Source organism: Microchirus variegatus, assembly GCF_963457635.1.
Source record: "Microchirus variegatus genome assembly, chromosome: 3".
In the NCBI taxonomy this organism is placed as follows: Eukaryota; Metazoa; Chordata; class Actinopteri; order Pleuronectiformes; family Soleidae; genus Microchirus; species Microchirus variegatus.
In genome coordinates this window covers 32,629,373-32,701,461 of record NC_139804.1, presented here as the reverse complement: position 1 = coordinate 32,701,461, position 72,089 = coordinate 32,629,373, and the positions used below count along the sequence as shown (strand labels likewise).

Sequence of the window (72,089 nt, the reverse complement as noted above, 5' to 3'; positions counted from 1 at the left end):
GCTACGGCCGCGGTAGCTCGCCCTCTCCCTCGCCTCACGAACCTCATCTGCTGACACGGAGAAAGACGACGAGGACGACATTTGACCGGCTGAGGATACCGTAGCGCTCAGGGAAGGGAGGGGGTGAGCAGAGGAGCAGTTCTTTGTTGTAAATTTCAGCCTCTACTCTAGATGGCACTATAAACTACTTATTTCCCCTTTAAAGTCTACTAAATGATGTCATTTATTGTGACAGTAAAAAGACAGTGTGCTTCTCACTCGAAACAAACACTCCAGACTAAAAAAAAAAATCAACACCAGTACAAACGGAGATATTCTCTTGTGCACACAAAATATGAGTCGGTGCTCTTCAGACACACACTGGACTGGATATGAGAGAAAACACCAAGCCTGTTGATATTATAACGTTAGTGTGAAATTTAAGCGGCAGCGTCAATATGTGCTCTGCTGAGGGGAGCATTATGAGTATGAGTACATGTGACAAGTATAGGACTGATACATAATACTGGTACATCCCTGATTTTGTTCAAATTAAAGGTGCATTATGTAATAAATCTAAATCAACTGGCCATAAAATCCTCCTAATATGTCACAGAGACTCAGGAATAATGTTCATATAACAAACTGAACTCACCAACAACAACAGTACAGACAAAATATTTGCATTAAAAAAAATATTTTGCAGACTGCAAAATGTTTTGAAATCATGTTTTGGCATGTGGCGCCACCTACCGCCGTCTACCAATCATTGCAGTCAGTAGAGTCTCAGCTGCCGAGCAACCACGGGTTGCCAGGTATACGTCAGAAAACGAAACCTAAAAGACCTCGGTGTTTTGAATTTGAATGTAGTAACCGTTTTTGGCCACATTCTTACATATGGCGCCTTTAAATCCAACACCAAATCAAACTGCTCTTTCAAGTGTTTGAAAGGAAGGAGGAGACTCTGCCTCTTTAACTCCCTTCTCCACTTTTACATTTTGCTTTCAAGAACTGTTCTTTTCTCCTCTTTTGTCTTCTCCTTCTGTTTTTTTTCCCTACCTGTCTTTTGTATGTGCTTCTTCTCCCAAGGTGATACTACCCTGGTTTTGTGCAGCAGTTCCTATCTGTTCTGACAAGGCTTTCGTTGCAGAGTTGTGTTTCCTCACACGTTTACAAGTGGCGATGCATGCCTTTGTCTCTCCGTCTTTGTTGTTTTAGCATTTTAAGCTTTGTTTGGGCCTTTAGCTTTTCCCGGCCAATGAAGCAAATTAGATTTCTGCATCACTGTGATGAACTGGTGATATCCAAGTCCATCTCATCACAATTGTATCACACGCTGATATTGCGATGGCGAGATAGGAGGAGAAGTGTTAGGTTTCTACTCTAGACAATGTTAGTAAAAAAAAAGTTTAAAACATCAGTGAGCCGGTCTGTTAAACATGAATGTCCAGTCTGATTCCGTGGATGCTGTTTAGTAGAGAATATTCAATCCTAAGTGCTTAAAATTCTGAAACTGTAAAAAACAGACCATTCTGAATTCACTTCACCTCTGAATCGCACTTGTGAATTCATGGGCTTTGGAGGTGTTTTGTGTAAAATTAAATGCACAAATCCAGAAAACCTTTGAACGGGGCTCGTCTCTGTGGTGTTCATATGTTCTGCACATGGTGTTCTCTGGACAGGCATGCAGACTGGGTTTATGTGAATTGGAGGCTTACAAAAGTAATTGAATTTGCATTTAATGTATTCATTTTTTCCATTTATTTAAACATTGTTCCCTATGAAATGGGATATTAGGCAAAATCAACTTTTTAATCATTTAAATCCTTATATTTGGGAGTCTGAAGGTCCTATCAGTGTGAAAAAAGATGACTCACTCGTGTTTTTGTGGTCCTCCTCAGTCTAAGTACAGGAGATAAAACACGCAATGTTGATTTCCGCGCTCACTGGGACGTCACAATGTGCTAAATTCCTGGAATCGTTGTCTCGCCGAGCTCCGCTTTGTCCGTAAAAAAAACACGCGAGAGTGCTGGCGAGGGCAACGGTATCCGAAAACCGGAAGTTCGCGAAAAGTTATATTCTTGGCTCCACAGTGCAGCACAGAGTTCTACACAAACTTCCAGCCTCAGAGGATTTATCTGTCCAGTGGATACATGTTATATATGACGGCAATGTGCCTGCTAGAGCCTGCAAATGATCACTTTTCCAAATGCTAACTGCTGTTAGCTCCCAGTAGCCTCTGTGGCGGATATCATTTCCTGTTTCATTTTACTTTTTTTTAAGGTTTTTTTTAAAAGAGATACTACTAAACTGAGTGTTCTGAACATCCTTATGGTATTTTGACCAAAGCATGTTACAGACATGTTCACAAGGACACCGGGGAACTAGTTTAACTTGGGGAAAATAATACTCCCGTGTTGCTGTGTGAACAAACATTCAGAAGTCAATCGACATTGACTTCTACGGCGTGCAAGAAACCTTGGAAACTCACAGCTCATGCAATAACAAACAAACATAAATATTGTATTTGGTTTCAACAAATAAAGCAAAGTACACACATATATATATATGTCGCGCTGAGGTCAGCAGTTCACTTCCGTTAGTTTAATTAGTCTGCTGAAAATCCATAGTCCCGATTTCTCACCGCTGTAAGTTAGTTAGTCACATCCTAATCTTTCCCAGGAGCGCCACTGATCCAAACGTAACGGCGCGGTTTCCCCTGCTTACTGTCTTTCATTTTGAGCACATATTGTGTTAGCCGTTGTGTTAGCTTGTTCATTTTCGTCTTCCGATCCCATTACCTGTTCCTCTCTCCGGCTGTGATCGGGTCAGAGTGAGATAGTGAGATTACTCAGCTGACTTCCTGCCTCAGGAGAGTCTATGGAAGATAAACAAGTCAGTCGCGTGGGCTCGTGTGTGTGTGTGTGTGTGTGTGAGGTAATAATCTATATTTAACTTGTTTTTTCAATGTGTGTGCTTGTGTGTGTGTTTTCCAGGTATTAGGCAAGTGGTAGTAGTTAGTTATTAAGGTTAAGGAAATTACCTGTCCTTTGAAATCATGGAGACCCAACTCAGTTTACTGCATGTGTGTGTGTACCTGGTATTCCTTATGTTTTGGGAACCTAAATCTGTTTACACCAAGGGTCTCAAACTCAAATGACCTGGGCGGCCACTGAGCACCTAGTCTTGTCAGGAGGGGCCCGGTCAAGTGAAAAAAAAAGCAACTATTCATAAGAGGTGGGTGATATGATCTTAAAAATATATTATTTATAATATTCCATTGTGATATTGCAAATAACAATATGTGTGCCAATAGTTGAATTTCAAAATAAAAGTGTTAACAATATGTAGTTCATAATACAAAATGTATTTATGCTGCAAAGTGAATCCATTAATTGAAAAAAAACATATATAAATAACACATTTTAAGTTGATATTGCTTGGAGGTCCACAAGTCCTCATAATGTAAATGACTACATTTAAAGGTGAAGACATTAGTTAGTCTAAATCAGAGCAGGATTAGGATAAAGCCAGGTTATGAAATGAATTTAAGTCAATGTAATGTCCTCTGAACTCATGGAAACCAATGTGTGTGTGTGTGTGTGTGTGTCTGTGTGCGTGTGTCGTCTCGTCCAAGTGTGTACGACCCTTGTATCCTTTACAGCTCACGACAGGCCTCACCCATTTCTAATTAGTGAGTGATCAATAGCGGGTTGTTGTGATGCTGTGCATGGGGGACGACGTGGCGGAGCAGGGAAACAATGACATTTCAGTGGACAGGGATTATTCACTTGACCTTATTGTTGTGATTAGAATTCAGTCCCCCCCCCCCCCCCCCCCCCCCCCCCCGCCCCCCGCTCCCTCAGTGATGACCTCACCTTGTTCACTGTGCCTTGATGCTGGAAGTTGTTCAGAACTTGATCTTCTGCTCTATTACCACATCCCACCACAGTTTAAACAGCCATACAGAGCAGTAACGGCTTTGGCGGTTGAGTTTTTGGTCTCCCAGGAAAAATGTGTTTCAATTATACTTCGTACATATCATATGATATCAAACTTTCTTAAGTGATATAGTTCACACGTATTTGAGGGAAAATTATCACCAGGAGACAGACTCTGTTTTTGTGCAATGCTATGAGGAGAAACAGGATGTGTGTTGTTTTTAGCTCTAATCAGGTGATTTAGTGTGTTTTAATTAGTGGCTGCTGGTGAGATATATTGAGGGCGAGGTGCTATGTGGAAAAAGTACATTTTCATGTGTAATGTAACAATGTATCACAAGTAGCATGCCCCAATAATACTTGTAAATACTCTGCAAGGGTCACACAGTGATGCAATGGTTAACATTTGTGGCCTCGCAGCAAGAAGGTCACCGGTTCAGATCCAGGGTGAACTCGCCTATGTCAGCTTGGATCTGCAACCTTTATGTGAAGCATAAAGTTGTAGAAAAATAATGAATATGAATAACTTCCACATTAATATGGCCCTTATTTAAAAAACGTACGTGACAATAAGAGGCTGGAAAAAGCATCTCCTGCAGTGTTTAAAATGGCATTGTTTTTAGTGACTTGACTGAATTTTCATTCTGTTTTCCACACCTCTTTCTCTCAGCAAGGCTGAACCAACTTTTTTTTTTTACATGCTTTAATGCCTCATGCAACTTCAAACATGAACATGCTGATGCAGTGCCCGTCTAGCTCCTATCTTGTACTGAGAGGAACAAACTGTCCGTGTTTCCTCAATAACAAGAGGTCATGGCCACAGATTTCTGCACCTCAGACTGGAAACCTGTCACCTCTCAGCAACTTATGATAATCGCTTGTTTCAAAAATGCTTTTCATAAACTGTAAAGTCAATGTGAGTCTCCTTAAAGTGGGACGACAGCACCATCACACCCTCTACCACAGGTGACTCGCAGTGTTTTTACACCACACTCTTAGAAATAAAAGTGCTAAGTAGAACCATATAAGGTTCTTCAGCTTGTCCTCTTAGGAGAACCCTTTTTATAAAGGTTCCACCTGGAACCCTTTTGGAGGGTTCCACCAAGAACCCCTTCAAAACCACTTATTCAGGAAATGGGTTTTAAAGGGTTCTCTGGATCAAAATGGTTCTTACTCTTCTTACTTACCTTTAGTGTTACCAAGAACCTTTGAAAAACCTTTTCTTCGGGAAAGGGTTTTTCAGAAGCAAATGGTTCCAGGTAGAACCTCAGCCCTTGTAGAAGAACTCTTTGGAACCCTTATTTCTAAGAGTGCACATACATTTACAGCCGTTGTAAAACCACCACATAGTCATCACCTAAGGCTGGCTTTACACGGCAACGCTCCCGGGTAAAACCGACAAAATATTTTATCAGATGTGCCTTTCGTTTAGACGGCGGCGGCGTTTTTGGGGCTTAAAAGCGCGAAAAAATGAACCCACCTCTAGAGTGTAAATCTTAAAAACGCTCCGCTGTCGCGTTCCCATCTAAAGGGTTGAAAACGCAAAAGTGTGCTGTGAGCTGCTCACGCTGGCTATCCTCCTGTACGCGTTGATGTCAGATCCATGTGCAGTACAGCCAAACAACAACAAACATGTCGGATTATATCCATCAGTCGGACATTCAAGTTGCTTTAGGTGCTCTGATATCTATCCAGGAGTATCCATGGATATATCCATGGCAATTACGGCAAGTTAATGTTTTGGTTTTCAACTGTGGGCTACTCAGCGCTACTAGAGAGAAGTAGAAGGTCGTTTCAGCGCATGCGCGCGGTCCTGGTGTTGTTGTATGACAGTGCTTCACAGCTCCACCTAGCCACCTGGCATGCATACTACATAAAATTTCACACACTTTTGCGTCACCGCGTGCATGCAGATTTCCACCCAAAGACGCTCGTCTAAACGCGAAATAAAAAGTGGGAACGCAACGCCACTTTTGCGGTTTGTGTTCAGATCGTTGTCGTGTAAAGTCAGCCTTAGAGTGGAAAGACAGACGACAGATGTGTAGTGTCTCTGGACACCAAAGTGCAAAACCAGTGTACACGATAATGCATTGGGATTATTTTTTGGTTCAAATCATGCAACCAACACAAGGCTGCTGCTTTTCTCAACTAATTCTTATTTTTGTTCACCAGTGCAGTAACTCAGCATGTGGTTGTTGTGGATCACTGAATTTCATGAAATTATAATGACCAGATTTTTGATGATAAATTCACAAGCGAAAGCCAAACTAAACGCCAAGTCATCAGCCTTTGGCACTGCAATTATTGTTTAGCCATCTGCTTGCATCTCATCTGGTAACTCTTGCTCATCTGCACTCTGAGCCATGTTCATGTACGTCCATATCAAATAAGAAATCACAGCGCTCTCTTTCATACATGAATGAGCTGCCAGTGTGTGTGTGGTTCTGGTACATGGATGTAGGCAGTTACCGTGATTTAGATTGAATTTCTAGAACGATGAACGTGGTGACATTTAACAGTTTTAGAAGAGGAGCACTCGTTTAATCAAAGCAACCAACAGTGACTTCCATTCAACTGAAATACAATACATTTCAAACTATTCATATAGTCCCATTAGGGGCTATTATTTAAGAGCAACATAGTGAAGACAGCACATAGCAGCATATACAGTACAACCAGGCAAGTGCACCAGAACCCAAAAAAAAGGGCCTGCTGATAAAAAAAAAAAAGCAAAATAAAACTATATTTACATTTTTTTTACAGCAGTTAAAAGAAAAACATTCAGAGTGAATTTAAATGCCAGTCCATCAAAAAGACAGATGAATAAAAGTAAAGCAAAGCAAAAAGTGCACAATGACAAATATTTGATGTTCTTGGGAGCTCAAGATTTCCAGTTTAATGACTTCATGACGTAAATGTCGTATTTGTTTAATAATGAGATGTGGAACATGTCATTATCAGTCCACTGCTATTTTTTAAGCACTTCTGGTTTCTTGTATATCAATCTGTTTCAGTCCCTTTTTTCTTTCTTTTCCTTTCCATTAACATATAGTATATGTGGCTGACTGAACAGGAACACAACAAACATGCAAGCCTAGGATTACTATTCTTTTCTAAAGGCATACCAGTTCTTAAATAATCATGAATAGAATAGAAAAGAATAGAACTTTATTGGCTCGGCAGAGCAGAAAAAGGTGTCAAATATATATGTATACTTGAGTTTAAACTTACTTAGTGTAAAGGTTCAGCAGGTCATTGTAAATGATCAAATCTCCAATATAATTGTGTCGGGCACAGTTTCACCTCAGGGCTGTGTGTGTGTGCATGCGTGCGTGTGTGTGTGTGTTGTGTCAGATTTCTCAGCGAGCATGTTTTCTTGTTAAGTTTTCTGATGTCATGGACCTCTTGTCTTTACTCCAAGGTCTGGAGTCTGGTCATGATCCTGCATCACCTGTTCATCAACAGTGACTCCAACCTCAGTGTATCAAAAACAATAGAGATGATGATGAAGTTTAAGTTTGAGGTCAACATTGTGGACTATTGTGGTCAAGTGGGGACAACACAGAATGTATGAGGGATGAGGAAGCTAAACATGGACTGAGGATTTTCATGCATCGTCATCGGCATCGTTACGGCAGAAACCTTGAATACCACTTGGGATGCGGCCCAAATTGACCAAATACTGCAGGGGTATCGTGTGGGGCCCTGAGCAGCAGGTGACGGGAGGATTGTGGATTTAGTTATGACAATTTGGTTCAGATGGGAAAGAGGTGGGAGTCAGTGGCGGGACAAAATACAAACCTGTCACACTTGTTTGAAATCTGCTCAGACAGTTTTCCCAGAGGAGAGGGGAGGATTGCTCTAGGGGAGCATTTGGGGTATAAAAATCCCTCTGTAGCCTCCCACTGCTGCCAGCTTAGTGATAACATGCATGAGCAGGCCTTGGGTGAAAGAAGACGGTAAGGTGAGGAGAGAGAGGGGATGGGCGAAGCAGGGCAAATTTGACGGATTAAAAAGGAGCAGAGGTCTGAAAGCCTCCCTAAAAGAAGCCCGCTAAGGACTTTAGTGGCCATTAAAATTGCAGCATGTTTACGTGAAACAAACTTGGCTGTGGGCAATCTAGCCTGATAGCCAGGTGGTCCGGGGTGCATGCAAACCACAGGGGTAAAAAATAAATAAATGCCCTGAGCAGTGAGTCCCTGGTTCAGCTCCTGATCAAGCAGTTCATTTGTTATACTAGTGCAGTGCCTGTAGGAAGTATGTATTCCTTTAGTGGGAATTGAAGAAGATTTTTCAGTTATGGTAATGCATGATAAGGAACGTAATGGCTAAAAGAATACAAACAGTGTGCAAGAAATTGTTTTATGAAGAAAGTTTGAGAAGAAAGTCAGCTCACTGTCAAAGTGCATCAGGGCAAATGGATAATTTCCTGAATTTCAAAAATTCATTAAAATTATTCCTTAAGAGGTTTGCAAATATTTTCAACGGATCCTTGTTCAGGGCGATGCCGACTATTATGATGGTAAATTTCAAGTCATTCCGAGATACTTTATTTTTTTTGTGAAGAAAGTCAGCTCACTCAAAGTTCATCAGGGAAAATGTATAATTTCTTAAATTTAAAAAATTCATAAAAATTATTCCTTAAGCGTTTTTCAAATATTTTCAACAGATCCTTGTCCAGGGCGATAACGGCTATTATGATGGTAAATTTCAAGTCATTCCGCGATACTTTTTGTTTTTGTAAAGAAAGTCAGCTCACTGTCAAAGTGCATCACGGCAAATGGATAATTTCCTGGATTTCAAAAATTCATTAAAATTATTCCTTAAAAGTTTTGCAAATATTCTCAATGGATCCTTGTTCAGGGCGATGCCGACTATTAGGATGGTGAATTTCAAGTCATTCCGAGATACTTTTTGTTTTTGTAAAGAAAGTCAGCTCACTGTCAAAGTGCATCACGGCAAATGGATCATTTCCTGGATTTCAAAAATTCATTAAAATTATTCCTTAAAAGTTTTGCAAATATTCTCAACGGATCCTTGTTCAGGGCGATGCCGACTATTATGATGGTAAATGTCAAGTCATTCCGAGATACTTTTTATTTTTGAGAAGAAAGTCAGCTCACTGTCAAAGTGCATCAGGGCAAATGTAACATTTCCTGAATTTCAAAAATTCATTAAAATTATTCCTTAAAAGTTTTGCAAATATTCTCAACGGATCCTTGTTCAGGGCGATGCCGACTATTATGATGGTAAATTTCAAGTCATTCCGAGATACTTTATTTTTGAGAAATGTCAGCTCACTGTCAAAGTGCATCAGTGCAAATGGATTATATCCTTAAGAGATTTGCAACTTTCCTCCTCGCTGTTTTTCATGCTACAAAGGCATGAAAATGTCCAGAGTACAAAGACTCCATTATGTGCCGGGGAAATATTTGACATATGAACAGCCATTGACATTTTTGTAACATCCTATGCTGAATTATTGAACTCATAGAATGGCTGGAACCGCTTCTCTTGATTGAGGCATCTGAAGTCAGATAGTGACAATGATGCGACTTTCAGCCTCACCTTTTCTCATACATGACTTCACACTAATTCCACTGTAAGTCACACATTTACTCTAAAAAATGCCATTGTTGGTTTGTAAAGCTCTCAATGATTTGGCACCGTCTTACCTATTGTAACTTCTTTCTCTTCACGTTCCATCCCGAGCTCTGTGCTCTAATAACAGGCTGCTTTTAGCACTGCTGATTGCGAGCGGTGTCACAAACACTGCCGCTGTTTTTTTAGAAGTACTGACCAAATAGTTTTAATGAACTGATTCTAACGATTCAGTTACACTGAAAACAACTGCTTTACAAGTCATTAGTCACTGGTTTTTAAAGAGCAAAACCTGTGCAGCTTTTTGGCCCAGAATCACCATCTCTGCTCAGTCAAACGAGCTCTGTGTTTATTTGTTTAACAAGGTTGTGCTGCTGGGTGTGATATTAACCCTGGTCTCTTCAGAATGTTTTTTTATTAATGACCGGCATAATTAACCATTGTTTCATGCAAAACTCTGGCAGGCTATTTACTGGTTACTCTCATTATCCATGCTCTGTGGTCGTGGATTAGCTACAATCATCACTGCATAATCCACATGGAAAAGAGGGCTATTGTGATTTAAACTGCCATAATCTGATCTTGTTTCCAGCACAGTCTCCTACAGTAACTCACCATTCGGCCTAATCTCTGCCCATGTTGTCTATCTCGAATGAGAACATGCTCACATTAAATTATCAGTGAACTTTTCAACCACTTACAAGAATAGTTGAGGTGTTAAATTCAACAACAATTAATGATTTATGACAGGTATAACAGTGTTGGAAAACATTGACTTTGTTCTCTATAAGGAGATTAAAAATTAAGATTAGAATGCGTTCAGTTATACTGTAGATATTGATTAACCAACCAAACTTTAATGAAACACGAGGAGAGAGGTCTCCAATTATTTTTATATCTTTGAAGTCAAGATTGGCTCATATAAGGTAACATAAACCCACTCATAAAGCTTAAAACTTTCTCAAGATGACTACACTTTTGCGTGGAGACAAAACAAAATGCAATTTTTTGAGAATTTGCCCCTATATTCTGTAACTTCTTGGAGAGGTGACATTTGGGGGGGAAAGAGCAACAAGGACAATATATTAATTTGTTGCACACTGTTAGACTGGGGGTAATTATTTGAATTCCTGTGCTCTCAGGAACGTAGAAAACAATAAAATGTGTTATTACCTGAACAGATTTGAACAAAAACGTCACAGCATCAGAGACTTAAAGCTAATAAAGTTGCTGCTGCGAATTGTGAAGATGAAAAATAAAAGCTAATCTCTATCAAAGACAGATCATTAAATTATTTCTTGATTTTCTCCGTACTTAAATCCATATTGAAGAGCTACAAGCAGCAGCCATTCCTGCAATATAATGAAATATAGGTGATTCTCTGTGACAGGGACAACAAAGGAGGCACAAAGCCAGAAAACATAAGTAAAACAAGACAGCCATTGGATTATGGACAAAGCCCTGCAGCCTCACCTGAAGTGTGGGCCAAGTGTGATGTCACTGTCCTTTGCTGAAAATGCAGAGAAGCAGCTGCACACACACAAAAAAAAATGTCCTCCTAATCCTCATAGTCCTAGCCTCTCCTGTGTGTGTGTGTGTGTGTGTGTGTGTGTGGTTGTATTTGTTACTTTTTCTGTCATAAACACTGACCTTTATCAGGACCAGCAGAGACCAAACCCTGGTCCTGATGAGGCAGAACCGCTTTTCCAAGGAACTGTTTAAGGCAACGGTATCCGAACGAAAACCGGAAGTCTGCGAAGTTCCCGAAAAGTTCTATTCTTGGCTCCACAGTGCAGCACAGAGTTCTACACAAACTTCCAGCCTCAGAGGATTTATCTGTCCAGTGGATACATGTTATAATATGATGGCAATGTGCCTGCTAGAGCCTGCAAATGATCACTTTTCCAAATGCTAACTGCTGTTAGCTCCCAGTAGCCTCTGTGGCTGATCCCCGTGTCATTACCTGTCCCTTGAGTTTCATTTTGGACCTAAATAGATACTACTAAACAGAGCGTTCTGAACAGGTCTGTTTTGGCAGGGTGATTGAACTGCTGTGGTGCTTCATCCTTATGGTATTTTGACCAAAGCATGTCACAGACATGTTCATTAGGACACCAGGGAACTAGGTTAACTTGGAGAAATAGTGTATAATATGACCCCTTTAACGTTTAATTTACTACTACTAATGGTCCTGGCATAGTGTTAAAAAACAAAGAAAAGACTGATCATAATCCAGAGTTTTGTGCAATAACCAGTAATCGTGTTTCATCTGGTGGCTGGGTTCTCGTGTATAGTTTGGCACAACACATTACAGCCACTGCAGGGATGAGGAGATTGTTGCTGTTGGGCTCTTGCCATCGCTCTGATGAAGAGTTATGAGGCCACCGTCGACGTTGATGCAGTAGTAGCTCACACCTGGTAGTCTGGGAAGGATCGATAATTGATCGAGACAGTGTGCCGTCACCTGGCCCGGGTCTCTGTGGGTTCACATGTGTGTTATAAGAAAACAGTGCCAGACACACGTCTCTCTTTTTTTTATGTCTTGTTGTTCGCAATGATGATGTGCACACCATCAGCTCAGGTATAAAATTGACTTGTCACATCACTGCTGGTCAGATGGTGCTTAACCCCGGCAACTCTCCGGTGACCTGGCAGGTTGGATGGTTGCATCTAAGGTCAAACTATACAAGCTGTAGATCATTACTGGCTGTGTTGCTGCTGTGCTGGTGCTGAAACCCGGCAGACAACAGGATGTTTTCCATGCCCCTATTTTCCACTAACTATCCCGTTCTCTGAGGGGATAGCACAGATGTGTGGATGTAGCTGCACAATTTGAGAAAAGTCTATTTGTCTATCAATTTCTCTGTCTTTTTCTGTCCCATTCAGTCCTTCCTGATCTAATTTGCTCCCGTAAATCCTGTCCCTGCTGCCTTGCTTCCCCTGCAATCTCAGGATGTTTAGTCGTTTATGAGAGAAGGTGGAGAACAGCAGGTGCGAGGCCTGCACAAAATACCCGGAGAAGTCGTCCAATTTCGGTGCGGGCCGTAAATTTGTATGAATGTCTGTGCACTTCGCGGTGCAGAGCTGAGCACAGGGAGCAGGGAGGATGCATATCTCTGTCTGTCGGCAGTGCTGACAGGGCACAGAAACAGCCATGAAAGCAAGCTGCCAGGCAGGCCACAGAGAGAGAGGGGAGGGGGGGCGGGGCGGGGGGGTAGGGGTTGATTGGGACCTGACACACTCTCAGAGTCTCCGTATCTATATTTGACTTTTTAACTGCCGCGGATGTTTTCTGCCACGTTGCAAAAAAGAGCAAAAGGGCAGGGTAATAAGGTGCGCGACACAACATAAAGAGGAGTGAAAAGTCCGACCTAAATTCATTCCAAACGTGTGAAGTAGAAACAGAAAAATCAAACTGTGACGGAAATATAAACTTGTTAGGTCGTTTCCCTTTGATTCATGAAAATGGTTTTCAATAACAGTCCGGGGTCCTGAGCCTGAATCTGTCCTCTGCCCCACAGGAAGCCTCTGCAGACTGAGCTAAATTGAACAGATTACAAACCTTTCCTTCTTCTCCTCCTAATTAACATTAGTAAACGGGTCTGAAGTAGGTCTCGGCTTTCCATTCTTGCCGGCGATTACGATCACCTGCCCCAGCAGTGTCCCCGGTCATAACTTCATTAACGACTTGGCTGACTTTCTCCAACTCTGCAGGTTCCAGTTTCCCCTGAGAGTTTGAGTCTTTGCAGCATTAAAAAAAAAAAAAAAGGAAACTCGATGGAATTTACATTTGGATTTGAAGAACATTTTCTGACGGAGCCCCCAACTGTTGCAGTAAATTCTTTTCTTCAGATGCATCCAGACCATATTGGTTTTGATTAATCATGCTTGTCATCATGAACATGGCCATAACTCCAAACTATAGTCTTAGGAACTATCATTTTCATCAACACGAGCATGGCTGTAATGAGTCTGCTTTCTGTAATGAGTGTCAACATTATCATGAGTAACTTTTTTTTTTTATCCTCGGCTTCCTCATCATGGTAATTCTCCTCCTCCTCCTCCCCTTGAGTACTATCGCCTCCTCCTTCATCACATTTATTGCTATTTGTTTTCTACCATCTCTTTTTTTTCTTTTATGGTTATGGCTATAAATACATTCTGAACTTTTTGTGTAATTGGTAGTTTAGATTCATGGCGAATACTAAAATGTGTGAAATGTTTATCACTGATTTATCCGGCTCTGTAATTCGAACTAGATTAAACAAATTGGGCAAATTTGAATATATCCTCATCGGGTGCAAGCTGCACACTGTGATACTGCCGACGCTGTTTCAGATGAATATAATCGCTGTGTGTAGCTGAGAGAAGATTCACAATTATTGTGTTTTACTTCGTTAGCAGGTGAATGTGTTGGCTGGATTTATAGCTAGATGTTAGCGGTGCAATCCGGTACAAGACAGTGAGGTTCAACAGCACATAATTACAAAAACACAATACAGACGTGCATTGTTATGCATTACGGTCACATATCAAATACAAGTGTACATTTCTAAATACACAAATACAAAATTGCACTTGCTCATCTTTGTTCCTCTTCCTCTTCGCTCTGAATAGAGTGTTGATGAAGGCCAGTCTCAATCGCTTGGTTCTGCCATTCTATTCAGAATGTCAGGTCAGTCAGCCAGTTAAACATCCAACCTCAGTTGTGGCCATCTGACGTCTCCATTCATCATCATCATCATCATCATCACGCTGCTGCTGCTGCTGCTGTGAAGCCACAGACAGTGTTGTGTTGTGTGGCACTTTGGCTGCATAAATGCTTATATAGAGCAAAGGTTCATGTTCACATGGGGTTTGGCGACATGATGGTGTAAAGTGTATGAAGATATAGACTTGGAAACATCACAGATGTTGCTCTGTGGTTAGCCTTCCTTTCAAATGTGATGATGTAGGACTTTCAAGGGGGAAACGGTATCGTTAAAATGTCATATTTTTACTGTTTTGTTCATTTTTGCATTTGATGGATGAGCAATCAAGCTATATTTTTTGTTGTTATTGTAATGTAATTTGTAAGGTGCACAAATAAAAGTGCTAAGTAGAACCATATGAGGTTATTCGGCTTGTCCTCATAGGAGAACCCTTTTTGGTTCGAGGTGGATCCTTTTAAGGTTCCACTTGGAACCCTTAGTGTTACCAAGAACCCCTTTAAAACCCTTTATTCAGGAAAGGGGTTTTAAAGGGTTCTCTGGATCAAAATGTTTCTTACTGGAACCATTTGTGTTACCAAGAACCCTTGAAAACCCCTTTCTTCTGGAAAGGGTTTTTCAGAAGCAAATAGTTCCAGGTAGAACCTCAGCCCTTGGAGAAGAATTTTGATTTTGATCCAGAGAACCCTTTAAAACCCCTTTCCTGAATGAAGGTTTTTAAAAGGGATCTTGGTAACACTTAGGGTTCTAGGTGGAACCTTTATAAAAATGTTCTACCTAGAGCCAGAAAGGGTTCTCCTATGAGGACAAGCTGAAGAACCTTATATGGTTCTACTTAGCACTTTTATTTGTTTTATTATTTATAGTGTAGTGGGCGACAGTATTTGTCAAAGTAACCTAAATGTGCATCACGTATAACCCTTAAACACCTAAGCCAACAAAATGTCCGTCTGGACTTTTTTATTATTATTATTATCATTTTAAACATAAAAGGGCCAGAAATGTCCTGAGAGTAAGTGCTTTTGCCCATTGTTTTCAGAAGAACTTTCAGTATCTGGCAGTTATTTACAGTTTAGTAGATGTTAAAATAGTGTATTAAGAATATAAAATGAAGAAAAACAAAACACACACACAAAAAAACACCATAGTTGTACATGAGCACTACAACATTATGAAACATATTTAAAAATTAATAATGTCCAAAAACGTTCATCCTCTCTGGTGACAAAGACGCTGATTCCACGGCTTCCTTCGTCGGTGTTGCCTTTGACTTCTCAGCTTTCAGAAACCGTTGGATTTTTTTTCCCATAACACAAATCGCTGTGTAATTACGGTGATGCAAATTGCGCAAACGTGTGGTCTGCGATACACTCACTGTTAAAGGGTTAAAGGCAAACGAGTACGCTTGGTTGAAAAGAGAAACAAAGAGAAACCACCAAGGTTTGGTGAATGTTTCTTTTCATTAAATGAAGGCACCACTTTATTACTTCTTATATAGGTCTCTTCTAGATAGTAAGGGACGGATGTAGAGGCTATATGGAGTCATTTGAGTGTGTTTAAAGGGAAACATTCAAGAGGTACCGTATATGGTTGAGGCATGAAAGTTTGTGTCACGACAGCCAGGATCGTGGGTCGTTTCTATCTGAAGAAGACGTGACATGCTGAGACACTCTGTGTCTCTGGAGTCTTCTGACCGGCCTCTCGTGGCCTTGTGTTTCTCACAGCAGGGCAGGACGTCTCCCCGTCTGCAGGTCTGGCCTTGTACCACAGTGACGTGCGTTACACTTCATTTTCTGTCCTCTGGTCTCCTCTTTCAAGGTTGTAGCTCTTCTCTTTCAGTCACCGAAGGGAACACGAGGGAGAGGGAGAATTCTCCAAGGTCACTTTCAGTGTCTCTCTGTTAGAGTCGGTGAGTTTCTGACAAGACAGAGACAGTTTCAATTTCTCACCGACTGTCAGGAGCTCACTGTTTTTTTTTTAAACGCCTGTGAGACAGATATGAGCAGAGGAAGATGTTCCCCCCGACTTTTCGGTGTTATCTGAGGAGCATTCTTTTCTCTGGCCTTATCTTTCTGTCAGAAATGGGCCTTCCGTGATTCCCGGCTGATAGCTGCTCTGGATGGGCTGTTAGGCAGCAGAGCTTTCACATACACTGTAGGCTGTGGACGAGGCTGTATTTTTTTTCCCTCACCTGTTTCCCTCTTGATTGGTAAATCCCACTGAATGGCAGTTTGACAGACATGCACCTCAGCTTTATGGTGGAGGGAACAGAAAGAGTGACTGATGCAAAATGCCTAAAGTGTTGCATGGTGAATTTTGTGTTCATCAAAAGTAGAGTGAAAGTTATTTCCTTCTTTATGTGGCGATGAAGACGTCACCAGGCACATTTGACGTGACAGATGATGGACGTCCTCATCTGACCCAACTGACTCTAAGTCTACTGGAGCTTTTATTACATGTTTTATATTATATTCTATGACGCTGCAGGGTAAAGGCCACATTATACTTCTACAACTGCGTAATGCGTAATCCAACTGCGTAACTACAGAGACCCCTCGAGGCCTCATCGTTCTCCGTCGTGGTGCCAGATACGCACTGCCCGATCAGTAGGGGTCGCTACGCAAGGTTCTTGTACTTCTGGCTACAGTGAGCAATGGCGTCCGAGAGAGAAAGACTGCTGTTGTTGTTGCAGCAGCTGAATAATATCGAAACACAGAGATTTTAGATACAGAAATGGAGACGTTAAAGACTGAGGAGACGTGGGAATTTAACAGTCTTATTGGACTGGACCACTTCAGGTACTTCCATATGTCGGCTGGAATATTTGATGAACTTCTATGCCAAGTGCTACCTCATATTAATCATCGAGGCACCCACCGCATGCTCGTTGATGCCGCCCAGAGACTGGCTGAGGACCAATCGCAGGACCTTGCCGTCTCCGTTGTCCCTTCACTTAAAAATATTTTGTGCAGCCGGAGAGGCTCTACGACAGGCTCTCCGGCGACGTAGAGGGGTCTCCGTAACCGACGTAGAGCACTTTACGCAGGAGTAGAAATTGGGCTTAATAAAAATAACGAAGAAGAACTATTGAGTGAACAGCTTTTAGACTGACCCAATCAAAATCATCCTCCCAAGCTACAACAAGGATTTTGCAGACTGCAAATCATGTTTATGTTTTGAAATCATGTTTTGGCATGTGGCGCCACCTACCGCCGTCCACCAATCATTGCAGTCAGTAGAGTCTCAGCTGCCGAGCAACCACGGGTTGCCAGTTACGTCAAAAAACGAAACCTAAAAGACCTCGGTATTTTGAATTTGAATGTAGTAACCGTTTTTGGCCACATTCTTACATATGGCACCTTTAAAGAAACCATGTCATATAGGGATATAAACATTTTTATCATCGAAAGAATTATACAATTAAAAAACATGACGCAGAACATTTGTGAGTACATTCTCAATGCTTAATTATTTCATTGAAGGACAAAAACTTTGAGTTTTGCTATTAATTCCCATGGAAAGTTTCCCATCTTGAAAATGCACAGAATTTTGCAACGCTACTTGCAACAAAGTGTGACTTTGTGAATATTCCTCACATTCTCTCTAAAATAAAACAGAACCAACAATAAAATAAAACCATGTCATATGCATACACGCCCGTTGTTCCATTCATACGGAAAGTGGGTCTCCGTGTCCACGCATGCATTATTACTCCATCTCACCTTCCATTTTCACAGCACATTTTTTTTGCCTTCTTCGTTGGAGATAGAGATTTCTCAGTGTGTGCAAAGTATGACTCGGGCCTTCTTCTCTGAAAAGTCGCTCTGCGGCAGCTTCTTCACCGTGATCCATTAATGTTTGGGGAATTGGAGAGGGGAAAAGCAGTGGGGAGGAGTGGATGGACTGATAAGAGAGTTGAAAGCAGCAGTGCGAAATGGAGTGGTTGCAATAAGCTGGACTCCTGCTGTCTCCTCTTTTGGGAGATCCCCAGCAGTGCTATCCCAACTGTACAGTGAGGAGAGACTCAGCAGGGGGGGGGGGGCGGTTCTTGGAAGTTCTACTCTGTCATTACATGGATGAACTCTTTTGTGCCACCATTATACATTAAACGCACCATATCTGCTCCCATCCCTCAAACAACTGCACCCGGCCGACCGTGCACGAACACAGAAAGTTGTGACTCCCCAAACACGACAATCACTGCAGGACAACGCGGCGCCTTTTGTGTTTCCAGATGTTTGACTCAACACTTTAGAGACGCAGCTACAACGCGGAATCATAACGACGCCACCACCGCCGCCTTTACAAACGCTTTGATGTGCATTTCCCCTCCTGCTAAGATGAGAGATTTCTGTATCGCTGACTTTTAACTTAATTTCAAAGTGAAACACAAACTTATGAACAGAATGCAACACAAGACAAAAAATATCGTGCTAGTGGAGGGTTAGTATTTAGAATTTTTTGGGTCAGATAGAATAAAACATTGTATTTGCTGATTGTTTTTAACAGTGTATAGCAGAGGTCACTTACAGGCGGACCACGGTCCGAGTCCGGACCCAGACGGCGTCCTGTACGGACCTGGACCTACAGTGAATAAATGATTTAAGTATTTTAAATGTTGACGAGGTGCTTCTATTTTGACCGGTGCAGCTTCTCTAGACTTTACGGTACTGGTTGAGCGAATCCGGAAATCCAATCCTGACCAATTGCAAACGACTTGAGCCATCCCACGTGACGCCACTAAAAGCCAATCAAATCTGTGCATCCTGCTATGTAATGACAGACAGGGAGACTGGTGAGCGATACAGCGAGAGAAGACGGAGAGAAAATAGTGTTTACATCGAGAGAAGACAGAGAAAAAAGATAGTTTACAGCGAGAGAAGACATAGAAAAAAGAGAGTTTACATCGAGAGAAGACAGAGAAAAAAGATAGTTTACAGCGAGAGAAGACAGAAAAAAGAGAGTTTACAGCGAGAGAAGACATAGAAAAAAGAGAGTTTACATCGAGAGAAGACAGAGAAAAAAGAGAGTTTACAGCGAGAGAAGACAGAGAAAAAAGAGAGTTTACAGCGAGAGAAGACAGAGAAAAGAGAGTTTACAGTGAGATAAGACGGAGAGAAACGTGCGTTTACAGCGAGAGAAGATAGAGAGAAAAGAGAGTTTACAGCAAGATAAGACACAGAGAAAAGAGAGTTTACAGCAAGATAAGACGTAGAGAAAAGTGTGTTTACAGCGAGATAAGACACAGAGAAAAGAGAGTTTACAGCGAGATAAGACAGAGAAAAGTGCATTTACAGCGAGAGAAGACGGAGAGAAAAGAGAGTTTACAGCGAGATAAGACGGAGATAAAAGTGCGTTTACAGTGAGAGAAGACGGAGAGAAAAGTGCATTTACAGCGAGAGAAGACAGAGACGAGTGAGCGATACAGGTAGAGAAGCGTGTGCCAGAGAAAAATAATTAACATGGCGCTCTCTAAGAAGAGAAAATATCGAAAAATAGAGATTTCAACCCAGAATGGACAGACTCATTCATGTTCAATCTTCCCCGTGGAAGCACAAACCCAGTCTGTCTCATATGATCAGAGACAGTGGCACAACGTGAAAGGCCACTATGAGACCAAACACAACATTTTTGACCAAACACACTCACCCAAATCTGAACTCAGGTCACAGAAAATAAGCACTCTCAGAGCTTCTTTTCCTTTAAGAGAGAAGATAATAATACATATGTTCGGTGTTACATCTATTTAATTGTATAAAAGTGACAATAAATATTGTCGAAATATTTTTGAATTGTTCTTTCTGTATTTGATCTGACAGTCAGTTGTTGATTACATGCAGACTGCTATAATAACGCAAGTTAGACATTATGATGTTCCAGACCTTTGCTTTGAGGAAATTTTAGTGGACCTATTAGAATTTTAGTTGATTATCTCTGGTGTATGGAGACTGTTGAGGACATTGTGAGCTCTGTTGGGAGTTGAGACTGTAACAGAAGTCTCCGGCTATAAATAATATTGCACGTGTAGGTGTCTGATGTTCAGCGTGGCCTTTGTGCTGATTGCATGGAAGCTCGTGCGTTTTGTAGAATTAAAATGTTTATTATCTGTGTGTTTGGAAATCGGGTTTGAACATTATAACTATTTCCGATTGCATGCCAAGTACAGAAAGCCGTATGGAAGTATGTTTATTGTCTTTGCGTTGGGGTTAATTCCCTTTTCTCAGATTGTCTGTGTCTCTTTTGCAAGGTCAGTGAGTGCAGAAGGTTGGGCTTTAGTTGTGTTTCAGCCCTCGTCACTTTAGTCCTGGAGCTGCAGCCTGCGACACAGACAGACAGACACACACACACACACACACACACAGACACACACAGAGACAGACACAGAACACCGGAGCCGCCACAAACTCGCCACCAACGCGTAGTTGGACGAGCTGAGCGTTAAAGACTGTTTCCCGGGCTGTGTCAAACCTCTGAAAAACCTCTGCGCACGCCTGAACATCATGATGGGACGCACTTCTCTCAGAGACTATTTATTTTCCAGCTGACGTGCGGGAGCGAGCGCAGGCTGAACAGAATCGCTCGGGAAATTTCTCTCTCCGTGTGTGCAGCCGCCGCTGAGGAGGAGGAGGAGGAGGAGAAGACGCGCTCTGACCCAGTGGGATTTTACCATTACCATCCCTTGTTATTTTTCTCTTTTTTATATATATATATATATATATTTAATCCATCAAGACTCCTCTGTGGACACGGAGAGCGATGAATCTACTGAATTACCCGCCGGCTCTGTGTCATTTCTCCAACGAACCTGCGACCACCACCCCGTCCTTAGAATAAAGCTGCCTGTGGAAAAAAGCCGGCACCGTCACCGGCGTCTAAACAGCTGGGATTTACACTTTACTATGTCTTGAGAGTGGAAGCTACACAGATGATGGCAGTGAGTACAGGCTCGCTTACATACAGTCAGGCTACTTTTAGCTCGTCTTTTTTTATTTTTTTTATTCAATACAGACCCTGACTTTAATGATTGTGTGTGTGTGTGTGTGTGTGTGTGTGTGTGTGTGTGGGGAGAGATTGTGGTCACAGCTGTAGTGGGTGTGAGAGTGTGATGGTGAGATCTTGGGCGTTTCTGTCATCGCTGTTGCCGGTGAATCTCAGGTCCCTCCTGGGACTTTTGGGAACATTACATCATTTGAGGAGCCGGCGAATGACTCTGCAAATTGAGGAGAGGCGTGCGCTGCTGCCTTTTATTTGTTATTGTTATTATTATGTTTGTTTGTCCAAAACACAACAACAACAACAACAACAACGACAACAACGACGACGGCAACAAATGCACCACAAATGAACGCACCCACTATTATATATGTTGCCAGCTGCAATGACCAGCGCTGTCATGCGTGCACGAAACGCCACTTGGAGAGAGTGCGCTCGCTCGGCGCACGCTCAGACTGGGCGTATGCGGTGATGTCCTCGGTGAGGCATCCACACATCGACGGGCAGAGTTTGTGAGGGAAGTCTTTGGCATAAATTTAACGCACCCCCCCCCCCCCCCCCCCCCTTCCCAAAAAAACACCCGCCCGGCTGCGGGGTGGGGATCGGTGCAGCTGTCAATTTGCATGTATTCTGTTGGCCAAATCCAGCCTCTCTCTCTCTCTCTCTGTGTGTGTGTGTGTGTGTGTGTGTGTGTGTAGTCTGCCTTCCTGCGCTTCGCTTAATCCCACAGCGGATCAGCTTTGCCGCCCCAGCCTATATATGCGCCTTCTTCTTGCAGCTCCCTCTCTGCCTCTCGTTCACACACACACACACACACTTTAAACGCTTCTATTATTTTTAATCCGGCTCATATTGACGCGATATTATCCGATATTCAGAGGCTGCACGAACCGGGTGGGGATCACACTGACAGGAAACAAGCCGATGATCGAGATTTGAATCGCGACAGCTGCTTTGGATACTCTGCTTCTACTTAGCGATGATCCCACTTTGAAGAGGAAAAAATAACACCAAAAAAAAGAAAGAAAGAAAGAAAAGAAAACACCCGGTTGCCTGAAGCTTCGGGTTTTATGGCATTTAAAGGGCGACCAAACCCAGGATGAACGGTCTGGTTCAGGCGTGATAGTTGGGCTGGTGACCGTGTTTGATGAGCACGTCGGTAAGATCGTTCTCCGCCGATACACCGACACACCGTTTATTTAAGGAAATGACAATGTGAACATTGTCATCGTCAAGAGCGCAGACATTTTGCTGTAAAGTACAGAACACGAGATATTGCAGATTATTAGGCCTCGTGGCTGTGTGTGTGTGTGTGTGTGTGTGTGTGTGTGTGTGTGTGTGTGTGTGTGTGTGTGTGTGTGTGTGTGTGTGTGTGTGTGTGTGTGTGTGTGTGTGTGTGTGTGTACTTGTATTTGTCCCTCTTTGGAACCCTTTCTGGGGGTTAGAGTTAGGGTTCTGGCTACACATACCTTGTCAGGACCAGTACTCACTGGGTCCAGATTTTGGTCCCGATGAGAAAGAACTGGTTATCGTTAGGTTGGGGTTGGGGTTAGGATTCGGGTTGGGGTTGCACATTAACTGGGTTAGGGTTAGGGTTAGGATTCAGGTTGGGGTTGGGGTTGGGGTTGCACATTAACTGGGTTAATGTTCGGGACAATGCTTTGTTCAGTGTCCAAATGAATGGAAGTCAATGATGTATCCTAAATGCTAAAAGTTGCACCTTACGAGGACAAAAACCATTTTACATTTTACAGTGAAGACATGTTTGAAAGTGAGGCTGAGGTCGGGATGAGGTTAAAGTTAGGATTAGGTCAGTAGTAATTATGGTTAAGGTTAGAGTAAGTCTTCAGGAAATTAAAGTCAATGCAATGTCCTATGAAGTCATGGAAACCAGTGTGTGTGTGCGCTTGTTACCTCTGTAGGACATCTGTCATAAGTACTGACTTTTTTTTAGGCTCAGTCGTCCTCATGGGGGACCACAACCCGCTCATAATGACATATAACCTTATTTCTCAAGCTTTGGTTATAACTGGTTATAATAGCATAAATATATGAAATGTGGTTCAGTTAAGTTATTGATCTTCAGGTGTAGATTCGTGTGACCCGGATGACTGAGAAGCTTCACAGACATGGTCAGGTATTGCCTGGTCCTGGTTAAGGTTAGGGTTAAGACAATGGAGGTAGGCTGTGGGAATAAATGGAGGTACAAATAGCTACACAAACCCACTCCCTCAAATACTGAAATCCTACTCTGCGTTTTGGTCACAACAAACATCTCAACATGGTGGCACTGATTTATGCACTGCTTCGATGTGAACATTCTAACTGAATATTTTGCAGAGGTTTACCATGCTGTCCAACAACCGTAAGCACAGCGGTGTAGAGAATATGGTACAAGGCAGCAGAATCACTGTTTGAGCTGGAGAATTGTATAGATTTTTTTCAGTTAAGCCTCATACAACACGTTTTCTCGGGGCTGTCCCTGTTCACATCTAAACAAATCCGAAATCCCTCTCCAAACAGGCAGTGTGCTCAAAGCTATCTACTGTACATTACACACTCTACTTAATAATAATCCACACCCCCTACCTCAAAAAAAAAACGATCCCTTTAAGTAATGACACATAGGGCTGGGCGATATGGCTGAAAAACTGGAAATTGAAATCAAAACAACAAGATAGAAATCTTGTTGAAGACAGAAACATCTCACACATCTGAGGTAATCGAATAGTGATGTATATTGTGATCGTATTAGTACCGAACACGAAACGACACCTTGCCATCACATCCAGGCAAAATGTAGCTTTTGTGGTCAGCTTCACGTCTGTTCTCTCGGACCTGTCGACATGTCATGGAGAAAATCCAGGTCTCCCCCTGGTTTATGTCTCTAAACTGCACATATAGACAATCTGAATATCTAGTTTCCAAGATGCTGAGTCACCTTTTGCTTTGCACTGCATCCAGTTTTTTGTCGCGTATCGTCCGTCGTCTGACGTCAACAGCCGGTGTCTGCACAGGTGTGGCCGAGCAGCCCTTAACTCGAAAAAGCTCCCTCCCTTAAAAAAAATGACTCATGCATAAGATAACATAACGTAAGCCATCGTGGGTTTTTTAATGTGTAATCACTGGTCTTCATAATTAATTTAGCTTCCAGAGCAGCTCATTATGTCGATCATGTAGGAATGTGTTGATCCGCTCTCTTCTCTGCCTTGAGAGACAAATTTTGCCTCGCCTTGCTTTTCATTAACTTTTAAAAGTGTTGTGCGGCGCTATGATAATGCACTCCTGTGGAGACAAGACTGATAACTCTGTCTGCGAGAGAAGTCTCGGGTCAGGTGGAGATTTGCGGCGGGCTGTAAACAACACGGACATTTTCATTAGCCGCAAACTAATCAGTCAGCCAGTGATTGGAGCTCCACGGAAGCGACACAGTCAAGGTTAGACAACAACTGCGGACTCATCTGTCCGTGTCACGCTTTGGTCCTTTGCGTATCGACATGTCAGTGTCACTCATGCTCAGGCCGTCTTACACCCTGTTTTGTCCCTGTTGTCCTATGCAGATGTCGGCGTGGGCGGTGGGATGTTATCCTGACACCTCCAGCCACACAGACTTTGTGTGTGTGTGTGTGTGTGTGTGTCTGTCAATTGTTGCGCAAGCCTCCATGTAACCACACACACTGCAGAGGAATGCAATGTGAATTAAATTGTCAGTTTGCGTCGTTTACAAAAACTGGGAGGCTTCAGAGCTGTGCTTCAGAAAATACTGGTGGATACAAAACTTTGTGGACAAAGGAGGTTCCTGCATGACAGGAAGTCCTTTGTTGTTGCCAAACCACAACAATATTGTGCGACTAATCTTAAGGGTGAATTCCAATTCCTTGCTTAACCCTCAATCTCAAAAATGCGCGGTCCCTCTAGTCCAAATGCTGTCCCGATTCTCAGAAAACTTAAGTTGAGGGGCAAGTTTAAAGGCTGTATATCCTCAATATTGAGATTTTCCGAGACCACCCTTGGGAGCAAGGGCTACCCAGAATGCATTGCGTGTTTTCACATAACAAAGATGGCGCCGAAAGCAGCGAAACGAGTACGCTACAAATTAAGTATTTTCTTTGTTAATAGAGATATAAAAATGATTAAAACCATTGTATTATCTTAGTTTAGGCCAATATTATGGATTACTGACGTCATTGTTGCGTAACATTTATTTTTATTTTACGATCTTTTGTCAATAGCCGGCCGGTGCGGACACGCAATCGCTTGCTATCGTTTACTTTTCAATAAGTCGTGGTGTGTGGTAACTGTCAGCTGAATATGTCCGTGGTTGTGGTATTTGTATGAGTATCATCTTATAACTAACTGACAACCTAATAACTTGACTGACAAACGGATCGTAATAAATAATCGTGATGTAAATGTGTTCTTCTTCTTCTTCTTTTTTGGAGTTGACAGACTGGGTGCAGCTTTCGCGTTATTCTGCCCCCTACAGTCTGAAGAAGTATCTGCATTTAAGGGGTGTCCCATTTCTAAGTGACAAAATAACCCTCAACACTTGGTTTTGAGGGCCAGTAAAGATTAAGGGTTGAGCTTGAGGGTTAAGATTGAGGGTTAAGATAGGAATTGGAATTGGCCCTAATATGACACACTTCCTTCATTTTCTCAATCAATCGGTGCGTCCGTCTCCTGTCTTCGATCTAACTCTCTCTCTGTTCCCGTCTTGTTGCAGGACTACCGGGAGGATGGCATGGACTTGGGGAGCGATGCATCCAGTCGCTCCAGCTCAGAGTCCAACTCCAACAAGGTCACTCCTTGCTCCCCCACTCTTGACCTGGCCACTTTGGAGGACTACAAATCCTCCCCCTCTCTGGACCTGGTCACCTTAGAGGACTACGAGGAGGACGAGGACTACCAAGAGTACAAGAAGAAGGTGATTGAGGAGTGGGAGAGCGAGTACGGAGAGGACTGCGCCTCGCCACAACCTCCTAGTCAGGAGGAAGGTGACGGAGGCACCGAGGGTGTTGACGGCCTCGGGAAAGGCTACAGGAAGACAGTGAACAGTCGCAGCCTCGCTGAAGAATTCCAGGATGTGAAGACTGTCCCGCCTATCCCGGCCCCGGGTGGACACACTGCCACCTCAGTCGCAGTTGTTCCAGAGGAACTGAAACAGAACGGCAATCTGATTTTGCCTCGGAGCAACCCACTCCATTCCCCGGGTACTCCACAGGGGGGCACAGGGACTCCCAAGCCCCGCCACCACAGCTCCAGTCAAGGCAGAGGGAGCCGCAGCAGTGGCTGGGGTGGTGGTGGAGGAGGCGGAGGAGGAACAGGGGTACGGATGGGAGGATATAGAGAAGAAGAAGGTATGGAGGAAGAGCCTCTGCCCACCATGGACTGGGCCGCCCTAGAGAGACACCTGGCCGGGCTGCAGTGCAGAGAGCAGGAGAACCAGAACCTCAACCACAACCAGAACCACAACATGGGCAAGACCCACTACACCTCAGTAAGTGTGCATTATGTTGTCTGTGTGTTCTTGTGGGAGTTGTTTTCCACTATTATGTCTTTGAAGGTTTTGTATGTGCTGATGTAATCTGGCAGTTATCCTTGTCAGGTGACCCTGAAAACACAAGGTTATGTTTGTTGCAGTTAAGAGAGAGGGATTAGTGAGCTAATGTAGCGTTAAGCTATGTGGCCCAGCCATTAACCTGAACATCACGGAATTGTGGGCTCCACAGAGTGAAGTAGAGGCTGCAGGACACGAGAAGAAAATGGATTGCAGTGTATCTTACTGCAGATTCAACAGGAAGTGCACTGATCCAGCTCCTTTGGTCAGAACAGTTGATGCACACTTTCTAACTCACTGAAATTCAGAAATGTCACATTGTTATTATGTAGGAGTCATATCAGTGCACTATTTGTTTGTAGTCTAGTTGCCAACCTTGGAGGTTTGAGTATATGAAGCCTAATTTCTTAATGTCTGTGCTCTTTGCCATGTGGTGAATCCACCAGAAGAGGTCAGTGTTGCATTGACATTCCTGCAGGGAGGATGATCCAGGCCTTTAATGCTGCACTACAGGCTTTTATGATTTACTTGTTGGCATGACATCACTCCGTTAAAATTACAGTCAGAGCCGCAGCTTTACGTTTTATTGCTAGTCTGTGGGCTCTGTAGGGTGTAGCTTTAAAATGTTTCTGGGGGAAAAGCTTGAGAGTTTCACTGCAGTCACAAAGTAAAACAAAACTCAGTGTCTTTCTGAGAGATGGGCACTGTTTTGTTCTCTTTTGGTATGCAAACTCTAAGACCTTCTCCTCAGTGCACATAGACAATAGCTGTAGCCAGTGCCATTGTGAGTGTGCTGTTTGTGCTGTGTGTCTTTGTTTGTCTGTCCTGGAGGCCTCCTCTGTCTCCCTGAAGTATGCCAGGAATGCAGTGGGAGAGGCGGGGGGTGAGAGGAAGGAAAGAGGGATAAAAGGAATGGAAGATGTTTATCTGCAGGACCAGGCAGTTCAGGGCCACCTGCCTCATGTGTTGGTGTCAGTGTTCATTACCTGCTGTCCGTCTTTAGCAGGAAGGTCACCTTCTTGTTTGCTTTGGATCGAGGGGACATTCTGCTCTCCGTCTCCCTCTCTTTCCCTAGGCAACGCGATGATGTGTAATTGACCATGGTGGAAAAGAAATCTCATGAAAGAGAGTCTCTGTCTCCACATGCAGCGACTATCTTCTCCACACACACACACACGATATGCTTATCGCCGTAGACACATTCTCTGGCTCTCCTGGTGTTTTAGATGTGTGTACATGAAGGAAAACTAAGTCTGTTGTGACAGAAAGAGATTGACCCGTCTCGTGGCAGTTTTTCCTGTTTTTTTTTTCTCGTATATTTCTTCCCATAGAAGCAAAAGCTAACCCTCGGATAAAAAAAAAAAAAAAAAATTGACCTCAGAATCTGATAGCCTCGCAAAGATACGAAATTGGAGTTAGCCTTGTAATCCCAGCTGAGCTTAGAACTGAAGTGATACACCAGAAAAGTTGAGAGACACAAGCTCATATCCCGGACAATCCCACTCTCAAAATCATTTAAGTGCTGTAGCTGCTTTTGTGGATGGAAGTACAGTACAATACAGGTAAGCTAGCAAGGCTACGATTAGCATTATCGTAGGGCTAACGTAACACAAGCATGCAACTACTTTGCGGCTAACGTGGCGAACCTGTTTCCAAAGGTAAGCTAGCGAGGCTACGACTAGCATTAGCGTAGGGCTAACATAATACAAACACTGTGCAACCTCATTAGGCACAACTAGAGTTTAGATTCTCTGACCCGAATCGCGGGCCGGGCCGATATTTCCCGCTACTGTCCTCGGGCCGGGCCGGGTCGGACCTATCATCAAGCATTTGTGTTTTTTCTCCCTCGTCGTGTATGCGTGGTATGTTATAGCACGTCGTATTGTGTGAAGGTGTGAAAACCTGCAGGCCATGAACGCATCATCTAAAAAACCAGGAAGCGTATCGTCATTAGCAACATATGCGTTCATGGAAGCGGAGCTCAGCGGCTCTGTTGTTGTTGTTGTAAATTAGACTGTGGCAGCAGGTACAACAAGCTCCCGCTGTGAGTAGGACTTGGACGTACGTGTACATTTACGGCTCACGTATTAAAAAATTGTCGGTTTTAAATCGGGCTCAGGCTCGTAATTACAGTTAATGTGTCGGGCCGGGCCGGGCCGGGCTCGGACGCAACGTGCACGGGCCCGGGTCGGGTCGGGCTTGATTTTCGATTAGCATTAGCGTAGCTAGCTGTTGTGACTGTCAGCCACGCCATTGTATTATGTTAGCCTTTACGTTCCTTATCATGCATTACCATAACTGAAAAACCTTCTTCAGCTCCCACTGTCGGAATACATACTTCCTACGGGCACTGCACTAGTTGTAAAGATGACAATAACTATATTCTATATCCTCTGCTTACAAGAGCATAAAAGCAGTCAAGGGAAACTGAGACTGTTTTTCTGTGGACATCTGGACTCCTTAATTTGCAGGATTTCACGGACCACCAGGAGCAAAGGAGACTGGTGCTTTTAAAAATAATATTAAATATTTAGACATCCACTCAGGTTGGACCCACCACAGGGGGAGCCTCTGCACGTGTTAATGTAAAGTGGCGTCTGTCTTCATAGGATGTGGCAGGGTCTAGTGGGACGACGGAGATGTTCATGCTTCACGAGCATCTGTGCTTTCAGAAGGACGGGGCGCTGAGAAGCTCATAGTTAATTATCTGACGTGGTGCCTGGAGACTGACTCGGCCGCTCTGTTAGCTGCAGACTTAGTCTTGTGTAAGATAATGTGAAAGAACACCACGCACACATCAAATAGGGTCCAACACAGATAATCATTCTAGGAGCCTTTGCTGCAAACCATCACAGAATAATTTAGCCTTTCACTTACAGCCTTAAGTTTGCTCTATGCTTCATTTACCCTCTCTGTTGCTTCATTTTTTTATTTTACTAATGACGTAGTTATTGCAGGTATATTTAGATTTTAGGCTACTTTAATCTCAGCAGCTTCCTGCAAGCTGTGGGTGTGGAGTCAAGAGGATCCGTGAGGATGTGAGGCCTGCTGACCTGTTTGTAATTTGACTCTAATAAACTCCAGTGGCACGTGGCAGATTAGGGCCCACAGGGACCTCAAGTACACCAGAGGTAACACTGCCCCAAGCCGTCCATTTAGCTGCACACCCACGAAAAGTAAACAAAAATGTTGTTCTTCCGAGTCAGCCTTTAGGTGAAAAAGGCAGAGAGAGAGAGAGAGAGAGAGAGGGTGGGGGGGGTGGTCGTGCACGTGCGGCTGTCTGTACCTGTGTGTGTTTAGCGAGCATATCCTGAAAAGGAATTAAATCTGTGCCTGGAAGCTGCTTTTATTTCGATCTCAAAGTGCACACACCCAAGCTTATTCACACAATTTCAAAACACCCCAAAGGCAAACTGTGGTTATGAAGACAGGACCTGTGTTGGGACCTGCTCTCACACACACACACACACACACACACACACACACACACACACACACACACACACACACACACACACACACACACACACACACACACACTCTAGGATACTTCTGTGACTTCCATTACTTTGGATAGCCCAAATAAAGGGTTATCCATATCTTTAACAATAGCGGACACACACACACACACACACACACACACACACGTGTACTTCTGTCTTTATGAGGACAGGTATTCAAATCAAGCATTCCATAACACCCAAATATAACTTTATACATATATATATATATCTCCATATAAAGTATATGTATATTGTCTCTTCACTGTTTTGACAGATTGTGACATTTACACATTTCTCATCCCAGTCAGTGGAAACAACCCATCAGTGAACATCTGTTTAATAGGGAGGTGGTGTTCGCTCTCACACACACACACACACACACACACACACACACACACACACACACACACACACACACACACACACACACACACACACACACATCATATTAACAGTAAAAAGGCCAAGTCTGAGTTTTCTGCCCCAGAAAAAAAAATACTCAAGGGCTGTGGAAAATAAAGGGATGAGAAGAAATAGCAACAGCAGAGTGTGGTTTCTGTTTCTCTCTCTCTGTGCTCTGTGATTATGTACGAGTTCGGTAGTTGAACTGTGCTCAGCAAACCCTCCTCTAACAACCTAACTACTGCCTTCGCCCAGTACTCAGACTGTGCCACGTAGAGGGAGTGAGGGAAGAAATTGAAGGGTCCGAGTGTGGTCACAGTAGATATAAATAGGCTCAAACAATGAATTTGAAGTAGTTACACAAGAGTTTAGTCCTGAATGGGGCGGAAAAAGCAAACAGACATAAAAAAAAGAAGAAGAGAGAAATAGCCAGGATTAAAAAGAACCTGTGGAGGAGGAGGGAGCTGAGAGGAGGAATGTGGGGTCAGAGTGTGGTGAAGGAAGAGAACGGCACAGCCAGAAAGGCTATCCTTGTATGAGGGGAGTAAGTGGGAGGAAGCTTCGGAGACAAGGGGGGCAGGGTCTTAACCAGGTGTGGGGCGTGTGGTGTCTGGTTCGGCCCTTTAGGCCTAACCATTGCTCCTTGTGTGTGTGTGTGTGTTTGTGTGTAACTGTGTGTGTGTGTGTGTGTGTGTGTGTGTGTGTGTGTGTGTGTGTGTGTGTGTGTGTGTGTGTGTGTGTGTGTGTGTGTGTGTGTGTGTGTGTGTGTGTGTGTGTGTGTGTGTGTGTAGTTACCCGCTAAAACACGCCCGGCCCTCTGCACAGCACAGCTCATACATGCGCTCTCCTTACACAGACTGACTTCACTGCCTCTGCCTCAGGGTCAACACACATTTTTTGTGTTAGTCCACACAGACACACACAGAGAGAGAGACACACACATGTGCGCCCTCACTTCACTTAAATCAAAGGATATCTTTTTCTTCATATGGTATCCTGACATTTTGCCAGTGCCGGTACAGACGGTCTTTTACCTTTTTTCTTCTTCTTCTTTTATCAGTGGAGTATTTTTTTTCATCTCACCTTAACCTTGGATTCCTCACAGCAAGCCGGGCACTTAACTCAGGTAAATCAGAATACGATTTAAGCGAAAATATGATATACTGGATCATATTTGTCTGAGTACTGTATGTAACAGAAAAGCTAAATATGTTGGAGCCAGCTGTGTGTGACTTTAACAAACTATGTGGGCTGCTGCATGGCAGCGCTTTGTTTCTTCTAATTCCCTCAAAGAAAGATTATACATCACACACACACACACACACACACACACACACACACAGAGAGAGAGTTCATTTGCGTGTGATTCCTGTTTTGAATGAAAGCTTAAATGCTGCACTCCTGTTTTGAATGTCGCCATCGCCTTGAGTTGCAGGAAGAGCGCGAGTGAGCTTTGGTTACATGGTGTCATCTCAGATGTTCTCTCTCTCTCACACACACACACACACACACACAGCACAAAGATTACAGCTGACTTGCACACACACACATTCCTCACGTGCACCTGTGCGTGGAGTAAAACACAACAGAGTGCTGCAAAAGACAAACAAAGCCAAGCAGTAAATCTGTTCCGAGGCTCTTGTTACTGTGTATACACACATGAAAGGGCAATTAAGACTACGTTTAGAAGCTCTATTTGATCTTCTGAAGCTTTGCTTTGGACTGGATTTGTCAGTGGAGGGAGAAAGAAAAGGGTTAGGAGAGACCAAACCAAAAGAAACGACCATAAATGGGTGTAAACAAAAAAAATCCAGCCAGTAAGGCCATTCACTGGTGGCTATTCCAAATGCTTGATGGACCAAATGCATCAGACAGCTCACTATTGGCTATTGTGCGATCGGACCCTGAAGATATATAGTCGTGTTTACTGTCGAAAACAGTTTTATCACTGGTTCAGTCCAGCGTTCGCCCCCATGGCTTTAAATCCAGTTAGAAAGTGAAGTCAGTTTAACAAGGTAACAAAGGTGCACTGCTGTGCTGTGTTTTATCTGGAGAGGAACAAATGCACCTGCTCACACACACACACACACACACACACACACACACGGACATAAAATCAAACCCGTTTTTGCTATTACATTGACCCCCACACCCCACGGCGAGTTGGGTATGACCAAAAATGTCAATGAAATACTTGAGGTTATTCAGTTCAAGACTCAATGGGAGTGGTCCTGTCTGAAGCTGCTCTTATCTGGTGCCAAAGTACACTGATAATCAGCCCTCACCTGAACTGGTAAACAAATTCACAGGCCTATAAATAAAGAGAAGGGTAGCATAGATGCTACAGTGAAAAAGCTCTTTGAATTTAACTCTGATCGTCCACATATATAGACACACCTGTATGAATCTGATTGGTTGTGATTTGATGATCATTTGTAGCCGCTATAGCAACGCACTCCTCCACTTTTTGTGAGGTTGATCATCCTAATAGTGATAAAACTCAAACACAAACCCACCCTTTCCTCTGATTCATCCAACCCGTGACTCACTAAGGTCTGAGAAAAGGTTGATGAAATGAAACAAACCCTTCTTCCTCCATGTGTTATTGTCTCTCTGGCCACATAAGTCAGCTTTGGCTCATACCAAACTGTCAGAGTCATTTTACTTCACTGTTCCAAATCCCCACCTCCTTCTACTCTATTGCTTTTCTTCTCTCCTCCCTTCAGACATCCCCTATCCTTCGCGACCCGTTCCCACTCCTGTTCCCCGATAATTGTCCTCTTCCTCAAGCTGTCAGAAAGCATTACAGCCTAATGTTCACAGACAGCCAAAATGCAGCAGGAGACTACCCGACCACCTCCTCCTCCTCCTCCTCCTCCTCCCCGCTCTGTTTCACCTTCTCCACCCTATGAAAACTATCAAAGAGGGGCGCAGGCTGTGAGTGGCAGAGCGTGCTGTGGAGGAAATGAGGATTTATGTAGCAGCGAGGAGACCAGTCCATGTCAGGTCATCCGCAGGGAGCGCAGCCACATATATATATATATACGGAGAAACACTGATAAGCCTCAGAAGTGATGGGAGTGAAAGAGATGAAAACACAACAGAGCTGGAAATTGAAAATAAGAGTGTGTGTGTGTGTGGGGGGGGGGGGGGGGGTGGGTGTGGGTGTGTATGTGTGTGTTTGAATGTTTTGAAAAAGTGAAGAAATTCAAAGTTGAGTCAGAGACTCACAGATTGTGTTGTGTGTCTGCACTGTGTGTGTGTGTGTGTGTGTGTGTGTGTGTGTGTGTGTGTGTGTGTGTGTGTGTGTGTGTGTGTGATTAATACAGAGGCTGTCCAATCAATATTGAAAAAGCACAAAGGTATTCAGCTTATTATGATAGAAAGTACACAAAGAACACAAGTTCTTCGGCTTTTTATAAAGGTTCCCTTTTGGAGGGTTCTACCAAGAGCCTCTTTTAAAACCCTTTATTCAGGAAAAGGGTTTTAAAGGGTTCTCTGGATCAAAACGGTTCTCACTGGAACCATTAGTGTTACCAAGAACCCTTGGTAAATGGTTCCAGGTAGAACCTCAGCCCTTGTAGAAGGACCCTTTTGGAACCCTTATTTCTAAGCGTGCAGGTGAAAATCTTCACTTTCCATCATCTAAGTCAGGGGTTCTCAAAGTTTTGATACCTGAGGGCCAATTTAGGAACCCAACATTGGACTGAGGGCCGCCAAAGGAAAAAACCAGAAAGAAATCCCATTTGTAATCATTTTAATGACCAGATTGCAGTTCTACAGTTTAGCGTTAAGTAATATAAGCGTTAATATAAAGTAATTTAAGCATTAATATAATAACGCTTTATAATTTTATGATTTACTGGGTAATTCCCCAGTATTTTGGCCATTGTTCTTACCTTCTAATTACAGGTTAATACCAAGTAACACATTTCTGTTACCATATATTTACTGAGTAAATAACTAGTAATTGGGGGCTGTAGCGACCTGCTTATTACCAGCTTATAACCCAATAATACACTAAAATTCACCATATAGAAACCAGGTACCCATAATTTTTGTTTACACTTATTGGTCTGTATCCAGTAATGTCCAATAAACATTTAATAAGCTTAGTCCCTCCTGGATTAAAACTATCAACTGTAATTCATTACGGGCCGCCAGAAATGTTTCTGCGGGCCGCCATTGGCCCCCGGGCCACACTTTGAGAACCAATGATCTAAGTGATTCAATCTACAGCTCTACCACTGTTACCTACCTGAGTTTCAATATTTCATTTTCCCGTTTTTGTTTTATATAATTAAATAATACGCATATAAAAGAGCCCGGGACAAATATCAGCTCCTATGACTCACCATGACTCACCACGAGTGTGATAAATGATCAGGTAGTCATTTATTTAGATGGTACACAAATTAGCTGTCACACATGCTCTTCGTCGTTCCACCAACTGTAGACATGAAGTCCTCATTAGAGCGACCTATGGTGGTTGATCTTAGCATGTAGACACACACACACACACATACACACACTCCCTGGCCTTCCACATCAGTTCTTCCCTGTCAAAGCGAGCTCATTACTGCCAGAATCTCGCGGCCGTCACACTGAGCCCAACCTGCTCTGCTATGCCGTGTTTTCGCACTGGCACAAAATGTCAGTTCACTAAAAAGCATCTGTGCCTCCCCTTACCCTGCTGAGACACACAGGGAGAAAGAGTCAAAGGGAGGCCGGGAACATTGAGAGAAAGACGAGGAGCGTCGGGGGTTAGATGGAGGAAAGTTGTGGAAAAAAGAAAAGCAAACGCAGTTGCTCTGAAAGGCCAGTGAGAGACGAAGGAGGGCCGGGACGGCACGCGGGCAAAAAAAAAAAAGACAGAGGCCAAGCTGTTTGTGAACGAGAGGCAGGAGGCGTCACAGCAGTGTGACTGGATTCATGTATTTTGTATGAGCTGCACAGTGTTACGGGTCATTATTCACCTCCTACAGTATCACTTTCAGCTCAATCTCTCTCTTTCTCTATAAATACATTACCTTGTGTTTCACTGTCATGTCAGCGATGTATGGTTTTGTTAAATTAAGCTTCAGTGTTCTCCATGTAGCAGTTTTATATATAAATGTGATGGAATATTATCTTACAAGGACGACGGGTTAAAGATATTCCAACACGGATGCATTTTTAATTGCCAAATAGCACTGCTATCACAAGACGTGTGACCGTGTTAAATTATGTAATAATAATAATGAGAATAAATGTTAAAATCTTAACAATTGGACCTATCTGTAAGCATTCTCTATGTAGGTCATTCACTTCTTATTCAGGAGCATAGTGAGTATGACTGACACATGAAGGACGGCGTGAATTCATTTAGAAACATTGAGTTAGACATGTTGCGTAACGTAGAACCTAAACTGCGGTGTTTTGAAAATGTAGTTTTCAATGAGAGGTGGAGACGTTTTTCAGCCCTAAATTCAGGTTTATTGTTATTCAAGATTCAAGATTCAAGATTCAAGATGCTTTATTTATCCCGAGGGAAATTATTGTGCAACAATTGGGAGGTAAAAGTGTAGATGTACAAGAGTTAAAAGATACATTAAATAAAATAAAATAAAATAAAATAAAAATAAAACAAAAAAATAAAATAAAAATAAAAGTAAAATAAACAAATAAGACAATGCAACAAAGTGCCAAACAGAAGGAAAAACAGTAACTTACAACAGTAACTTAAATGCAACAATGCCACAAAAAAGAATCCAAAAAAGAATCACAGTCAACGTAGGTATATATAATATACAGCAGTACGCACGGAAATAAAATAAGTACAACTAAATATGGTGAGCACATGTTGAAAGTGATAAACAGTGATAAGGTGACTAATGATATCAGCATAGTGCAAACAAAGTAAAGTGATGAAGTGATATGGGTAAAGTGACATTTTGATCAGGACACAGTGTCTCCACTGTTCCTAATGCGGCCAGAAGTTATCTCAATTAGTGCTGGGCAAGTTAACGCATTAACGGCGTCAACGTTAACGTACATTAACGCGTGACGCGTTTTCCATGACGGCTGACCGGAAAAAGACGTGCGGGACGTCATGTTTACGTGACTCCCGGTTGTTAAAATGAGTCTCTAAAGTAACGCTGAAGTTTAAAAACAGAGGCACACATAACGCAGTACACAGGTACGCTGGTTTTTTTTTAGCACTCCAGTTTTCGACTGTAGGCGCACGCTAACGGCGCCTAAAGGAGCTAACGCAGCTAACAGAGCTAACTGATTAACTGTCTTTTTCCGGTCAGTCGTCATGGAAACTTCATGGATTGTTGCCAAATAGAGTTGCGGGTTCACTGCTCGCGAAATTCTAGAGCTTGAGCATCGGCCAATCACATCACGGCGTCATTGCGAATAGCTCGGCACGGGCATTAGCCATTCAAATCACAGTTAGCGTTGAGCTCAAACACGGCTCCAATGGAGCTCTCGGACCAGATTGTTCTCCCCTTTGTTGATGTTGTTGTGTACCCAACAATGAGACAACATTATTTTCAGCGTTTACAGTGGCAGGTAAAAGTGTGGATTCATATGAATGTATGTGTAAGTTTTTGGCCTGTGGAACATTAAATGAATTTAAATTCAACATGTCAAGTGGTTCATGCTGAAAGTGCATTGATCACCGTGCAGTAGCACTCATCAAATGTGGATAAAGAATTGTTGTCTCTGTCTCCACCTGAACTGTGAATCCGATTGTAACCTTGACAACCGTGTGAAGGTCGGGGGGGGGGGGGGGGGAGTTTGGGGTGTCTGACTGCTGCCATGGTGATGTGGGAAGATAAAGGGCTTGATGGGGCTTCTTTTATCGAAGTGTGACTCACAGATGTTGGGCATCAAAGTTTTTTTGTTGTGCTCCTGTGTGTGTGTGTATGTGTGTGTGAGGAGGTGAACCAGGCATTTGTATTCCGAGAGGAGAGGCACCAGGCTTTTGTGAGCCCAGAAAGTTGTAAAGATCTTAATCCTGGAGATTTGACATCAGAGCGTTGGCATCCATTTTAATGTTCTTCACCCGTGAAGTCCACAAGGCCAAAGATAGTGTGACGACATCCATGGTACTGATGTCTCTCTGCAGTCTGTCCATTCAGAAGTATAATAACAGTGTTGCACCTGTGTCCACACGAAAAGTTACTGTTGTTGCGAATGAAAAGAGAACGCTTGAGACAAGTTTGAACTCTACCGACTACAAATTCTGATGTAAACAACATGATTTCTTGAGGTTATTTATGCTTAACTCTCGTCACCAGCCACTTTTAAATCTGCCATTTCTTTCTTTGTCTATAACCCTAGCATGCTTGTGTCCAAATTGATCACAAGTCAATGTCATGCACGGATAATGTTATCCAAGGTTAGTGGAACAGCGTGGGCAGGGTTCCAGTCTGTCCCAGCGTGCCCCCCGACACGGTAGGTCGACCCAGAGCTGGTGATGGTGCAGGCAGGAGCACAGAGATCAGAGCAGGGAAGTTCATCGATCCACTTCCAGCTCATTAAACCCAAGAGTGGTCTTATCGGGAAAAGCAGCGTCACCCGAAAAGAGATCAATATCAGATAGAGAGATTTGGCCCCGGGAGGAGGGATGAGATAACAAGGGCGAGACAACAAAAAAAGACAAAGATGAAAGCTGGGACAACACTGTCATGTTTTTGTGCTTTACAGCTGTAATAGGAGTGTTGATTGGTGACAACAGTGACTGAAAACAATGAAAGGCTGATCACATGTAATTGTTTCTAGGCAAATTTCCCTCCTAAAAAAAATGACATTTATTTTCAAGTCAAAACAGATTTGAAGAGACAAATCAGAAAACAAAGGGATTTATCGCACTAATGCGTGTTTGTCAGTGTGGAGAAAAGGGTTCAGGAATGGAGAAAGGACGGATTTACTCAGTAGGCTGGCCTGCATTTTGGATTATAGGCAGGCCATCTGCCACTTTGGGATTATAATTCCACAAACACACAGAAAACGAGGTGAAGCTGTGCATACAGTATATCAACACAGTAAGGCAGCACGGTACACTCTTAGAAATAAGGGTTCCAAAAGGGTTCTTCTACAAGGGCTGAGGTTCTACCTGGAACAATTTGCTTCTGAAAAAGGAAAAAACCTGGCTTTTTCAAGGGTTCTTCGTAACACTAATGGTCCCAGTAAGAACCATTTTGATCCAGAGAACCCTAAACCCCCTTTCAATCAATCAATCAATCAATCAATCTTTATTTATATAGCCCACAGTTTACAAAACATAGTTTCTCTCACGGGACTTCACAGGGTTGGTAACATCCTCTGTCCTTAGACCTTCGACCAGGGTAAGGAAAAACTACCAGGGAAAAAACCCTTGTAAAAGGGAAAAAGGGTAGAAACCTTAGGGAGAACCACAGGTGAGGGATCCACTCCCTGGACGGACAGACGTGCAGTAGATGTTACCCAAAACATACAATACACAATGACAAGAATAAAAAGTGAAAAAAAAAAAAAAAAAAAACCTGAATAAAGGGTTTTAAAAAAGTTCTTGGTGACACCCTCCAAAAGGGTTCCAGGTGGAACCTTTATAAAAATGTTCCAAAAAGGGTTCTCCTATGAGGACAAGCCGAAGAGCCTTATATGGTTCTACTTAGCACTTGTATTTTTAAGCATGTAGTGAATGACATTCTGTGCGTAGTTTACACAGGAAGTGAAAACTATTCGTTTAAAGTTTGTTGCCCAGAGTTTTACTGGTGACTGTTAACGCATCATGGATCAGGATGATGATGAAGGACAGAGTTATCCCCTCACACTTTCCACTCCGTCTGACATCTACTCTACATGAAACAGAGGGATTCACAGCGACCCGACCCACACATTTTTCCACAATCCCCTTTTTTTTTTTTTTTCCCCTCGCTGGCCAACTCTGCATACCCTCAGCCCAAAAGCTCCTCCCCCCATTCAGTCCGATTCATGCAGAGAAAGGCAACTGGGAGTGTACTCTGCTCTCCACTCCCTCCCTCCCTCTCTGTGTGTGTCTCTCTCTCTCGTTCTCACACCCAGTTTTCAGTCTGTCACTCCCCTCCCTCTTTTTTTTCGGCTTTGGAGAAGCAGCGATCAAACCTTGTCATTTTCTCCTGATAAACAGACAGAATAAAAAAAACAAGTGGAATAGAATAGGAATAGAATAGGAGAATACATTTATAGGCTGGTGGGATCTCACTCCCTCCCCCCCCACCTTTCCTGTTCTGTCCACTCCTCGCTGCTGGAATACCACTGCAGGGCTGGGAATCTTATCCCAGTCCGGCTCCTGTTCCTGTTCCCTCAGCTCAGCCAGCTCCACTCGAGGATGCTGTGAAGGATGGTCCACCAGGAAAACTGTTCTTACCAGGTATTTATCGGACCTGAAGGACATAACCCACGTTGTTTAATGCAAATATTAATTTATTATATTATAATTAGCTTTACGTTGCACGATTGCTGTGTTTTACTTCCGAAGTTCAGATCGTGGAAAATGTGTGTGTGTGTGTGTGTGTGTGTGTCTATAAATGAAACAAGGACATTGTGGTTATATGTGTGTTATTGCACTGACTCAGACTTGTGTAGGAGTGCCGCTGTGTCTTCAGCGCTGATGTGATTGTGCAGTGAATTGCACGTCTGGCTGGTTGCTAAGAGAACTCTTGACTCGAGGGAATAATGTCCCACCTCCCCTCCACCTCCACCTCCTCCCTCCCCCCGTCCACCTTCATCAATCCGCATCAGGATGGCATGAGTTGTGCATGTAACTGCAGCTAAACTCTGCAGAGTGCATGCAAATGCAGCGTAAGCTGTGAAGTTTCACTCAGAGGAGGCTCAGTTACTCAGTGACTAATGAAAACCTGCGAATGGCGTTGTGCACAAGTCGTGCTTATGAGTTTGTCATCCTCGCCTGACGTGCTTTACAACAGCAGTCCCACTTAATCTGTAACAAGGATTTTGGGGGGGGAAATGAATGAGTCGTGATTAAAAGACAGCGTGTTCCATCTGCTTTTCTATAACCGGCTCTGCTCGGGGGAAGCGAGTCTGCACTGCGGTGAAGAGAGAGGTAGATGAAAGGCAGAAGAGATGAACTGAATGTGCTGGGGGGCGACATCAAGAGGGGATGATGTTGATTCTTTGATGAGGCAAGAAAGTGATACATAAGAATCTGCAGAGGAAATGATGAGAAGGAATGGAAAGAGACTTACAGAGACGGAGTGGCCTTGCAGGTTACGTGAAACCGTTAGAGTCCCAATTCTGAGCTTCAACCATGAAATTGTCTTCTGGATTCAAGTGGACATGTCTTTTTAGTGTATGCACTGGGACGTGCCTCTGTTTAGCAAACTGGTCGTTCAACTTTCTGAGAATACTTCATCGTGATACTTTAAAGGTGCCATATGTAAGAACGTGGCCAAAAACGGTTACTACATTCAAATTCAAAATACCGAGGGTCTTTTAGGTTGCGTTTTCTGACGTAACTGGCAACCCGTGGTTGCTCGGCGGCTGAGACTCTACTGACTGCAACGATTGGTGGACGGCGCAACATGCCAAAACATGATTTCAAAACATAAACATGATTTGCAGTCTGCAAAATATTTTTTTAATGCAAATATTTTGTCTGTACTGTTATTGTTGGTGAGTTCAGTTTGTTATATGAACATTATTCCTGAGTCTCTGTGACATATTAGGATGATTTTATGGCCAGTTGCTTTAGATTTATTACGTAATGCACCTTTGTTTTATGCAAATTCATTAATTCAGTTGAACTGGAATTCCAGCTGCATGTTCAACATTTTTTGTACTTGCATGGTGGTAAGATCGAGGGAGTAGTTGTGTAACAGGAGAAGAATTTCCTGCCATGTTTTGTGGCATGGAGTGACAGAAGAAAAAATGTCAGGATGGAAGGAAATAGAAGCTGATAAGGAAAGAGAAAAGAGGAAGCCAAAGAGCTACGGTGGATGAAAGGCAGAGATAAAAAACAGGAGCAGGAAAAGCAAAGAGAAGAGTTCATTGAAAACACTGAGAATGCTGCACACAGCTTTCTGAAGCTGACAATGGAAGCAATCACCGACCGCAGATCAGTTTTTTTTTCACAGAAGAAAATTCAGGAAGACGTTGAGAAGAGTTTATGCTAATAAGAGCCGCTTTATTAAGGCATGATTGGGGCGTAGATATGAAAGAAAGATGGATCTAATAGGAAGAGGAAGAACAAGAGCGGTAAGCAGAACAGAGGGCTCAGGCTCTCGTAACAGCAACTCTCTAGAGGCCCCTCAATTAGACTGGTAACCTGGCAACCAGCAGGCAGACAGCGCCCCTTACATATAACACACACACACACACACACACACACACACACACACACACTGATGGGTGGAAAGAAGCAAAGGGCAGTGGAAATGCATGAGGGGATTAATGACGGAATAAAATGGACAAGGAGTAAACAGATTAAGTGGAAATAGAGAGAGTTAGGAAGGGTGTTGTCCTCATGTCTCTGTGTCTCCCGGGACAAATCTGTGTCTTGGGGGTGATTTCTCTTCTCTACATTGTCTCCTTCAGCTAAGGTGTGGCACACTTGTCCTCTAAAGAGAGAAGAGAGAAGGAAGGGAAACCGACCGAAAACCGCCCGTCCCTCGCTGTTTGTTCTTCCCATGATATATTTCCGGCTTCTTGTCAGAAGCCATTAGCCAATTAAATGACAGGCTGACCTCGAGAAACAGTCATTTAACCACTTGACCCCCATCGTCAACCAAACCCCCCCCCCCCACACACACTCCTAATCGATTTAAGCCCCGTCAGTTTTTCAAATAAATCCAGATCACAAGAATAAACAATGCTCCGCTGAAGCCGTCTCCTTCATTTGATGCCGCACTTCATTAAGCGCTTAAGTGATGTAAAAGCTCGGGCGTGTTTACTCGAAGGCATTTGTCATCCAGAATCTCATGTGAATCTACAAACCTTGCCGTGCCTTATTGCTGTCAGCAGCGACGGAAGGTTGACGGTGAGATTTATCAGCGCGTCATCTCCGGGGCCGTACGTATCCTGTCAGCTCGCCAAGGCCCCCCACGAAACCTGAGCGAATGCCGAAATCCTGGTCCCTCCGCAGGATTTGTGCGAGCGCGCCTGTGCGAGGATTTACTGCACCGTCCACAGAGAACTCAGCGTATGGATATTATTACCAGTATGTATTTTTGTTTGTGCTCTTTAGAGAGCGGTAAACAAAATGCTCCAGCGTGAGCGTAACAGTAGACGAGGTGTGGCTGGATGAATTATAAATGAGGACTAGCAGTACAGTGGATGGATCCTGCTCGGATGACAGGGCTGATCAATACGGCCGAATAACAGAGCCCACTTTGTGGAATTGCTGACACCGCAAGCTTGTCCAGTTTGCCAAGGGGAAAAATATATAACATGAAAACATGCAGCATCTCCAAATGTACACGTTTATTACACTGGTCAATACCACGTTTATTAAGTTTTATTAAATCTGATTTAGGATCATTTTGATGTGCTGAATCCAAAAATCACATTGATTTTGCTAAATCAGGTCAACTTTCTGAACAAAGCTACATATTCGTTTTTTAACGTTTTTATTTACGGGTATTTTCACGTCATATGATGCAAAATTCTTTTATATTTCTTGCAATAAGCAAATTATGAAGATTTTGCATGTGCCAACTTCTGACTAATTGTTTTTATATTTATATATTACAAGTGAATGAAATGGCTTCGACTAGAAGATCTTGCAAAAATCAGCCTGGCGTATTCTGCTACATCTGCAGTGAATACACCATGGTTCCTGACAGGAATCTGATAGAAAACTATGTTTTTTTTCCTCCTAAAACCTTTTTGGATGAGAAATATTAACGAAAATCAACTGACAACTGACAATAATAACAACTGTTATTAGTATATTCTGATTTCTTTCTTGTAAAAAGCAAAAAGAAAAATATTTATTCTTTAAATATTACATCTTTTAATGGGTTATAGTTTCATTTGTATATTTGAAATTAGGATTTCCCTGCATCAAATGAGTAGGGAAATAGTAGTATTTTAGCCAAACAGATGGATATACTGAGGGGGAAAAGGAACATTTTTCGTCTTATAGATAAAAGACACATGTGAGAAGTTTCCATATGAATTTCAGATGCAGGAAGTTGGGAAATTATCTTTTAAGTCATCTTTAATCATCATCATCATCAGGGATGGATTTGGCTATTTATAAGGCATATATACGTATATATATATATGCTATATGACATCAACGTCCAAATAATATCATATTTTCCATCATAAACCTCCTCAGATGCTTGCCTGTGTGAGTTTCCCGATTAGCCCCCCCCCCCCATGCTCCTTTAGCAGCCCAATTTGTTTGGAACACTCATGGAGCATTGCTATGGAGAGAGAAAAACTCCCCCCCCCCATGTTGCTATGGTTGCAGTCTCCTTATTTTGTCCTCTTCTTCCCAAAATAAGAGCACATCTGAGTCGACCAACATCATCATATACTGTATGTGTCAATGTGTAAATTCGAGCCGGTGTGACACAAGCGATCACGTCGACGTTCCCTGTTTGCTGAGATAAAAGTGATATAAAGAGTGAGTGCATCGCGGGTGTGGGTGCACACACACACACACACACACACACACACACACACACACACACACACACACACACACACACACACACACACACACACACACACAGTGCAGTGCCATTGGCCTTGGATGTGAGACTTACAGGAGGTGCCAGGAACCTTCTCTCCCACAGTCACCCTCTGTTCACTTGGAACAATAAGCTGTTCTCTGTGTGTGTGTGTGTTTTTCTCTCTCTCTCTCTTTTCTCTCTCTGTCTCTCTCTCTTTGCACACACACACATATTCTTGTAAAGCATCCTTAGTGAGGACACTTGCAGACATTTTTACTCCTATTTTAAAGTTTTTTATTCTGGTTTTAGGTCTTTTAGCGTCCTTTTGTTGTCTATAATTGGTGAGCCAAAGACAATTTTCCACCTCGGTGGACAATAAAGACGTATTCTATACATTCCCCTAACCCTTAACATAAACCTAATTGTAACCCACTTCCTGCAGCAGAGGAATTAACTCGTGCTTTTGATTGTCCGTGTGAGTTTTTTTTTTTTGTTTTTTTTTTACCAATTCCCTGCCTCCTGTACCTGAGGAACCCAGATAACCCTTCACTCCCGCTCTCACATGATCCCATTTGAATCGGCGGTGACTTCACCCTCGCTATGAAGTCAGCCTGGATAATGAAGCAGCGAAGCAGCAGGATTAAATCTGCCCCACCCTGTAGCGGCTCTCACTCACAAGGAACTCTGGTTTTGTGTCCATGTTGTCTGCTGCTGCTGCAGCAGCATGTGCTGTATAGTGTATAGTGTATAGTGTGTGGGTGGATTCTGACAATTCATTCTACCAATAATCTCCAGGGATCTACACTGTGTGTGTGTGTGGAAAATGTTCTTTGATGTTATCATGCAAATGCCTTTTTTTCCCCCCCCCCAACCGTCTTCAGCTCAGATTCTTTCTTCTTTTCTTTCTGAAGTTATTCTCGTCTCCGCTCTTGTCTCTCCGTAGAGTAACAGATGAATGTGATTCATGTTCATCAGTATCACTTGGCGTTCTCTTCCCTCACATCTCTCTCCTCTCGTCTCTCTCGTACCCCTTTGTCCTTGGCTATTTTTTTTTTAATCTCACATCTCTCACGTCTTCTCATTAGATTGCCGACTGTTGAGCCAGATCCATTTTTACGATCTCTCTGCACGGGGGGAGAGGACTTTTCACAGACAGAGAAGCACTCCTTTCAAACTTTTAACCAGCTCTCTGAAGGTTAAATTATATTTTCAAGGCTTATATTAGAACGGTTACAATCCCTTGACTGAGAAAATACAACTGTGTGTTTCTCAGTCACGCTCTATGGATACATGCAGCCTTTACGAGGGAAAAATATACATATTATTTCATGGTGAACGGTCTGTTTAGCGCTTTTCTAGTTTTCTTTTTCGACCACTCAAAGCTGCTTCACGCTACAGTTTTATCATTCACTCATTCATACCCATTCTGCCATGAATTCATACATCTTTCCTCCTCATTCACACGCTGCCGACATAGCCGTGGGGTTCAGTGTCCGGAGCCTCACTGAGCCACTGTCGCTCAATTTATTTCATAATACATTTTACATAAAGTATATTTTAAATGTGTAAAACGTATCAACATTTATTGTTGTTAAGTTGTTGCTGCTAGAGCTGTGCATCTTCACTGGATTGGATTAGGATTAGCAGGTTCAACAGTTCAATGTGATTTGATATCACAATGCATCTCCTGAATTGTATATATATATATGAATGTACATGGCTATGTTCTGATAATCTGATAAATATTATATATTAAATGACATAATATCAAATCAATACTGTGATACATAGTTTAAATCGCCGTTAAATCCACTTATACTACTGTGTATAAAGTCTAGTGTTGGTATAGCTATTCAGATTTTTTTTTATGGTGAGGCACTGCACACACAGAGAGAGGGTGAGACATTGTTTGCACACACACACACACACACACACACACACACACAGGGAGAGCGACTGTCTGCTCATCCGTTTACTTAACAAACACACACACACACACAAGGAGATGGAGAGAGACTGTGAGTGTGTGGGCTCTTGTGTTAACTTGTTAACTTCACACACACACACTGCTTCTCCCTGTGTGATTTTAAACTTACTTTTTACTACAATATCGATTCAGTGCTTTCTCAGTTCCTGTCTCATAAAAAATTGTCATATTTTGGCCTGAATTTTAGTTGTTTAGGGACAATCTTTGTTTTTGCTGAGATTAGAATTGTGTTAAGGATAACTGCTTATAGGTAAAGTCACTATGACTAATACTTTTACTAGTGTAAAAGTTGCTGTTCACAATACAAGCACTAAACACTGTGGAAATGATTTATTGAAAGTATGTTCCCTTTTCAGCTGTTACGCAGATTCCTGTTTAGCTAGTGGCTAGCTGTTAGCATGTTGAGCACCTAGTCCAGTTTTAAAGGGGACATATTATGCAAAATCAACTTTTCAACTCATTTAAATCCTTATATTTGGGACATGCGATGTCGACTTCCCCGCTCCTTAGGACGTCACAAGATGATAAATTCCTGGAATTGTTGTCTCGCGGAGCTCCGCTTTGTCCGTAAAACAGGCGAGAGTGCTGGCGAGGGCAACGCTATCCGAAAACCGGAAGTCGGCGTAAAGTTCTATTCTTGGCTCCACAGTGCAGCACAGAGTTCTACACAAACTTCCAGCCTCAGAGGATTTATCTGTCCAGTGGATACATGTTATATGACGGCAATGTGCCTGCTAGAGCCTGCAAATGATCACTTTTCCAAATGCTAAATGCTCTTTGCTCCCAGTAGCCTCTGTGACTGATGTCATTTCCTGTCCCTTTTTACTTTTTTTTTTAAGGTGGACCTTTAAGGTGGACCTAAAGAGATACTACTAAACCGAGCATTCTGAATAGGGCTGTTTTTTGCAGGGTGATTGAACTGCTGTGGTGCTTCATCCTTATGGTATTTTGACCAAAGCATGTCACAGACATGTTCATTAGGACACCAGGGAACTAGTTTAACTTGGAGATATAGGGTATAATATGAGCCCTTTAAGTCTATTCAAAAGATGGAGACAGATGCTTCCGTCAGTACTTTGTGTTCATTTTGCATACATAGCCCTATATATATATTGTTATTTCACATCCTGAGTGATGTGTGGCCGTGTGCGTTTCCTCTTGGTTTTCTGATTCATTGTCATGCATCACTTTTCTACGTAACACGTCGACTGTGCGCAAAAAAGTGAAGTTTGTGTGAAGTCATGTTCCCCCCCCCCCTTCCCTCCCTCCTGCTGCCATATGTGGATATAATTGTTCTGTCTGGGCGGCCGTGACAAACGCATGAGTCATCGGTTGATAACATTGTCTCTCATCGATGAGATCAGGACACATCGTGGAGAGCTCGGATTGGAAATGTGAGCAACTGATACACGGCACTGGCAAGCACTAGTGCAGAGAGAGAGAGACTGTGTGTGTGTGTGTGTGTGTGTGTGTGTGTGTGTGTGTGTGTGTGTGTGTGTGTGTGTGTGTGTGTGTGTGTGTGTGTGTGTGTGTGTGTGTGTGTGTGTGTGTGTGTGTGTGTGTGTGTGTGTGTGTGTGTTAGACTAATAAGTCCATTGTGCTCTGTCAGGGTTTATTCAGCTGGCTGGAGCTTTGAGGCTGATGGCTTTGGAGTCCAGACTGGGCCTATTTTTACCTTAGCAGGAAGGCAGCATTTTACCTCCTTTGTTATATAAGCACATTAGAAAAGATAACATTCATTTTACATTAAACTCTACACAAAGTGATGTAGATAATCACAATCGGACTCATGATTGAACATGAGTCCAGTTCCAATTTCTCTGTGTTCTACACTCTTAGAAATAAAAGTGCTAAGTTGAACCGTATAAGGTTCTTCGGCTCGTCCTCATAGGAGAACCCTTAAGGCCACATTATACTTCTCCGACTGCGTAATGCGTTATCCGTCTGCGTCACGGATAGGCGCTGCAATTTCCCGCCCGATCAGTAGGGGTCGCTGCGCAAGGTTGTTGTGCTTTTGGATACAGTTAGCAATGGTGTCCGAGGGAGAAAGACTGTTGTTGTTGAAACAGTGGCCGTTTGTCACTTTTCTGTGTCCGGAACGCAGTTTTAAGATAATTTGAGGCGAGAAATTGGCCATTTAGAGTCTAAACATGTGCTGTGTGTATTAAGATATAACGTATTTATAGTTCGGCAGCGACGAAGTCGGCGGTGTTCAGCTCCGCCCTCTGTGGACGCTCGGTGTGCACTGTGAGCCGGCACAGAGCAGCTTCCCTCGGCCTGTACTGAGGACCAATCGCAGCTCATGCTGTCTCCGTTGTCCCTTGACAGAGTGACGGACACTTAAAACATATTCCGTGCAGCCAGATACGACGTAGAGGCTCTACAACAGGTTCTGTGTCGACGCAGAGCACTTTACGCAGGAGTATAAATTGGGCTTTAGTGTTACCAAGAACCCTTTATTCAGGAAAGGGGTTTTAAAGGGTTCTCTGGATCAAAATGATTCTTACTGGAACCATTAGTTTTACCAAGAACTTGGAAAAACCTTTTTTTCAGAAGCAAATGGTTCCAGGTAGAACCTCAGCCCTTGTAGAAGAACATTTTTGGAACCCTTATTTCCAAGAGTGTATAGAGAAACAAGGACAACTAGTAACTAAAAAAGAATGGTGCAGGAGATAGGTTATATAGATAGGTACACACAGTGTACAGGAGAGGCATCACACACTCACTGGGAGTTATCTTAACACACACACACACACAGGGGCAGACACAACACAAACACACTAAAAATACATACACACCTAACTCTGCTACCCCAGTGCTGAGGTGTGTGTTTCCAAACTGGTGGTGAGCAGCTGCTGTCCTCACGTCAGGGCGTCAAAAACAGAAGAAAAAAAAACACCACCAGAGTGAGATTCAGCCTCTCCCTCCTCCTCCTCCTCCCCTCTGCTCTCTCTCTCTGGCTGTGAGAGGCCGCCGTCCTGTGCAGAGGGTGGAAGGTAGGGACGCTCTGAAGCTCGTACCTCTGACCGTACGTGATTCCTGTGGCAGAGGCACTGAGCTCATAGGAGTCTGAAAGAGCAGGGACATGAAAAGGAGAGACAGTGTCACAACATGTTAGGGGTAGATTTATTTGTGTTGTTGTTGTTGTTGTTGTTGTTGTTGTGGCAGCAGTGAGTCGACCGGGAGTATCATGTGTACTGACCGGGCCCGACCTCAAGAAGTCGGTCTGGACTTAGCTGCTGACAGTGGGCAGTAGAGAGGGAGGGAGGATTAATATGGACGGATGTGCCGGAGTGGATGATGTCATCAGGCAAGCGTCCAGTCTCTACCTCTGTGATGACTACAAAGAGGTAAAGGACCAATGTTGTGTGTTTGTATTCAGGCTTTTTTAATAATTCATTTGGTGTCAATTACAATCCGGCAGCAACTTCTGCAGCTCTTTAACTCACTAAAAGTGTTTTAGTGGTTTTTGTGTTGGACTATTTTAAGCAGTGGCCGTAGTCAAGTCATGTCAAGTTTATTGTATTTATACAAACACACGTGACACCCTCTGTCCTTAGACCCTCACATTGAAACCTATAGCATCTTAATGACAACCAACTCATTATTATTATGTCAGGTTTTATCATTTTATAGTGTGAATCTCTTTGAGCTGGCAGGCAGATCTGGTTTCATTTTGGACAGGCAGTCTCTATCAGTCCCTAGTCTTTAGTCTCAGTTAAGATAACCTGCTGTGGGCTCCGGCGTCATATTACACCATGATAGTTTAAAGAAATGTATTCTCATCTAAAGTCAATGTTATCATTGATCTCTTATTGTGAAAGCAAGTAATTCTCCATACCTCTGTCCAAAGACTGAGGCTGGTGTTACACTTGAACTGTTTGTATTAAGGGTATATGACATCATAGTGTGAGAAAAAGCTTTCTTATTCCACTAAATCTGCTTTTCTTTACTGTCAGAAATGGCAGATTCCCACAAATTCCCAGTGTGGCCTTGTTATGTAGAGAAGCTCAAATGTCACTTGGCGACCTATTGTCCTGTCTCAGCCCGCGTCATGCTCCCCATCTCTGCTCCCTCCCTTTGTCTTTCTCCCCATTTTCTTTTTCTTTTTCCCTCCCCCACTTTTTCACCAACACACACACACACACACACATACATACAGGCACACATGCCGAGTTGCTCTCTTGGAATCTGAGTGACAGGAGCAGCCTTGCACTGACCTGCAGATGAACTGGTCAGAGGTTAGGTTCCTTTATCTGGGATGGAATGCTGCACTGCAAAGGTCTCAAATTCAGACTTTATTTATGTGCATTTAAAGGAATAGTTGGGAAATACATTCAATTACTTTCTTGCTGAGGGGAGGATGAGGAGATTGACTCCATTCTTCTGGGGGGAAACACCTGACCTGACTTTGTCCAAAGGTTACAAAAGTTTAACCCTCCCCCCGTCTTACAGTTGAGGTTGCAGTGTATCTTGCTCAAGTTAAAATGCACCTTTTAGTTCTGCACACAACCCAGATGACATCTTTTTTGGAGATTACTTAAAGGTGCCATATGTATGAATGTGGCCAAAAACGGTTACTACATTCAAATTCAAAATACCAAGGTCTTTTAGGTTGCGTTTTCTGACGTAACTGGCAACCCGTGGTTACTCGGCAGCTGAGACTCTACCGACTGCAATGATTGGTAGACGGCGGTAGGTGGCGCCACATGCCAAAACATGATTTGCAGTCTGCAAATTATTTTTTTTAATGCAAATATTTTGTCTGTACTGTTGTTGTTGGTGAGTTCAGTTTGTTATATGAACATTATTCCTGAGTCTCTGTGACACATGAGGAGGATTTTATGGCCAGTTGCTTTAGATTTATTACATAATGCACCTTTAAGTTGTAACAAACAGTTTGAAACGCAGAGCCGTTCACACATCACACGTGTCTTTTACCGTGTGAGGCGGGAAAAGAATCTCACGTGTTATAAATAATAAAACAAAAACAAAAAAATAGCTTACAATATTTACAACACGCAGTGACGTGTGTTGCACACAGACATAAACACACACACACACACACACACACACACACACACACTCTCTCTGCAGCAGCTCACTGTCAGGCATGGAAAACACATCAGAGAGAAGCTGCCCTCCCTGTTTGGATTCTCGACACATGACCAAAACTTAGCAACACACAAAGCACAAGCCCACCTCTGTGAAAAGCTCTCAGTGAACTCCAGTTTTTTTCCCAAACACTTATCCAGGTGCGCTGTAATCTTGTGTTTCACGGTTTATAAAAAACACACACATATATATATATATATATAGCCTGTGCTCAGCAGACCTGGTATTTGATTGTGTTCGTGCATGTTGTGAACAGTGGGGTTTTGTGAGCTCTGAGCTGAAAAAAAAAAAAAAAGCCTCCATTGTACAGAAGTGAGGAGAGCACTTACTGAGGAATGGAGGGAAAGAGAAGAAGAGATATATTAATAAATGGAGGGTTATGAATGAACCCTTTAAGGTACTACTCAACCATTTGGTCGACCACACTTTAAGTCACTATATGTCATTGAAACATGCATCAAGCTGAACTCACTAACACTAAATGTGACTTGTTCTGAATGTTGTACTTTATGAGTTATGCAAACCAGGTTTATTATGAACAGACATCTCAACCGTTTGGTAGAGGCCTGTATCTGAAATACTATGGGTCGAATTAAAAATATATATATATATATATATATATTAGGGCTGACAAAAGATTAACATTTTAATCAGATTAATCACAGGGTAGCTGTGGATTAATCACGATTAATCACAATTATTTACCATTCGTAAATATGCCAGAAAAATTCTAATTTTCTCTTTATATTGTTGTAGGAATGGAGAGAAAAATAAAGTATGTGAAAATATAAATGTAAAGAACAATAAAATACTGTAAATAACTTTTTTTTTAAAAAACCCTATAAAAACTTAAAAAATAAACATTATGTTGTAAAGAACCCACATTATAAGACAATATAAATAAATAGAAAAAATTAAATACTGTAAATAACTTTTTATAAAAAACTTTAAAAAAAATTATACATTGCACTGTAAATAACTCACATTATGAACAAAATATAAAGTATAGAAGTTAAATAGTTTTCTTGGGGGAACTAAACCCACAGCAGGAAATTCCTCATCAGCACCTTTGAAGCACTGCTTCTACTAGTTCGCTACTAGACGCTAATGTTAGCTGCTGTCTGTGTCCCCATTAGTTAGACAGTGACTGTTAATGTTATGATTATATCATTATCTGCACCAGCAGCGCCACTTACAACTGTGTGTCTTTCTTTCTTTTTTCTTCATCCTCTTTTTTTTCTTCCTCTTCTAACGACCTGATTGATAACTCCTCTTCATTTCCCTTCAGCTTCGTTTCCAACTTGCAGAACGATAACTTCACACAGGTTAACGTGAGGTGACGTGGGGCCCCGTTAGGGAGGTTTTCCTACTGAGACGTCATTACAAATCAACCATTGTTGTCTTGGTGCCTATACCTTATGTCCTGTTTCAGCGTATTTTTAGAAGTTAAAAATGATGACAAAGCAGAAAACAGTTATGCAAGCACACTGAGAGAACAGTACACACAGCATTTAACCACTGGACAATCTGTGGCGGGATGATCCAGCAGTTTGGGTAAATGAGAGGGAGGAGGCTGTTTGTTAGCACAGATCATTTCATTCATCTCCTTCCTCTTACACAGATTTTTAAGGGAGATTTCAGGGCTCAGAGTAAGCACCCCATCATCCTTTTCCAAGGGTATTAATCACCCTGAAGGGCTGCGCATGAATGGTTGTTTTTTTTGCTCGGGGAATTTAAAAGAAAAACACAAATTAGCTCAATTGTGTTCGGCCCAATCTAATTTAGACAGCGATGGCTCTTGTGCTCAAAGCAAATAAACGGAGCGGTTACGGCGACGATCGCTCACTACTGTTTTCTCCTTTAATTGTAATCTTATGAGGCAGGCGTTCCGTTTTTTTAAGGATTTCATTTGCAGCTCAAAACGTTATAATAATTCATGATTTAAGCCAATGACATGCAAAGGTTTCTATTAGTCATGAGAAAATGTAACTGAAAATCACACGATTTTACTTCTGATAAGGGACATTTTGAGGTTGATATTGCAACGCATTGGAAATTATTCTTATTTGTCACCTCTGCCTCACAGTGGTTTATTCCACACCTTTGTAAATAGTTTGCACACTGCCACATTGATGACTGTTATCACCACAAACAGACCGGTGAGCTGGTTCATCCCAGAGTGTAATTACCTTCAGTGGTTGGGTTTTTAGCTGCATTTGTCTGTGTGTGTGTGTGTGTGTGTGGGGGGGGGGGGGGGGTGTGTGTGTGTGTGTGTGTGTGTGTGTGTGTGTGTGTGTGTGTGTGTGTGTGTGTGTGTGTGTGTGTGTGTGTGTGTGTGAGCAGGAGGGGTTTTGATTAAAATTCCCTGGAATGACAATTAGGGCCCAATGGAGAGATAATTTATTGATTTAAAGAAACTAGTGCAGTGCCCGTAGGAAGTATGTTTTCCTATAGTGGGCGCTGAAGAGCCCTACTCAAAAGCTAATCGTAACCTCGCTAGCTTACCTTTGGAAACGGGTTCGCCAAGTTAGCCGCAAAGTAGTAGCATGCTTGTATTATGTTAGCCCTAAGCTAATGCTAATCGTGGCCTCGCTAGCTTACCTTTGGAAACGGGTTCCCCAAGTTAGCCGCAAAGTAGCAGCATGCTTGTATTATGTTAGCCCTACGCTAATGCTAATCGTAGCCTCACTAGCTTACCTTTGGAAACAGGTTCGCCAAGTTAGCCGCAATGTAGTAGCATGCTAATGCAAAATAATGTCTGTCACAGACAGAGAGACGGACACACAGACGCAACTTGCTTTTTAGATAGATATTTTATTCTATCATTTGTTATTATTAAACTGTTATATTTGAACAAAAACCTGGCCAAACATAAAAATCTTTTTTAACCTGAGTTACATAGACTTCTCGTCTTTGGTTTTGGTTTGTGTGTGTGTGTTGTTTGTGAAAACCCTAGCATTTATGTGTTGTGATGCTTTTTCGATTGTTCTGACAGAAAGCGTTGCTCCGACCCTCTCTGTATGTGTCACACTTCCTTTTACCGCTGCTGCACCACAGTTCACAAAGCTCGGTGTCGGCCACTTCTGGTTTCCTCGTCGCGTGTGCTGCGACTTGACTGACAGGACGTCAGCCGTGTTTCAGTCAGCCTTGTGTGACGTGAACGTAATGTGCATACATTGGTTTGACCTGTGCTGTTCTGTGCCTTTGAGGCGGCGTATTGAAACTCTCAATTCACTTCACTTCATGTTGACTCCTCGAGCTACCTTTCAAAACACAGACACACACACACACTGAGGAGGAACAGTGCCAGGCCCACTCTTCCTGTGTTTGTGTGTTACCTCTTGAGGATTTTTTTTCTGGCATAAACACTGACCTTGTCAGGACCAGTAGTCCTCATGGAGACCAAAACCTTTACCCTATGAGGCAGAAACTCATTTCTGAGGATCTGGTTAAGTTTAGGAATAAGGTTTGAATTGTGGTTAGGTTGAGGTTAGGGATAATGTTTTGTTTAGGCAAGGTATGTCCAAAGTCCGGCCAATAATGGCCCTCGGTCAGATTTTGTACGGCCAGCAGCTTCAGGATTGTATCATAACAATGTATTATTTATGGCCGGGGATGGAGTCAATTTCCAAATTCCATGTCATCCCTATTAGCTCATCTGGTAAGGAGTTGCGCTTTGAAACCAGAGTCCTGTGTTTGAAACTCATCCGTGACAGACAGACAGACAGATACATCCATGATGACATTACGGTCTCCAGAAAGAAAGGACTCCAGATTTGATGGAAAGGCAGAATTTTTTATATATTCTTCCACTCCTCCATGGCTTAGATTTGGTTACATTGCAACATTTACATTTTAAAAAATTTATAAATGTGACAATGAAAATCAAATTATGATAAAACGGTGCATTTGTTCTGTAACTTTGGACACCCCTGGTGAGTGTGTGCCTGGTATTCCTTATGTTGTGGGGACTTAAATGTGTTTACAGTCACATTATGGCGGCTTGTCTTCCTTATGGCACCAAAAAAACAAGTCTCCATAATGTAAATGACCACATGTTTTAAAGTTAGGGTCAGGGGTGAGGATGATTCCTGTAGTAATTATGTTGAAGGTTAGATTATTGAATCCATGTAAGTCAATGCAATGTCCTCTGAAGTCATGGAAACCAGTGTGTGTGTATGTGTGTGTCTGTGCCAGCAGCACCGTGTGCGTTTTTTTTTTTGCAGACTCTTGTGTGGAGTGGGATTATGCTAATTTGTCCTTGGTGTAGGCACTCTCTCGCCAACGCCTGCACACAATGTTGAGCGAGACAGACCGAAAGAAAGATGGGGGGGGGGGGGGGGGAGTGAAGAGATAGTAGAGAAAATGAGTGGGTGAGAGGTGAAGGTGTTGTGGAGAGATGACTGCATGAAAGAACCAACCAAGCCTGAATGGAATTGGTGCAAAAGTGAGGAAAAGAGAGCAGGGAAATGACCTGGTGAGGCTGAACCAGGTTAAAGTAAAGCACGCGTGTGTGTGAGGAAGAGTGATGGATGAAAAAAAAGGCATTTTTCACTCCTCTGTTGGGGCATTTTGTCACAAATCATAAATATAATTAGCTTGTGAAGCAGGGAAGTGAAACGCTCAGAACTGAAACCCTAATACATAAATGTTGGTGTTTATGGCGTCCGACTTAGTGCTTAATAATGAGGAAAATATCCGATAACCAAACAAGCGTGAGCGCTCCTTGCTATGCATCATTCAAGGTAATTAAACCCAAATTTAATGAATATACTGTGGTGCCGTGTTGACACCTCATTCTGCCATCTGGATCCTCCAGATCATAAACTCTACGTTCATGAACACCGACGATTAACATAAAACGAACATGGGAGTCTTGCACTTTGGCCATAAAATCCCTCTGATATGATGTCAGTGTGGCATCGTTATGCACTTTAATCTGCTTTGGAATTTCACACACTGACGTTCTCATATCATGTGTGTTAAGATCATTGAACATGAAACATCTGAGTTGCTCATTCCTCGTTTGCACCAAAGATGGGTGCTTGTACCTGCTGTTAGCATGTGCTGATGTGTGTGTGTGTAGGTGAGAGCATTTGTGTGTGTGTGTGTGTGTGTGTGTGTGTGTGTGTGTGTGTGTGTGTGTGTGTGTGTGTGTGTGTGTGTGTGTGTGTGTGTGTGTGTGTGTGTGTGTGTGTGTGTGTGTTCTTGTGACCAGTGAGGGTTTTTAAACCAACTAAGTGAGGTCATTTTTACGAAGTGAGGACATTTTGGCCGGTCTTCACTTTGTTTTCATTGAAATCACTTCCTTAGGTTGCCATAACATGCTATACTCAATTTGTCAAAAGAAAAATTCTAATTTTGGACGATATAGTATAGTATGACTTTTTTTTTCAAATTTTGGACCAAAATGTTTTTTTCAAAAAAAAAATATACATTTTTTTTTTCAAATTTTGGACAAAAATGTTTTTTTCCAACTTTTGGACGATATAGTATAGTATGACTTTTTTTTCAAATTTTGGACCAAAATGTTTTTTTCCAAAAAAAATGTAAAAAAATTTTTTGCAACTTTTGGACGACATAGTATAGTATGACTTTTTTTTAAAATTTTGGACCAAAATGTTTTTTTCCAAAAAATTTTTTAAATTTTTCTTTTTTAACTTTTGGACGACATAGTATAGTATGACGTTTTTGTCAAATTTTGGACCAAAATTGTGTGTGTGTGTGTGTGTGTGTGTGTGTGTGTGTGTGTGTGTGTGTGTGTGTGTGTGTGTGTGTGTGTGTGTGTATGTGTAGGTGAGAGCATATGTGTGTTACAGACTTTGATTTTTCCTGAAATAAAAAGACCCATTTGTAGTAAAATATATCAATATGTGTTTACTCGCTCTTTACTGTATATACCAATTCCAAACTAGGGCCCCAACTAGCGATTATTTTCATTATTGATTATTTTCCAGGTTCATCGCGTAATCATTTGGTCCTTGTTTTGTCCTATGACCAAAAACTATCCACTTTTAATGATTTCTTTGTTATGTGGGACCAAAGAAACCAGAAAACATTTTCATTTAAGAAGCTGAAAAAAACAGAACACTCGTTTTTAAGTCCTTAAACAAAACAAAACGACGACGAATCGAGTAGTTGTTTCGGCCCTTTTCCAAACATTTGTCTCCACGTCTCCACTGTTAAACCAAACCCTAGTCCTGCTCTCGCCTACCAAATAAAAATGCGGCAAATCACCGACATGTTCCTGTTTCCTCTTGAACGTCTGGTAAGACAGTAGTGAAATGACAGGAGAGTGGTATGGCCTGTGGTGCCACCTGAAAAGGGCTCCCCCCCAAGAGTCACACTTAGCATAATAAATAGATGATTAAAAAAGAAGGGGGCATACACTTCAACAACAGAGGTAAAAAATATAGATTGAATCATGAAACTACAGGATTTACATATTTAATGGTGTGAGCAGCTGTCACTGTTCTTCCTCCAAAGTGAACTTCATCTGCATGTGAGGAGAGTTAATGTGCATTTTATTAGAAAACAGTGACACCTGCTGGTGATTCAACTCTTTAAATAATTTCCTCCACTTATTATTATTGTTTCATCATATTTGATTCTCCATTTTAGTCAAACCTTTTGTATTATTGTTTATTATGTACACTATACATTCTACTCTATTTGATTTTTTTATATAGTCTTAGTTTTAATATCTTAATTTTGTACTTGCTGCTGTAACACTGAATATCCCCACTGCGGGACGAATAAAGGACTATCTTATCTTATCTTATTCTGTTCTTTTTATTACTCTTTTTTCGTTTAGTTTTTTTGTTTTTCATGTAAAGCACATTGCGTTACCATTGTGTATGAAATGTGTTATACAAATAAAGTTGCCTTGTCTTGCCTAATGCCTTAACAGCTAATAATGATCCATACCTTGACATTTTACATGCTAAAATAAAACTGCACCTCTTTAAGAACGTGTGATGTGGACTGTCAGAAAGAGTTTCTGTGCAGACAAAAAAATAGTATTGGGGTGATTCAGAATGCCAAGACCTTAAAGGCTTAAAGTACCTGGACCTTAAAGGTGTCAGGACCCATAATCCCTTCAACATCAATCATCAAGTTGACAAAAAAAAAAATCTAAACTTGTTTATTTTCTGTTGCAGGCCCAGAAGAATGAGAGGGAGTCGATCAGGCAGAAGTTGGCCCTGGGCAGCTTCTTTGATGATGGCCCAGGCATCTACACCAGCTGCAGCAAGAGCGGAAAACCCAGCCTGTCCTCACGGTAATGACCCCTGACCTCTGTCATGTTACTCCTTTAATAGTACAAAGAACATGTGACTGGTACTTGGAAAGCACACATTGTTTGGCTTACACATCTTCTTCTTCTTCTTGTTTTGTTGTCCCATCATGACATTGATGACTCTACTGTACGGGCTTACTGTAAGGGACTGGTGGTTTTTCTCCACTCTGCACAAAGGTTTTAATAAAGAAATTAAAAGTCCAGACGACTTACTGTCATGGCGACCGCTCAGAGAAAAGAGACACAGTGACAGGAAGCAGCAGAGAGGATTTGTACAGTGTGTAATGTGTGTGCGTGTGCGACGCAATCGGCCCTTGTGACTTCTCACATTTGCACGCGCTGCCACTGCCTCCTACACAACACCTTACAGGAACTATGTGTTCTTCAAACACTCGTCTCTTTGTATCCCTGCTATTTTGAAAGCATTTCTCAGCCTGTGCTGCAGCGGCGTGATGACTGATTGTGATGCCTCGTGTGTCATTGACAGCGGTTGCTGGGAAATACAGTCACACATGACACTAATGTGTGAAAATAGGAGAGTGCCAGTTAGTGCAGGATCGTGGGCATTAGCGTGTTGTGTTGTTTGCATTAAATCTATATACGGTGTGACTGTGACAAGCATTAATTTTCCTTTTAATTCCAGCAACACTGGGTTAAAAAAAAATCAGCCGCTCAGGTTCTATTTTAATTGGTAGTGTTTGGATCTATACCGTGTGATCGATAAGCTCTGTCTGCGATTACTACATTGAATGAGAAGATTATCGATCCACACTGGGTTGAATCTATAACTAGTGATACTCTCCTCCTCCTCTTCCTACGAGCCACAAAAAAGACACAGAGATTGGAACAGGATGGAATCGTGGATTGATTCATATTAGAGATAAGATTTGTTCTCCTTTTTTGGTGGGGTCTATTTTTAAGGGCCCATATTATGCAAAATCAACGTTTTAATCATTTTAATATTTATATTTGGGACTCTGGAGGTCCTATCAGTCACCAAAGTGTGAAAAAAGATAAGATAAGATAAGATAGTCCTTTATTCGTCCCGCAGTGGGGAAATTTCCAATAGGGTGAGCTGCCTGCATTGTGCGGCGCTCGGGGAGCAGTGATGGGGTTAGGTGCCTTGCTCAGGGGCACTTCATTGCCTTGATGATGGCTCACTCATGTTTTGTGGTCTTCGTCAGTCAAGTACAGGAGATAAAACACGCGATGTGCTGGCGAGGGCAACGGCATCCAAAAACCGCAGAAAGATCTATTCTTAGCTCCACAGTGCAGCACAGAGTTCTACACAAACTTCCAGCCTCAGAGGATTTACATTTTATTTATGATGGCAATGTGCCAGCTAGATGCAGCTCTGCAAATGATGGCTTTTCCCAATGCTAACTGCTGTTAGCTGCCGGAGCCTCAGTGACGCTGACATAGTTTCCATAGTTGTCTCATTTGCATTTAAAGAGACAGGCACTCAAAACAGAGTGTTCTGAACAGGGCTGTTTCTGCAGGGTGATTGAACTGCTGTGGTGCTTCATCCTTAAGGTATTTTGACCAAAGCATGTCACAGACATGTTCATTAGGACACCAGGGAACTAGTTTAACCTGGAGAAATAGGCTATAATATATTTAACTCTCTACATCAGCATATGCATAGTCATGAGACCCTAAGTCTATTGCTGTTGAACTACTTTTGGCCCTGGTCCAGAATCAGTCGCCACAGAAACAGTTCACACTGAACTGATTTGAATCTTGTGCTAATTTTAACGTTGTCTCCCTCGTGTTTTTTTTTTATTAGTTCTAACCCACCTCACTGTGTTGTGTCACTGTTTCAGGCTGCAGAGTGGGATGAACCTCCAGATTTGTTTTGTCAACGACAGCGGCAGCGACAAGGACAGCGATGCAGATGACAGCAAGACGGAGACCAGTCTGGACACACCTCTGTCCCCTATGGTATGTACTGATATATGTGCTCGTGTCTTTACACCACCATTTTGAGAATAAAGAAATACAATAAAATCACCTCACAAAGTGCAAGAAATCAGAGAGAGTAAGATGTTTTAAATGCCCTTTTTCAAGATGTTTGACCTTGTTTACCAACTGATTGGGAGCAAAATGAGAGGTGAACTTGAGTAACACATCAGCATAGAATTATCATCCGACCTGATGTTCACTGTGTAAAATCTACAAACCATGACCAAGAATATGCATTTTTCCTGCTGTACTTTCGCTGCAGTCCAAGCAGAGCTCGTCCTACTCGGACAGGGACACCACGGAGGACGACTCGGAGTCTCTGGAGGACATGGACTTCCTGAGTCGACAGAAGAAGCTGCAGGCGGAGGCCAAGCTGGCCCTGGCGATGGCCAAGCCCATGGCCAAGATGCAGGTGGAAGTGGAAAAGCAGAATCGTAAAAAGTCCCCTGTGGCCGACCTGGTGAGTGTCACAACTACACAAAAAACTATTTAAAGGTCACATAGAGTGGTCCTGTTGCACATATATGTGAGTTATGGAGGTCTACTTACATATATTAAGTTGTTTTTATGGTCAAAATCCTCCTAGTTGATGTAAACGAGCCGATTGAAATCTGTCCTTTTCGAAGCGCTTGTCAGTCATGCTATTTTTAGCCATAAATCTCGCCCGAGAAGACAGAGTGTGTTGTGATTGGCCAGCCAGCGTAGAGCCTTCGCACCTGTATTGTGATTGGCCAGGTATCTGGAAGTGACGTAATCTATCACGTCAGCTCTCAGAAGCGCAGCTCCCTCTCTGGAGCGGTGGATGCATTGCTACTCATTATCAAAACATTGTTTTAACAGTGTTTAAAAATAGCTTCTTCACGACTCCCCGCTGCAGTCCCTTTATGACTTAAAACCGGAGTCAGACCCAGAGTCAGAAGACACTGTTGCTCGTGAAACACCTCCACAACGGACGTTATTCTTCTTCTGCGGTTCAATGTACGCAACCGGTTGTGCCCGGACTACCGCCCGGAGAAGGGCGATCGGTTGTTCAGGAGAACCGCTGCTTACGTAACGTTTACGGGATTTTCAGTGATCTCGTTGAGCCCCGAGATTACAATAAAACACAACGTTCTCAGCAATGGCTGAACTGTTTGTTTCGAACCGTCAGGCTTCATAAACAAGGTAATGACGCAGATACACACCAAAAAAAACAGCGATAATAGGAACTTCCGGTCTAGTTCCGCTTTAAAAGAAATGATGGGAAACCGTTTCCTCTTTGTCGTTTTCGATGAATGTATTTAAAATGATGATATAAGTAGACAAATATAACACAAAACTGACACTAAGGCCCCATTCCAATACCTCCCCTAGCAAGTTCTTCGAGAGAGTTTGCCCGTCATACATGACGGGGAAACTCTCTAAAAGCACTCGGCAAATAGCCGCTAGCTAGCTAGCTCTGCTACATCTGGGTAGTTTTGTCACATTCGTGATGTAGCGTTTACGAGGACGGAGAAAAAGGGTGTTGGCGAAGAAAACCAAACACAGCCAACACAACAGGCAACACAACAGCTGGATCCGCCGGCATTTTTCCTGAATGAAAATGGTAGCACGCTCCACCGGTAGAATTGTCAACATGTGACCTAGGTTAGCATGTTCGCTACATTCACTAAGCTAATTTGCATATAGATAAAAAAGTGTAAAAGTCATGTCCATAAAGTAACTTTTTGTTATTATTTATTTGATTATTTAAAATCGCAGGTTCACTGGTAAGAGTTACTTTACATTGTTAACATGGACTTTAAACTTTAGCCGATGAATAGATAACAAAAAGTCTCGGCTTGGTCATAGAGACGAGTACGTTGACAGTCATCACGTGTCACGGTTAACGATTCAGTTCGTGTCTGACGTATCCGTGAGCGGACGAGGTATCAGGGATGTGCGAGTGGTGGACAGTTTCGCTGGTCGTGTGCACATTTGGATGATGTCACAGGAAGCGCGGGCCTCTCGTCACGCATCATTTACTCAGTCTCTTCCTCTGCGTCCTTTCAGAGTGAAACAAAGTGACGACGACCCCTGCTCATCACTATTTCATCCACTTTTATCCACCTCGCTGCCTCTTCAGGAGCACACACACACACACACACACACACACACGCACTGTCAGACTTACGATATTTCCACGTGGACTTGTCAGAGAGCCGTGCTTTACTTATTCAGAGCTGCTCAGACAGTCCCATCTATAATTCATATGCCAGAAAGCATTTTCTCCGGTGTTTAGGGAACGCAGCAACGCTCAGCAGTCAGAAGACATCACTGTCGCTTCCAGGTCAAACGCACATTGGTTATTAAACGGTGTTAAGGCTACAAACTTCTTTATCTACACTATCCATAGCACCGGTAATCCATGGAACTCCAGATGTGATAAAAGTTAACCGTTGCAGAAGGATGAAGATTCTGATTTGGAATATAGAAAGAGTTGTTCAACTTAAAAGTCACATATGAGAGTAGATTAAAATGTAATTAATTTAAATGTATTCATCCTAATTTCCTTTTTTATTATTTAACCAGATAAAGTCCCATTGAGGTTAAGATCTCTTTTACAAGGGCGACCTGGCCAAGAAGTCAGCAACACGCGTCACGTGCAAAGTATTAAATAAACTTCAAAAAAAACACTCGGAGAGCACAGACCTCCACCAAGGCAGCTCAGCCCCCCAACAATAGCGATAAAATCTATGGATCACACCCAAAATTCACTTATTCCTGGTTTCATTGCGGACATTTCCTGAAAATTTCATCCAAATCCGTCCGCGAGTTATGTTGCGAACAGACAAACAACAAACTAGAAAAGCACTCGGAGAGCGCAGACCTCCGACTAGGCAGCTCAGTAACAACAAATTTAATCACTTTCCTGAAAATGTCATCCAAATCCGTCCGTGACTTTTCGAGTTATGTTGCTAACAAACAAACAAACTCCGGCGAAAACATTTACCTCCTGGCGGGGGGTCAATAAGTTAAAAATAAATTACCGATTAAAACAGCTAGCTTGTTCATGGCTAAATGAGTTAGATTGTCAAAGTGTCAGAATTATAGATTATTTAGGAAAAAGTAGCAGTTGAAATAATTAGTTAGAGATGAGTTCAGATGTCCACTGAAAATAAAGAGAGAAACCATTTTCGGTGTGTAAAGTGCGTTGAAGAACCTATGTAGCCTTTAATTAGGTAATGTAAGGTAATTAAGTTTGTGCTTTGAGGACGATTGTAACAACATGGTGGTCCAAAATGGAGGCTTCTCCTGATATTAATATAAATAGCTCATTGTGGGGTAATTGAAAACCACAATTCATACAGTCGATCAGATGATTGTACACTTATGACAAGAAACAAGTCTAATTATGTTTGTGTTAAATGTCCACACTGGACCTTTGTAATGTAAATATTGAGTAATGATTGTAAAGATGATAAATGAACTGTCGGGGAAAACATTAGTGTAATATTGTGGTTTTGACACTGAACTCAGCTGCAGATAAATTGGTTTCACTTGATCCATTTTTTTCCAAGGCCAAACAAAGAGCTTGTGTGTGTGTGTTTTTGTTTCCTAAGTCTGCACCAGACGCAGAAAAGATAAGGAGGGATGTCAATTATACGCAATGATGAGATCTTTCGGGGAGAAGTGAAGCCTCTGATAACCAGTCATACTGTTTAGGTGTGTGATAGATAAATCTGCCACAGAAACTCACACTGTGGTCAGAAGACGAACCTGCTGAGTCACGGCACAACACAGAACTCTACGTTTCCCCCCCGTCGTCGTCGTCAACTCTCGCTGTAATCTGTAATCTGTAATTTCTCACCGCCCTGTGCACAGTCCACACACACACACACACACACGACTGAAACTGACACACACCAGCGTCACCGACAGCAACAATTGCATCACAGCTATTGTGAAAGTGAAAGTGGGAAAAACAAGCGACAGTGCGATACGCGCGGCAAAGACAAAGGAGTGCGTACAAGACAAAAAGAGAAAATGGGCGTTGGAAGGAAAGAGATGGAATGTCGATGGGTCGGATTGGGGAATGTTGACAGGTGGAGAGTGTGGTCAACAAAACAACAGATTATACACACACGTGTGTGTGTGTGTGTGTGTGTGTGTGTGTGTGTGAGGGAGTAGTTGTGTTTTTAGATACAGATCTTCATTCATCGGAAAACAAGATAACAGTGATCACATAACCACGTGCACGTGACAGGGACTTTGTGCCGACTCGTTCAACTCGCACGAAACTACAAACGGTTTCTGTGAGATCACGTTTTTTTATTTAAATGAAGCTGTGACATTATTATTATTATTATTATTACGTGCTGTTTAGTTGACCACACAAAGACCATTTGTGTAAAACCTCCGACACTGAAAATCTTGAAATCCCCCAAAACATCACAGTGTCTCTCCCTGTGCAGAGGGTGCTGACCTCCTCAGAGAAAATCTAATATTCCCCTGTGTTTCGACATCACCGCGAGAATGACCAGCACGTTGTTTTTCCATGAAACAAGTGGAAATAATCCCAGAAATTCAGGCTTTATTTTTTTTTTTTTGGGCTCTCCTGATAAATCATCTAAATGTGACATTCAGAAATGTTATTGTTATTAATAATGATAATTAAACGCTGGCTTTTTCTTTGTCAGAAAACTGTTAATTATGAGTCTCATTTAAGAATCTGGCACTGGTAAATGTTTGGCTCTTTGGGTAAAAAAACAAATCATTGTTCATTTATAAGGGACTTATTGTCTGGTGGTTCTTATTCGACAACATAATCATGGATTATTATAGACGCTAAGTGTAAAAGCAACAAGAATATAACAATAAAAACCCTAGTCTAAGTCCTTAACTGATAAACTAGGACGCACAATGTTCCTTTCTGTTACGATAGTTTGTTTTCCCGCTCTGAAAAAGAAACAAGATTGCATTAAAATCAGTCAAATAATCAGATTGAGAATCACTTCATCCTCACATTTGTGTCGTCTGCTCTGTGACATGAAGTCTTTAAAAAGACAATCTTTTGACTCTAGCCTTCCATTAGCTCCTTTTTATTCCACCCTGTGTTGTATATTATTTGCATTGTTAGTTCATATTATAGCTAAAACATAGGTTTTTTAATTAATTTTTTTAACCTTTTGACTCGAGCCTTTCGCTATTTTATTCCACCCCGTGTTATATTTTACTGTTTTATTTGCATCTTTTGTTTTATTTCAAAGTTAAAACAGGTTTTTTTTTTTACTTTTTAACTTTAGAATTTTCCCTTTTAGTTCCGCACCCTGTTGTGGTTATTGTCGTATTTGCTTTTTAAATTTTATTTTCCTTTTATTGTGAAGCACTTTGAGCTGCAATCTGTATGAAAAGTTTAATAAATATATAAATAAATATATTTTTATATATATGTATATATATATATATATATATATATATGTGTGTTTTTATATATAAATGTATATATATATATTTATAAATAAACAGACGGTATATATAAATATATAAATAAATATATATATATATATATATATTTTATATATATATTTGTATTTTTATATATAAATGTATATATATATTTATAAATATACAGATGGTATATATACATATATATATATGTATATATATTTGTATTTTTATATATAAATGTATATATATTTTTAAATATCCCGGCAGTATATATACATATATATATATATACATACATATATATATATATACATACATACATATATATGTATATATATTTATAAATATACACACAGTATATGTACATGTATATATATGCAGAAAATACATTTTCCTCTATGACACTTTAATGTCAGATCCTCTAATACATGTTGTTGTTGTTGTTGTTGTTGTTGTTGTTGTTGTTGTTGTTTCGCATTTTTTGTGTTAATTTGTGTGTCGTGTGTTTTTTTGCGCTGCAGCTTCCACACATGCCGCACATCAGCGAGTGTCTAATGAAGAGAAGCCTGAAGCCCACGGACTTGAGAGACATGACACTGGGTCAGCTCCAGGTTATAGTCAACGACCTGCACTCCCAGATTGAGAGTGAGTTGACCACACACACACACACACACACACACACACACACACACACACACACAGGGAGAGAGAGAGAGAGACTACTTTCAGTTGCAGAAATGAGCAAGAGACCAGAATAGGGGAATAACATGTACATGCATAGTGACCCCTACAGTTTTCAGTGGATGTGAAAGTACTGTTATACATATATGTTAGTCAGTGAGCACAGCTCTCCCTCCCCGCTGAGCATTTACGGTCACCACAGTGTACTGTACACATCATTGGTCCTGTGCTTCTCTGATGAATAATCTTACATTAAACTTTCTGACTTTCAACAAAAAAAAGTCCAAAACAAAACGATGACTTCGTTTTGCATCACAAACAACAGATTTCCCCTCCAAAGGTCTTGTTGTTCGGGATTTAGACGTTTCTGGCAAAAGCTGAAGGAAGCAATTTGTGACACGTGTGTGAAAAGTACCGCAACCCCCGACATGCTGTGTGTCGGTTATCGGCATGACTCAGTGGCTTTGTGACATGAGACGGTCACTTAACACAGTTCACTGATGACTTCCTAAATGGACACGTTTGGACGAACGTCACCGCGTCAGGTTTTAGCGTCACGATTGTTTACACCATGTTTTATTCCCTCACTTTTATCATCACATCACAGAGACTCAGGAATAATGTTCATATCACAAACTGAACTCACCAACAACAACAGTACAGCCAAAATGTTTTTGGCCACATTCTTACATATGGCACCTTTAAAGACTTCAAGCATACTTTACACCAAAGAATAGAAAAATGAATAGCACGCACATTTTGAATTCACTGTAGCTGCCATTTGAAACCAAAATAATATGCTGTATAATCCTGGTTCATCATAAACCCGGTTAATCGTGACATCCCAAGATACAGCTGTACTTTTTTTCTTATTATATATTACACTACCGTTCAAAAGTTTGGGGTCACCTATATATATTTTTTGTGTTTTCCATTAAAAGTCACACTTTTATTCATAAAAAGAGTTGCAAAATGAATAGAAAATATTGTCAAAACACTGACAAGATTAGAAATAATGATTTTTTTATTCAAAATAATAATTTTGCCCTTTCGTCAAAGAACCAGCTAAACTGTTTTCAGCTGTGCTAACATCATTGCACAAGGGTTTTCAAGGGTTTTCTAATCATCCAATAGCCTTCTAACACCATTAGCAAACACAATGTACCATTAGAACACTGGAAATGTGTGTGTGATCTGTGATCATACTGATTGCCTGTCTGCGTCTCCAGGTCTGAATGAGGAGCTTGTACAGTTGCTGCTGATCCGAGATGAACTACACATGGAGCAGGATGCCATGCTGGTCGACATAGAGGACCTCACCAGGTGATTCATTAATGACAAATCATTTCCAGTCCTTCCAGGCCTCTTAGCCTCCTGTCCATGAGTTACTTAATGACTGTCAGACGCAGGAGTTAATTACCAAAACACGGCTGGTGTCTCTACATCATATAATATGTCATTGGTCCAACCTCCTGCAGCCATTTTTGCTTCACTAGTGTTAGCGCGTTGTGTTTCCATGTCGCCACGCGACGCGAGAATAAGAACTATGCTGAAAAATAGAGAGATTCTTATTCAGTGTTGTCAACAATCAGCAGCTCCACCAATTGTCTCACTTATGTCTAACTCCCACTTCCCAGATGATTTACATTTTCAAATTCAAAGTCGTTTTCACTTCAGTCTTTTTTTTTTTTAGCTTCAACCAAACACTGAAGGACCATTTGATTTCAAATTCAAACACTTTTCTGGAGCTAGAATAGACTTAATTCAACTTTTCTGAACACCTGTAAACAGACTGTGATCCAAAGGGGCAAACCATTGACTTTAGGGCTATTTTCTACTTTCTACTTTAGATTTTGCACACCATTGTCTTATTCAATCCACAGGATGATGGATGGATTTTGGACTGACTTATAAAAAAAAGCTTAACCCTAGTGTTAAAGGAAATAAAGAAATTTAACTGCCAATACAACAGTGTGCTGTGCTTGTGTTTATGCAAAATGTGGACAATGGCTTAAAGATATCTAAACACAGACGATATTTGTCAGTTGGATTTCCAAAATATTTTTGGGAAATTAAAAACCTTTTTGTGGAAAATAAAAATTGGGGTGGGAAAGAACATTTGGGGGGGAAAAAAACTTTTTGGAAAAAAAAAAAAAAAAAATTGGAAAAAAAAAAACTTTTTTAGAAATTTTCAAATTTAAAAAATTAAAAAAACAGAAAAATACTTTCTGGAAACGTTTTTTTTGGGGGGGGGGCGGGGGGATTGAGGGAAAAAAACTTGGGGGGAGAAAAACTTAAATTTGGGGCAGAAAAAACTTTTGGGGAAAAAATACCCTTTTGGAAAAAAAAAAAAACATTTCTATAAAATAATTGGATTCGGGGGGTTAAAGGACTCATATTATACCCTATTTCTACAAGTGTATTTCAAAAAGGCCACTCATGGGATGAGTTCAGTCTTGGTTTTGGTCTTCTCATTAGAGTTTTGCTGACACTGACAGTGAAAAACCCAAATGACTGACTCACTGAATGTATGTTTTCTTTTCTCTGTCTTCTTTTTGTCCCAGGCATGCTGAGAGCCAGCAGAAACATTTGGCTGAGAGAACCCTATCCAAATAAAAATGCCCGTCCCTGCACTGCTCTTCTTCTCTTCTAAGCTTAGCCCCAGATCTGAAGCAGACTTCCCCCCCTTTCTTCTGGCCACTCAACCACTGTCCTGAGTCGATCCAAATCCTGCCCGCTTCCTGTCCCAAGTATTTTGCTCCTCTCTGCTTCCCTGTCTCTCCCCCCTCCTCCCCTCTTGTCTACCTTCTTGTCCAGCCCACTGACTGCAGTACAGGAGTCGTAGACCACTCTCTTTCATTCGCTTCTGTGGTTTTTCGCAGCGCTAAAGAACGGAGGGAGCACTTCCTGCTTTGTGGGAGAAGAGGATAATGTGTGTGTGTCATGGATTCTGTCCCCAGCTTCCTGTGCAGTGATCGGCCTTTGCTTTGCTACCGTTTCTTTCAGACTTTCTACATTCGCCACTGGATTATAACTGTTCAAATGCAAAAAGTGTGGGAGGGGGGGGAATAAAATAATAGCGACTTTAGTAGAAAGTCATTCATGCGAGAAAAAAAAGAAACAACACTGTATAAAAAAATAAAAAATAAATAAATGACAGAAAACTAACTTCTTCAGACCATTTTAAGTTGGACAGTAATTTTAAAGTATTTCAAAGTTGACCTGTTTTTATTCTGCACAAATGGTAGTTTTCAACTGAGAGATGTTTATTTGAAGGTGCTAAAAGAGTGTAAAGGAAACATGCCTGCCTTGTAGTGGAGTCGTAGCTTTTGGTAATACATTCACTCTAATTGCTCTTCAACATTTTGTGAATGTTGATTTTCTGACACGAGTCATTTTAAATGAATAAGTGTGTTAATATGGTTTTCATCCTGTTGTATTCAGAATCTTTATTTGAGGGAAGAAATGTTATTGTACAGATATGTAAAATAAAGAATAAACTTTGTTTCATAGACGCTGGTGTTGTGCAGTATGTGGAAACAACAAAAGACACAAATATTGGTACTTTCTACTCTTTCCTTTCTCAAAAGTGGTGAAGATGAAGACGTGACATGAAAGACCTAACGATACAGAGAGGGAAAGAAAAGAGAACCTGGGAACTTTACCGACAACAACGGGACAGAATCAGAGAAGCAAGACAATTCCCCGCTCTGCAGGTCCTTCACAAACAAAGAAAACTGTCCGGTGTTTTTTGAAAACAACAAACGGAGAAACGTGTGAGAGGTGTGTATGCAGCAGTGGCGTACACAGATGTTTCAGGGAGCAGGGGGGAAAAGGAGCACCCCGTTAAAAAAAACAGGTTTCTGTGGCAAAAACTTGATTAGTTTGTCATCTAAAATTTGACTAAAAATTCATGCTTTAGTATGTCGTTTGAATAAAAAAAAAAATGTTTTTCTCAGAAACAGTATTTGTTGATATATTTATATATATGTGGCCCTGCGATAGACTGCCGAACTTGTCCAGGGTGTACCCCGCAGCACCCCCCGCGACCCTCTGGTGGAGGATAAAGCGGTAGATAGTGGTGGATGGAGTATTTGTTTATCCAAAAAAGTATTTTATTTTTTTCCCATAAGTATTCTTTTTCAAAAAGTTTTGGACATCATACTATAGTATGACTTTTGAAACTTTTTGGGGGTAAAAAATGTGGTTTTTGAAAACACATTTGGAAAAAAATAAACTTTTGGAAAAAAATAACATTTTGGGAAAAAAAATTGTGGGATCAAAATATATATATATTAGGAATATATTGGAACTTTTTTTTTTTTTTTTTTTTTTTTTCAAAAAAAATTGGACTCAAACTGTGGGGCCCTAAAAGAGGTCAACTTAATATAACTACAAATGAACATGCAAACAATAAAGTGCCATTAAATCAACAGACCTCCTAAATGAGAGGCGAGGGAAACTTAAATACTGGCTCGGACACACCAAATGAAACACAAAGGGATGAACAACAAGGGGCAATACACCCTCCCGCGACATCAAATCAGATGGTTCGGTCCAGTTAAGATGACGGTATGCAGGTGCTGCTTGCCCTTGGCCACGCCTTTGTCCCCATAGTCACCACCCCACCAGCCAGATAACTCAGGTAAAGAATAATGATTAACACAACATTTCCAATCCAAACAATTACAAAATCAATAATGCAAATGATTTGTTTAACCAAAACTAAATCAACTTATAAAGAATGATTTCATGACTGTTGGGCAGACATTACCCTGTGTGGCTGCGGCACATCACACACTCATTTGTAGAAGTAAAAACATGTCAGTCCTTTGCCACCTATTATGCAGATCAGTATGTTGGTGCATCTCTGCTGTAAAGGCATTCAAATGTGCTTCCTCTTTCTATGTAACCTAGGAAGTGTAATGGCTGGTTGGCTGCAGCAGCAGCAGTGAGAAAATAAGACACTACCACATCACACGCACACACACACAGTAGTATGACTCAGGACGCACTCTTTGTTTCGGTATTGCCTCACTGTCATGCCTGTGTTTCACTCATTCATCTGCGGTATGTTCACTGCTCATAAACGGTGCGTCGAACTGAATATGACTGGACAGTTTAGGAATGAAAAACATGTTCTTTTTCACACATAATATGAGGAAGTCACCACGAGGGTCACCTGCCTAAAGGAATTCCTTTCTCAGGTACTCACGAATACACAACATGATAAATGTCACTGTGGAGGGAGGAAGTCCCCCCACACACACATCACCTGCCTGAAGGAAAAGTCAGCAGTGA

General features: G+C 41.9%; 1 protein-coding gene across 3 annotated transcripts; it reads left to right on the top strand.

The window, feature by feature from the left end:
* Nucleotides 1–20,578: 20,578 nt before the first annotated feature.
* schip1 (schwannomin interacting protein 1) lies at nt 20,579–70,256 on the top strand. Of its 3 annotated transcripts, none has more exons than XM_083887181.1 (8): nt 20,579–21,164; nt 25,947–26,720; nt 58,600–58,718; nt 60,560–60,677; nt 60,961–61,158; nt 66,629–66,752; nt 68,018–68,111; nt 69,353–70,256. In XM_083887181.1, the coding sequence occupies exons 1-8, from the start codon at nt 21,156–21,158 to the stop codon at nt 69,402–69,404; spliced, it is 1,488 nt and encodes a 495-aa protein (XP_083743307.1). In that variant the 5' UTR covers nt 20,579–21,155; the 3' UTR covers nt 69,405–70,256. The 3 variants fall into 3 exon arrangements, with proteins under 3 accessions (XP_083743307.1, XP_083743306.1, XP_083743308.1); XM_083887180.1 differs by lacking the exon at nt 20,579–21,164 and adding an exon at nt 22,043–22,382; XM_083887182.1 differs by lacking the exons at nt 20,579–21,164; nt 25,947–26,720 and adding an exon at nt 49,400–49,674.
* The last annotated feature ends 1,833 nt before the right edge of the window (nt 70,257–72,089 follow it).

Excerpts from the sequence above, each read along its gene's own strand:
- schip1 (XM_083887180.1), top strand. Across the intron at positions 26,721-58,599 it reads GCAAGACCCACTACACCTCA|GCCCAGAAGAATGAGAGGGA; the intron begins GTAAGTGTGCAT and ends TTTCTGTTGCAG. Across the intron at positions 60,678-60,960 it reads ACACACCTCTGTCCCCTATG|TCCAAGCAGAGCTCGTCCTA; the intron begins GTATGTACTGAT and ends CTTTCGCTGCAG.